Source organism: Cibotium barometz, chromosome 15, assembly GCF_041138505.1.
Source record: "Cibotium barometz isolate CiBa-2024 chromosome 15, ASM4113850v1, whole genome shotgun sequence".
NCBI classification, from domain to species: Eukaryota; Viridiplantae; Streptophyta; class Polypodiopsida; order Cyatheales; family Cibotiaceae; genus Cibotium; species Cibotium barometz.
In genome coordinates, this window is record NC_141060.1 from 23,674,036 (window position 1) to 23,746,124 (window position 72,089).

Here is a 72,089-nt window from a genome sequence, read left to right on the forward strand (position 1 = left end):
CTCTAGTCTAGCCTCTTCTTTAAGCTTTCCCTTGTATAGTGCTGAGAGATTCATAGCTTCCTGTGTGTGAGCTGGAAGGCAGCTTCATCTGGCTCTTGGAACTTTTCAGCCTCTTTGAAACAAATAGTAAGGGCCTCTGCAGGATCAAAAGTTGTTTCCAAAGCCAGTAGTGAATGGTCATCCTCTATGCCAACCTCCTTGTCAAGCCTTGAAGCCTGGGCAATAAGGGAAATGGCATAGTCCTCCCTCAAATTGAACATACACTCTATATCATGGAGGAAAACATAATCTTTACCACCAATCAAGACACCTAGAAGCATGGGCACTGCATAGTTGCTGCTCTGAACATCAAAATCTTCAACTGGCTGTGTTGCCCTAAGAGTTTCAGTCCTCAGTTGAACAAGGTCAAGAGCAGCCACTTGCAGCCCCTCATCCTGGAGGTTGATATCTTCTTCCTGCTCTGCCATTTCTGTTGCCACAGGAACATCCTCTTTTTCCTTTGCTTCAGATGTGTCTTCTTCTTCAGCCTCCTGCCCTTGCTCTTCTAGAGAGTGCTGACGGAAGACAATGTACATAAGGAATGCCATGGTTTCCTCAAGCACTCTACACTTTCTGGTATGCAAGTTACAGTTGAATTTATATTCCTCAAGTAGGCTGTCAAATCTTCTATTCACATGGTACCTCAGCCTGTCAATGGAGACAATATGATTTATATGCACAAAAACCTTTTCACCTTCCACAATTCTTCCTGCCTCTGTCAGTTGTTTGAAGGTATCCCAATGGTCTGAAAGAAAATCTCTGTGATGCTGCTCCAGTACAGAGCTCATAGTGAACTCCCTGTTGAAAATATTGTGGTATATGTGGAAGTTCCTCTGAGCCTTGCATTTGTGAAGAAAGTCAAATAGGAGCAAATCTAGAGATTTGTCCTCTTCTGGTTCCTTTTGTTTTAAGAGGGAAGACTCAGCTTTCTGCTCCAATCTCTTCCTTTTGCCTGAACCAAAATTTATATATCATGATTTCTATATGCTGACATATGCAATCAGGGAATGTATAGGATATCACCAAACAACTCCCTTCATGAGCACACATGACTCACCTGGTGATTGCTGTGGTCTAAGTATAGCAGCAGAAAAGTCTAGCTTCCTCTTGAAAGGAGGGACCTGAGAATCAACTTCCAAAGCAAAAACTTTTCTCATCATCAAGGAAGAAATCCCCAGGACCAAAGAAAACAAAACAATGAGGAAGAAGTGAAAACCAAAAGGGACATAGGAATTTGCAAGAAAAACGCGATGTAGGGACATTTGGAAAATGTCAAGTACTCTCCTCGCATTTTGTTGCAAATTTTTAAGTTCTATTGATATCCATCTCCAATCAAATGCTAGGATCATCTCACAGATTCTTGGACAGTAGATGATACTAGGAAGAATTCCCCAGGGCCAAAGAAAGCAAAACAATGAGGAAGAAATGAAAACCAAAAGGAATATAGGAATTTGTAGGAAAACGCGATATAGGGCCATTTGGAAAATGTTAAGCACTGTCCTTGCATTTTGTTGCAAACTTCTAGGTTCTATTGATATCCATCTCCAATAAAATCCTAGGGTGCTATACCAGATTCCTGGGCAGTAAGATTCTTTGACAGCAGGACTGGGACATGTGACAAGAAATGCTGGCGCTTAGTAGAAATTTGGGATATGGGATGTGGTGGATGGGAATTGCCCAGATATCTGGACATCAAGAATTCTATGGATGGAAGAAATATATATCAAAAAACATTGAAAAGAATATAGAACTCTGACCTTTCTTTTCCTTTTCCATGTTGTTGGAGGAGTTGCACTAGTGAATCTTCTGCTCTCTCCTAAACTTGAGCTGCAGCCTAGGTAACCTGGAGATCTGGCAGTGGTAGTAGTCTTCAGGCAAGTTGCAATTTGGATGGAGTGTGTTGGGTAGGAAGGGATCAGAGAGGGAAGGAAAAGGATGATGGGAGGGTGCTGGCAGGGAGGAAAGACAGGGAAGGAAAAGGATGATGGGAGGGTGCTGGCAGGGAGGAAAGACAGGGAAGGAAAAGGATGATGGGAGGGTGCTGGCAGGGAGGAAAGACAGGGAGGGAAGAGTGGTTATAGAATGAAATCATGATTGGCACAAGTTCCAAGGCAAAAAGTGTCCCATTCACATGTGCCAAGTTCCAAGGCAAAAAGTGTCCCATTCACATGTGCCAAGTTTCAAACTCCAAGAGATCTGGGTCCCATCCACACGTGTGAAAAAAAGACTCCATTCCACACGTGTGGTATTTAGTAGCTGCTTTGTTTTTATTTTGCACTAATCTTTTCCCTCCTATTTAATCTCTCCTATCTTGGCCCTCCCCTCTCAGCTCTCTTGCCTCCCTATCTCCCTACTCTGCACCATCAGCATCGTGACCACCAGCAGCACAGGTTCATCCCCAGCACAGGGTACTCATCACCAGCACAGCACACCCACAGATAGCTTCCAGGTCAGTAAGACTCTCTATATCCTTATCTTCTTGTTTAATAGTATAACACACATACTTTTGGGATGTGATGTAGCTTAGATATTAGGATAAATATTATATGCATTCCTTAGCTTTTTCCACTACAACCACAAGCAGGAAGACTTTTGAATTGGGCTGGTTGAGTGAGAGATTGATCACTTCTTGCCTTCCATAGACTCAATCCATCCTGCATCAAGTTGCAAACACAGTGAAATGACTGAAGGCATGTTCCAGCATGCTGCCTCATGAATTTGCAGGAAAATGTGAGGAGAAGGCTTTAGGAATTTCAAACAGCCGAAATCGCGTTTTGTTGCAAATATAAAACCGTTGCTTCATCCACCCCTATCATTGTGGTTTTGTGTCTTTCCAAGTTATCCATGGCTGTACACTCCTTGCATAAACTCAATCCATATTGTATTTAGTTGTAAAGACACAGAAATCACTGTAGGAATATACCAGCATGTTACTTCAGGTATTTGCAGGAAAACGCGAGAGTGAGCTGTTAGGAATTTCAAACTGTCGAAAGCGCGTTTTGTTGCAAATTTATAAATGTTGCTTCATCCACCCCTGTCATTGCCTTCTTGTGTCATTCCATGTTCTCGATGGCTGTAATCTCTTTCCATTGCTTTGTATGCAGCTTGTCAGAGTGGCAAGAACCAAGTCAACTGCAAGGAGTGTTGGCAAGGGGCCAGGGCTTGCAGCAGCAGCTGGGGCAGGTATCAAGGAATTTAGTGTGCCTCCAAAGGGAAGAGTTGCACATGGCAGGAAGGGGAAGCCAATGAGCATGCTCTAGCAAAAGGCCAAGAGATTGAAACATGGTGCAGGTATGCTAAAGGAGATCAGGAAGCAACATAAAGCTATAGGCTTTGCAATCCCCAAGGCACCTTTTTAGAGACTAGTGAAAGACATATGTGATAGTTGGCACCTTGGTTTCAGGTGGAACAGGACTGCCATTCTTTCCTTACAGGAAATGGCAAAGGATTACTTGGAGAAATATTTTGAAGATGCAATGCTGGTAGCAGCCCATGCTCACAGGGTAACTCTGCTGATGGCCAAAGACTTCAACACTTTGTCCAGAGTGAGATGGAGGTATGACAAGCTGGTCCATCCTGTGGAATGGCAGTACATCAAGATGAGAGACATATTATTAATTCCACCTACAAGAAAGTTGAAGGTAGATGAGGTTAAGGTTGTTGAAGTAACCCACTCAAAGAATACCAGAGGGAAAGCTGCTTATGAGGAGTCACTGAAGTAGCAAATAAAAGAATCCAAATCTGTTATAAATGTGGAGACTATACAGAGGGAGCTGTAGATACAGAGAAGGTTGCAGGAGCTGGGCCCTAACATAGTTGTCCATATTGAGGATGAAACTTCAGTGAATAATTTTGACTTGACAAAACCATGCTTGGTAGCATTGGCTCATAAGAATGAGTATTGCTCAGATACTATCATTCTTGCAATGCTCTAGTAAGTGTCTTTTATTTTACATTTGTTTGCAAAACAATCCTTCTTGTACCTCCTTTACACCCTACCCTAATTATTGTTTGGTCCAATGCAGCATGATGAGAAGCTGGCTTAACCACGCTGAACAACATATAGTTCATATTATTGATCCTGCCATTTCTTTCAAGTTAAGAGATGCAAAGGAATCTCCCATGGATATTTCCAATTGGTTCAGACACTGCGATTTTGATGTTATCGATGTTTTGCTACTTCCATACCATAACAAGTATGTGGGTGACTACTTCTTTTGGGATTCTTCTTTAAGATTGAGAACTCTTGTAGCCTTTGATTTCTTAATGCTTTTTTCCTTACGCAGTGACCACTGGAGCTTTGCTTCTATTGACATCCAGCAGAAGCAATGCTTTATATTCAACTCTCTTAAAAACACACACAGAGAGCTGAAATTGTAAGTGGTGTGTGTGCTATTTTTAACTTTAAACTTCATTATTTTGATTTAATGCACACTAACTGAATTATATGTATTGCAGTTGTATTAGAAGGCTTCTAGATGCATTGGATCACTGTCCTCCTAATGTCAATCTTTTGGATTCAAATAGAGCCAATAAATTTAGAGGTAGAAAGTCGTTCCCTCTACTGATGTCTATTTCATGCTATGCCTTTGAACCTATTGAATAATTTTGTTTTGTTCAGATGTTAACAGTTTCTAACATATCTTTCCAACTATACAGACACCACAACAAGATGATTCAAGTAGCTGCGGCGGCTGGAGAGTACTGATCAATGCCAAATATATACTTTCAAGCTATTTTGAGATAGGACAGCTAGACCTTGTAAGAAAAAATAATTTTCATTTACTTCAAAATAATTGATATTGGTACAAAGTGTTCTAAATCATCATATGCCATTGCAGATGAGAGAAGATAGCTTCAGCTCGAACTATGTATATAGTTCCAGAGCTGATACAATTTGGAAGTTTTTGAAGTATGCCTCCCCCAAACCTATTGTACCAGCTACTGTCGAGTTGGGTGAGAGCTCTAAAGTCCGAGAAGGTGTCATACACCTTGATGACACAGATGATGCTGATGTGGTGCCACAGGAACAAGGACCTAGTGCTGATGAGGAGAAGCCACAGGAACAAGGACCTGCTGCTGATGTTATTGAGGAGAAGATGGAGTCGCAGCAAACAGATGCTCTAGGGGCAGTAGAGGAGACAATGGAGCAGCACCACAAGAGATTGTACAGGACATGATGGAGCAGCAGAAAACAGATTCTTCAAAAAAAGATGATACGGTGAGCTTGGACCATGTAGAGCAGCCTCTGGATCAGGCTGTAGATAAATAGAAAATGCTTGTCAAGAATATGTTCTACATATACAATTAAACACTTCTGTACAAAATTTTACTTTATTGAATATAATACCTTTGTTTATGGAGTCTGTGTTATCTCAATTTTCAAATTTTCAATGTCTTTGCATTTTATTGAACTCTCTCTTCTTTTGAGCACCTGCAAAAAAGCAATATGAAACAGTAGGGTAAAGTAAACTAATAGCAGTGCTTAATGAGACTAGGATAAGTCAGATGGTGTACCTTCTTATTGTTGTAGATAAATAAAAAGTCCTTTGAAATAGAACCTTCTGTCTGAAACAGAATGTCATTGCGCAATTGAGCTAGGGAGCAACATTGTCTTAATGAGATATTGACTAGCACATCACCATTCTCAACAACATCAATATCAAGAAGTTTATTTTCTACACCAAAAGAATCTTCATCTTGATCCATTGGGACCAATTTTGTGCCTAGCATTCGACTGCACTTATAATAAAAAGAAAAAATAAAATTTTGTGATGCAACCATGTACTTCAGTTGCATAGAAGGTTGGACAACCTCACAAAACACTGAACTACATGTCTTCTTATCCCAACCTTTATCCAAAAATTGTGGCATGCATGCCAGACTTGTTGCTTTAACTATGAACATTGTTCTTGAAACCTTCACTGGAAAGGTATTAAACAAGTCTACAAAAACTGTGAGAGGCATGCATAAAGAAATTTTTATTATCCTTGTGGCAATATTGGGCCTCAGAGCTTTCTGTACTTCTTTGAAAAGCTTGGCCCTATATGCCTCTGTAACACTAAAATGTGGGAGAGGCCAATCCACTGAATTCCATGCCGAAAGGTCTTGTTTTCTTAACACACCATGTGTGTTAGCATTGTCCAGCAAACTGATAAAAATGATCAGTAAAAAATATACCCGATTGAGCTAGCTCTGTTGCACATCGACCTTGGTATTGTTGTTCTCCTATCGATCCATGCAAAACATCTATAAATCCCAGAATACAATCGATGTTTTGCCATGTCTCATACGATGAAGGGTATAAATCTGAAATAAAATAACACAAGAATGTCAATAAGCAAAGAAAGAAAGCTTCATCTTAGAAATCCATACACCTCATAAAGAACAAAACCACAATAGAAAAATATACAATTAGGCCTGTGTTGCGGAAGATCATTTGGATAGTCTCGCAAGACAAGTTCTTTATGCATGTACACATGCTGAATCAAAACTTCTTTCACCGATATCTTCCCTCTGGTGATTTTAAAATCTCGTACTCTTCCCTTCCATGACGCCAAGAAAATGTTTTTTGTCTGGGGTCTCTTTCTTTTGCTAAGTTGCATGAGCACCCATGCTCCTTTCGAAATACTAAACCTTTCCCAAGCTCCTTCCGTTTTGACTGTACTTGAATTCTCTACCGAAGAAAGAGAAGAAGCAGGTCGACAGGGTAAGGATGTGTGGTATAATTCTGCCTTCATAGCATTATCATCCACAGAGCGTCTTCCACAAGAACGGCCATAGTTTTTATTCACCATGGAGACCTTGTGAATCTATAACAACAGCAAAGTAATGTAAACAAGATAACAAAGTGAAGTTTCAAGAAAGAGAAAGTGGGCAGACAGACAGTTGACAAGAAACATCTTACTCTAAGCCAAACAGGATCAAGGGAGCAGTTTTGGAAAAGAAGAGGCTGCTGCACAATGAGGCAGTGGTGTAGAATGGTAGACCTTTCGAAGGAGAGGTAGCACAACATTTCAAAGTTCAAAGGAAGGTGGAAGCAGGAAGGCCCTTGTCAGAGAAAATGTCAGACTAGATTCTATCTTCATGTCCAAGGATCTTGTGAGAATAAAAACCCAATCTCCACATTAATGTAGCACGCTTGTACCTACATAAAGTATTGTTTCTTTTATCTATTTTCTCTTATTTTTGTGAATTTCCAACGTTACGTTGGCCCTCTGTTGATTGGTTGAGAGCTTATTTTTCCAAACCGTAAAAGGCCCCAAAATGAGCTCCCTTTTTTCCTAATGTATAATCTCTCGCCTCAATCGGCGAACCTTATTCTCCCAATAGTATGAGGGATACCTTGGGCCATTCTCGGGCTTTGCTAACGACGTCGCCTGACTACACAAGAACGGAACGGAGTTAGCGTCGAAGCCAGGAAAAACTTGCACTCTTTAAGATAACAATTTTAATGCAATTCATTGAATACATCATCACTTAATTCGTAACTTCATACAATTTTATGTCATTATTTTAAAAAGAAAAGATACACATTTATTAACACTAATATTTAAAAAAACTCTTCTTTAAAAGATGACCAAGCTAACCTGGCCACCATTTCCTTGAGGAGCTTGTAAAGGGAGGGTTGGAGCCGCATCGGAAGCATCTTCTCTAATCTCGTTGTGGCGGGTGCCCCTACTTATTCAAACAATTCGGAACCTAGTGACCTTCAATCCCAATCTATTTACTCAATTTCCCAGAATGTTCCAAGCAGCACAGAAAAACGCTAAAGAATATGATGAATAATAATATGACCCACTCTTTAATATGGATAAGAGCTCCACCTACTCAATAAATGCACCGGTATCTTGATCGGGAGTACCAGGCTTCGAACAGAACGGTCAGAGGTTCAAGTCCTCTTTGGTGCTACATTGTTTTACTGACTCAGAATAAATCTTTAAAACGATTGGACTCTTTAAGCAAACATACGTCTTATTGTGCCAGATCGATTCTAGGTCGATGTAGAAGGCATAATTGGCTATTTACTCCAATTGTGCAAACGAACAGGTGTTCATGGGGCCTATCTTATGTCTTCCTTCCACCCGCGCTCCTCCCGAGGTAATATTCTGACATTTTTGGGAAGGGGCCATCTTGAACGTTGTCTTGTAGGGCTCGCTATCGCGGTCGAAACGCTCTAGTCAGATCTCAATTCTGAGATCGTTTGCTCACCGTATGAGCAAAAAACCACAGCACATGAACCCTCTCTAAGGCAAAAAAATCTTACTAAAGTCCACGCAAATGGGGGAGCGCCGCGGGGGGGGGGGGGGGGGGGGGGGGGGGGATTGTGAGATGTCCTTAACACAAAAACATTTTGCTAAAGGGGAGAAGGCTGCTGTAAGTCTCTTCACACGGGGGGGAGGGGGGGCGGGGGAGAAGAGTTAAGAACACTGCCTCCTAGCAAGAGGGGGGATGGAGGAAAATTGCCTTATGTGAAAAGTGGCAAATGAGGGGGTGTGGAGAGGGGTGGCTGCAAGGGGTGGCTGTACTACAGCAAGTATACTGCACAGGGACAGATGGCGGTATGGACGGCGGCACAGCAGAGCATAAGCTACGTAGAAATGCGTGTTTTGCCCATGGAGCACCCCGGGGGTTTTATAGCTGTGGGGTACGAGTATGGGCGCTGCGCAAAGCAAGGACGAAAGGACGGTGTACCAGCAAAGGTTGTAGATCAGTGGCTTGCATGGCTCTGGGAAAAAGGTACGGTGTCCGTTAACAGGGAAAGGAGTGGTACGCATGTACCTTATCTAGTCAAGGGCAGCATGGGTGTCCACGTAGCGGTACGTGTGGACCACACAGTGGGTGGCCGTCCTTTGGTTCTTGTGCGACCATTGTATGAGCACCCTGGTAAGTGTGTACGGTCCAAATTTTGGGGCAGGGTCTCCAAATTTGGGGCGTCGGCCTCGATTTGCGTGCCGCCGAGGGGGGGCGAAATTTTTTTTTATCCGGGAGGTTCTCCTGGTCGTTGGGGTGTGCAGACCATTCGTCAATCGGACGCCCGGTCCTGCATTTATTAAGGTTTAAAGGTCGTCGCTTTTTAACTAAAAATGACTTAAATTTGCGTATAAGCTTGATCCGGTGTCCGTTTTTGGATGCTGTAAAATCCTGTGAGTGTAAAATCGCGCGTAGATTCCAAATTTGGGCTCAGAATTTGAAGATTCTAAGTAGAAATGACTCATTTAATAAAATCATTGATTTTTATACCATAAAAACTCATAAATTTATCTATTACATGGACATTTCTTTATTAGTGAGGATGGGTACCACCTATTCTTTAGCAAGTTTGTCCACTTCTTGATTATGCTCTCTATGCACATGAAGCAATTACACCTCCTTGAATTGTTTGAACAAATCCCAAATCCTTTGCACACATTCCTTCAACTTATCATTCTTACAAGCCCGAATACCAAGAACCCGTTTTATGAGTAATAAGGTGTCTACTTTGGTTAACCTATTGACCCATGCTTGTTTACACTACATCAATCCCTCCTCAATAAGCATACTCAGCCTTATTGTTTGTTTTCATATCGTCCAACACAACCCTCTCTTTAAATGCAACTTGACCATGTGGATCATACAAGATTAGTCCGCTACCAGCTTTCCTTGTTTGCCTTCTGTACGCACCATCAAAATATTGTAAATGGGCATTCTCCAAAGGTTTCAAAGTCTGTACCTCTTTAGGTGGCTCCTTTATCTTTAGCCACTTCTCATATACTCTATGAGTCAACATGTCTGCAAGTGTGTCCTTCTTACTCTCCTCCACTTTGAAAGTATAATCAAACTTTTGCAAGTCCAATATCCATTTGGCAATTCTATGAGATCCAGTCATATGTTGAACAGCCGCCATGCTCGAAAAAGCTTCTCCACCATAATCACAATAAAAGGTCTCATAAGCAAGTATACACGAAAATTTCTTACCGCCGCAAACATCAAAGCAAAAACAAGCTACTTCATCTCAAAATAGCCCTTTTCTCCAACCATATCATAACCCTGCTGACAAAGTAAATAGGTCGCAAGAGTGAAGTCTTGGAATCCTTATGCAATAGAATGGTGACGATGCCATCTCTCCCAACACTTGGGTTCACATGAAATTGTTAGTCCCAGCAGTTAAGTGGCATCAAAGTAGGCAGAGTCCTCAAAACCTTCTTCACTATGCCCAAATATGCATCATACTCCTCATCCCAAACAAGAGTTTTTTGGTTGGCTAATAACTGTAAAGGATGCAAAAAATGAGAAAGAAAATGAATAAACCTAGCCATATACTTGAATTTTTTGATGAATGAAATGAAGCTTCCGTGTTCACTTGTGGTCCAAGTGTCACACCTATCACCTCCATAGATGAGTTTTCAATATCACTCTACTAGTCTCAAACTCCTCTTTTATGAATACAAATACTCCTTATCCGTTTCTTCATCATCCATAACTTCATATCGTATATCCTTTTGCTTCTTCTCTTCATGTCATAAACCACCGCTTGTCTCCCATCAGGTTGCATTACTAGATGTCCCATGTCTCATTTTTTAATAGTTTTGATGGGGACACAAAATCAAGGGGTAGCCATCTCCCTTGGTTGTCATAACATAAAAAGCAATAGTGATGGAAACTCCAAAAACACTTACTTTAAGATTCCTGACGACTCCTGTGCAATTGACTATTACTATTTTCCATCTCCACTTTGATTGGAGAGGTCTCATGTATCTTCAATTCCCAATTGTTACATCACAAATTCTATCATCAAGCAAATTTGGGCTCCACCATTCACTCTAAAACCAAGTGTCTATCTAGGAGCAAGCTACTAACCCCTTCTCTTGGTAATTTTGATGCTCATACTTCTATTTACTTCTCTCCTTGCTTGTAGGGACATAGCATAAAACTGAGGCCAATCGATGTTGGGTCCCTACTTCCTTATATCTTCCTTCAAATTATATAGTTCCATCTCATAGCTAAGAGTAAAATCTACCAACCCAATCCTTCTCCTCCTCCTCCTCTTCTTACTTCCATCCACAACATCTTCTTTTAGCTTCTTCTTCTTCTTCTTCTTTTGCATTGCATCATATGATTCTTTGTGTTCTGGTTGTTTATGAACTCTTGTTCTCTTCCCTACAAAACATTCTAACTCCTCTTCATGTTCTACTTCCTCTTGTTTCTTATCTTTATATGCTAGTTCCACTACATGTACACCCCTATCTATGTGGTAAGGGTGGGATAGGTGTGGCCATCTCCATTTGATTCTCTAGGTGGAGGGTTATTCCCCCTATTTTGCATCTTATTTCCTTTACGATAAAGAGTTAGGAATGTTGCTAATATTTTGGGATCAAATTTTTCAATGAACTCATATAACGAATCATCGCCAAAAGGGAAGTGCATTAGAAAATGGTTAAGAAAAAAGCGTTATTTCAAGCTACATAATAACATGTCATGGAGAAAATAGATAGATGCTTAGTGGCTAAAAGGTACATCAAGGCTAAAAAGGTCCATGAGGAGTTTTCTCAAAATTAGGGTGAGGAAGTGGAAAAAGTCTCACTATTCTTGGTAAAACACAAGAAATATCCCAATGTCCAGAGAAGCTTGAGCCACCACTTTCTAGAATGGAAAGGTGCAAAAGAAAAAAAGCCTTAACAAAAGTTGAATGAGAAACCAAGAGGATTTCTATTGCAACTTTGACAAAAGAAGATGATGTAATGGACTTAAGACCAATCTATGAACAATTTAATTTGTATACAGCAGTGGGTGATCGAATAGTTGTTTGCCTTAGAGATCAACAATTTAAGGAGGGACAAGAAGGCATTTCATATGATAGAGCCACGAACGGACCCATGGAAGTCAAGGAGGTAGACTTAGCTGAACTTGGGAGGAGCCCAAACTAGTGTTCATTGCTAAGGATTTGACTCCAAATGAGGAAAGGAATCTAGTGGATCTATTAAAAGAGTAAGAATTGCTTTGCCTAGAAATACACAAACATGAAGGGATTACCACATGAGGTGGTACAACACATTGTTCCTATCATAGAAGGATCACAACAGGGAAAAGAACTTACCAAATATACCCCAAGTATTCACAACAAGAAGACTTATTGCTATAGGATTCGGATTCATTTACGAAATCGATCACATTGATAGGGTATAACCCAATCATTGTTATTATGCCAAGCGTGTTTCTGGTCATTTTTCTGGGAAATCCTTTTCCCATTCAAAATGTACTCAAAGATTCTGTTTTTCAAGAATCTAGACGTATAGTTCAAAATTCCAAAAGTTAAATGTGTTCAAAGTTCCTTTTTCTGATTAAGAATTATCCATGTTTTCTCGATGTATTGATATGAATATTTTCACATTCTTTCTCAAATTTCTCAAGATAAAATATGCTCAATATTCTTCTTTTTGAATAAAAGGTTCATGGGATTTACAAAATCAATTATACCCATATTTCCTCTTTCAGTATATAAACACTAATCCATTTATCTAAATGAATCATTTCCATAATTCTCATAAATTGAATGATTCTAGAAAATTTGTGCATAACCTTCTTTATTTTTCTGACAATTGAATAATGCTCAAAACTTCACTTTTAGCCTAAAATTTATTATGCATAAATTCATTCTCTAATGATATAAATTTTCCCAAAGCTTCCCCATATTCTACGACATTAAAAAGGCTTCTTTCATCGGGTGTGTGAGTAAATAAACAAAACAGGCTAACCCTTCTATCACCAAAGTGTGGTAGATTGGATGAAATGAAAAGATGCACGCATGTTTCCAAGCATGTAGTACAAAACACACAATTACCAGAAGCAATCCGCCCACTTTCACAATTGGTCCCCCAATGGTAGGCCTCCAACTAGCATGTGCCATAGGAACACCTTCCCTTGATATGGAATCTTAGACCACCAGCCTTGCAAAATTACTTCCTTCCACTAGGCTCTAGTTTTCCTGATGTTCCATACCCTATTAGCCTTCTCAGTGATCCAGCGCTTATCTTCCACCATCATATGGTACACTTGATTTGTTGTACGTTGGACAATGTCCTCAGGCTTTCAAAATGTCCCCCCCCTCTCTCTCTCTCTCTCTCTCTCTCTCTCTCTCAACCTCCTTATCTCTCGCTCTCTCACTTCCTCTCTTTCTACTCTTCTTCTCTCCCTCTCCCCCCTCTCTATCCCTCCCTCCCTCCCTCCCTCCCTCTCTCTCTCTACCCTCTTCCCTCCCTCTCTCTCTCTCTCTACCCTCTTCCCCCCCCTCCTCTATCCCCCCTCCCTTCCCTCTTTCTCCACCCTCTTCACCCCCCCTCTCTCTCCCCTTATCTCCTCTCTCTCTCTCTCTCTCTCTCTCTCTCTCTCTCTCTCTCTCTCTCTCTCTCTCTCTCTCTCTTCGTCTTCTTCTTCTCTCTCTATCTCTCCTCCTTGAACAATCTCCTCTCTCCTCTATTCACCTCCCTCTCTCCATCTCTTCTCCTTGAACTATTTCTCTCTCTCTCTCTCTCCCTTCTCCTCTCTCCTCTCTCCACCCCCTCTCTCAATCTCTCCCTCTTACCGATTGTTTATGCAAACACCAAACTCCCCTTAGAGTGCTTCTATCCCCATCATCATCATCATCATCATCTATGTCTCTCTCTCTCCTCCCTCCTCTTTTTCCTTGCTCCCATCTCTGTATCTCTCCCTCTTATTGTCATTGTAAATACAAAACTCTTCTAACAGTATCTCCATCACAAAGAGGATATTAGTAACCATTGAGAGAGAGAAGAAGAGAGGCCAACACAATTTAGTGTTGATTACATGGTTTAAGATTTAATATTAAGCATTGAGAGAGAGAAGAAGAGAGGCCAACACAATTTAGTGTTGATTACATGGTTTAAGATTTAATATTAAGCATTGAACACGAGAAGAATATAGTAGAAATAAAATAAAAGGCTTCATTTCTCCATTATTATATCCATTACATTTTACTCAATGGCACTAAATCCTTGTTAACAATACGTTCATCTAGTTCCACACAGAAAATGTCTCTCCTTAGGTCTCTCGCAAATTTCATGAGGTCTTCAGTCCCAGCAAGAAGAGGTCTAGCACCACATCTCTTGGAACGCTCAGATGCTCCAACTTCTTCTCTTCCATGCTGTAAACCACCTATTTTGGAACATAGCAAAGTTATCAAGCTACCACCAAGATTCCAAACTACACCTATTCATCAAATTTAGGAAAGAAACCCCCACCTCTATAGGCTTCTCCACCACGACTGCTATCTATTTCCCACTCCCCTGCTTCACCTTCATCCTTCCAATAGTCTAGCTTAGGGTATACATAAGAAGACAGTATCAAATATTCCCTCATAAAGAAGGAAAGTATGAGGTCTTTTAAATGTGAAAAACATAAAGATGCTTAAATCAAAATTATTATTGCTATACAGTTTTTAAGATTAGAGAGTACACATTGGAAAATCTACTTACGTGGCTCCCGTGGATTATGCCAACCTCCGTTTTTCATCTATATGTATACCTCATTTACACGCTCCCATTCGTAAAAAATGATTATTACCAGAGATATAAGTGTCAAATTACAACTATTGTTACAAACCACCCTATTAGAAATCTCTCATATATTTTTCTCTTCTCCAACGTTGTAATTATTCCATGGAGGCACAATTTCACCAACCCCATGCACCTATCCTCCTATTGGGAAAGCAGTCTCATTACAACGTCGTTGTTTAGACCAAATCTATGACCTGGAAGAGTCTACCTCCTTAAAACATTGTGTAAGTAAACAAAAGCCTGGGGTATCTCCCCTCCTCTTAGCGCCAAGACAATCTCTGAAGGATCACAACCATAACCTCAATCTTGCCCAAACTGCAACTGTCTACTACACACATAGAAAACTAAATAAGCTAGGAAACAAAATTCAACACTTTGTGTAGTGGTTATAATCTTGCACTTGCTTTTTGTGCAGAAAACTAAATAAGCTAGGGAACAAAATTCAACACTTTGTGTAGTGGTTAAAATCTTGTGCTTGCTTTTTGTTACACGCTTATCTTGGAGTTGTTGCATGCCTTGCTTTGATGGAGCCTAACTTTGGCAGGCTTAACATGTTGTTCTGGTGGAGCATGAGATCATGCTTGTTGATTGGGTGGAGGGAAAGGTTTCACTTGCTTGTTGGGTTAATCTCGAGTTTCCCTTGGTTTCTTTGGCTGACCTTTAGATTCCGCTTCATGCTTATTTGTAGCATGCATTTTTCCCTGTTGCTTTATGAGAAACTTGACTTTATTCAAGTTGTTTCTTGTTCCCCTAGCCACATATACATGAAGAGTTTACATGTAAATCATTACAACTAAATATCACTACTAACACTGCCAACCTTTGATTGTTGAGACTGAGTGATGGGGGGGCTCATCAATGCTTGATGTGCATGCTCCATCACCAGCATATTGTTAAATCCTTCGATGTCATTGATATTTTCGAGGTCGTCTCCTTCAAGGTATTCCACGTTATCTTATGTGATCATGAAAGCTGAATGTGATGGCTTTTGACTTCGAAGCTTCTTACCCCTAAGGAAGTTATGATGATTTATATGTTAACGTCTTAAGTTGTAAGGTGCCAAAGTATTAAAAATACATGTCTCACTTTGTTTGCCTCCCATTTCTTTGCATGCTCTATAAACTCCTTCTTCTCCTCTACTGGATATTTATCTCTCCCATGCTTCCAACAGTTTGTCTTGACGTCACCCGCATAGCACCAAGGTAGGGGGCACTCTTCTCTTTTGTTTTCCTTTACGTTTGTGGATTTCATCTCCTTCTTATGGTTGAATATGGTCTCTTTCTGTTGCATAGTCGTAACATATACAATATCACTCTCTTAGTCAGTCAATTATTAAGAAGGTGAATATGCAAAACCCTATGCATAGTCTGTTGCTCTTCACCTCTTAAACCCCATAAAGTTCTTCTTGGCCACGAGTATATATCAAAGACTTTCTTGGCTGTGTACATATCAAAGAGAGAAAAGACCCTATAACTAAGTTCTAAAGTTAGTTTATGTCATGTCTCTTTCTCCGACTTACACTCTCCTGCACTCCCCAAAGGAATTGCAAACTTGACTATATAAGTCTCCATAAAAAACTAGTTTGGTTTTTCACGTCGAGGGAAAAAACCCTAAAACTAAGTTCTAAAGTCAGTTGATATCATGTCTCTTCCTTTGACTTTATCATGTCTCTTCCTTTGACTTACACTCTCCTGCAACCCCCCAAAGGAACTGCAAACTTGACTATATAAGTCGCCTACCGAATAACTAGACTAGTTTCTCATGCTGATTGGGTTTTCCCCCCTCTCTATGCACTCCTATAAGAGGAAGACGCAACTCACATGGAGTGATTTAAGTATAGATGGATCATCTAGGCTATAGGTGGTGGTTTTTGGAACTCTCAAAATAAGCAATACCAACTTCAAAGCAAACCCACGACACGTGCTAGAGCACATGTATTCTAGCTCCTACATTTGTAAGCGTTCCCTTCTTCTTGTCCATATACTATCTTAGGATCTTAGCATTCTTGCATAGGCTTTGGTGGGTGGAAAAACATTTTTCTTTCTTTGGTAAAGCCTATGTGAGACTTGGGACTTTTTGTAATAATCCCACATGCATGGGAGAAGGGGAGGAGGGGCACCTTTATAGACCTCTCCACACTCCTTTATTAGTATAACTAGAGGAAGGAGTGAGTGTGAGCTTGTGGTTCTTGTGGGAACCTTAGTCTGTACTCGGCACTTGGGTGCTTCATTGGTGTGGATAGGCCACCCTTTTTCAGCCTTCACACTTGGGCGGCCATCACCTTGGCCGGTTAGGCCCTCCTTATGGTATTTCGACGCCCATCCCCCATGTAGAAGCACTAAATTTGGTGGCATGTGCCCCCCATTTGCATGAAAAAGAGTCTCTTTCTCTCTCCCCATCACCTCTCTCTAAAGCCACCTTTTTCTTTGAAAAGAGGAACCACTTTTAGTCTTCTTCTTTTTTGGTTAAAAAGAGATTTATTCTTGGCCAAGATAAGCACAATTATAAAGTAAAGACAAAAATACATGCTACTACTCTTTTTTAACAGACAAAGTGAGAAGAAGAGTAGCAAAGGAGCAGTGTGGAGTTTAAGTTTTCTACCACAAGAAGTCTATAAAAAGCACCATGTGCATCACACAAAGGGGGAAACAAGAATAGAGCTAGATGCAACTTGTAGGAGAAGAGCTCAACTACATTACAACCTTTGTGAAGACCACAAGGCTCATGTGTTCTTAATGCGGAATAACCTCTATCCCGATGAAGATGAAATTTCTTTGTGTGTGGAGCCCACTCAACCCTTATGATTGACTTGTTATACATGATCTCCATAGTTTGTGAATATCAATATATATGTTTGTTGTGCGTGGTTGATGATGGAGCATAAGAAGTAGATTCTTCTTAGAATTTTTGGTCAAGATCATCGTTTTGTAATTATTTACGTGCAATGGATCACTTTTTAGATTCCCTATTTTCAGAGATTCTTGTTACCTTCTCTCATATAGAAGTATTTTATCACCAAAGAAATTGTTAATGCAAGTTGAGCTTTTTGTATTTACAAGAAAAGAGAGTTTGATTTATGTTTTTTGTGTGCATATGGGTGATCATAGTGAGGCTAAGAGTGTAATTGTTGATCGAGTGTGTGTTTTGTGGACCCCCCTGGCTTACATAGTAAATCCTCATATCAACCTCTCATGTTTTGATATCTTTCTTCCTCTATTAATAATTATTGGTGTGTGTTTTGGCTTCAAGTGTCTGTTGGTGATTATCCAAGGTTGTTGCTCTTGCATGAGGGAGTAGAGGGGTGCTATAGAGGCTGGTTCCCTTTAGATTTTCAATTTGATCAATTGTTTGCAAGACTCCCATGGGTCTTGTGGATGTTTTATTGGCCATCTTTACAACAAGACTCCCATGGGTCTTGTGGATGTTTTATTGGCCATCTTTACAACAAGACCTGTTTGTTCTAAGATAGGTTTTCCCCATTTTTCCCAACATTTTTTCATAATGATATTCACTCTTGCTTTGCCATCTAGGACTGCAGTGGCTTGATATCCATTGTGGTAGAGATAGGAATGGCAGCATTTGTGTCATCATAATCATTGTCCCAATTGATTAACTAGAATCTAGTTGTGAGGCATCAACCTCTAGGTCATTTCTTGTTTAACATATGGTTCTAAATTTCCCTCCACCCATTCTTTCACATCTCTCCATTGGGTAGGATTTCTCAGCAAGGGCCCAATTGGCATTTTCACTTTTGTGACGACAAAATTGATGTTAAGATGGCTACATCCCATGGTTTGCATGACGCTACCTCACTTCCCCCAACCAGTTGTTCAATCCCATTTTGAAACCTAGGTGTATAAATCTATCCCTGGTTTCAAACATCCTATTCATGAGGTCATCATGTGACTCCTCATTAGAGCTAAGTTCTTTCTCCTCTTCTTTTTCTCTCAGATATTCAATTTCATATTTTGTATTACCTCCTCATAGAGGTACACTTTTTTAATAGCTTTATTGCTTCTTAGTCTTTTCTCAAACTTCCCTTGAGTAAGGCCTTTGCAGTTTCCAGTTTTTTAATCTCTTTTACAACATTGGGATATACTTCAATGCTCTTTAGTGTTATTGGCCTTTTCAAGGCTACTGTTTAAATGAATTGTGTATCGGGATGCTTTCTTGATTGGATCTTCTTGATCACGTCTCTATAGTCCCCTCGTCTCAACCATCCATGTTTAGGACCAATGATTCACCCTTGCCTATCCTCTTTGGTCGCCTCCTCCTACCTTTTTAATTGATGAACATCCACCTTGTCTTTGATCAACTGAAAGGCGTGTGCTCAGGTTAACACATTTAGTGCGGCCACTATTTGTCCAAGTTGTATACTTATCATGCAAAGACTTGTTTTTCAAGATTGGTCAAAGTTGTCACTTCCCCACTTGACTTGTATGGATAGTCTTTAATGAGATGTTCTACTCCATGCTTCATACATGTGAATGCTAGTGCCTTTACTACTTGTTGAGAAGCATGTTATTGATCTGGAGCAGCCATTTTGACTGGGAAATTCACTACTTTATGGGGTCCTTGACAATGGTAACATTGCAATAGTGCCCTCCAAGCTATTGTATTCATTTCTCTCTCCTTCCCTTTGACAACGGTTTGAAATACGGGCACTTGTTATATGATGCAAAAAGTTGAGCACTATATCATGTGGCTCTTCATAATAGTCATGGGGTTAAGTTCTGACTCGTGAGGATACCCACTTTCCTCTAGGGTTCTTCGACCAAACCTAATTAATTAGTGTCATCTTTGAGGGAGGTGGTTATTGTGGCAGGACCGATGGTGATAAGGGCTTGTCGAGTACCCTATACATTCCCCGGACAAAACCTTGCCCTTGCATTTGATGGTCCTTTATTTCTAGTATGTTGGGCAGTTGGGCTAGTGATGTTAGTAAAGCTAGAGTTAGTCTAGCTTATGTGTGGTGCTAGCAGTTGAGCAACATATCTACACATGGAAGTATCATGGTTTCCCAAGCATCTGCAATGTGTACAATAGAGTAATGGTCTGGGTCAAAGCTGAGGGCACTCTGAGCTTGTGTGATTTTATATATCAAATATTAGACTAGCTCTCTCCTTGGGTAAAGGTGTCCATTGTTTGGAGGTTCCCTTACATCCTTTAACTTGACCTTCTCGAGGATGGGGTTGTGGTCAATTCATTAATCGTCATGTTCTTTACCTACCTTTCCCTAGTGTCTAAGTCATGCCAACTTGACACCTGGAATGGCATAGCCACAGATGGAGTCTTATTCTCTTCAAGCTAGGGTAATTCCAACGTGTTATCTTTAAACTCGATGGCCATCTTGTAGCTGGTCTTAATAAGAGCAAATAGTCATGCAATCTACTCCCTTTCTGAAGCACGGCAATAATTATTCATCGATTAGCCTCTTTTGAAGCTTACACCACCGAGAGTTCAAATGTTTAAGTCAAGAGATATAATCTCTCATAGAATTATGCTCTTGTTGCTTGATGTTGTAAAGTTGTGCCACTGGGCTCCACTTGTCACTGCTTCTTACAAAGCTTCGCACAAATACATTATTATCCTCTAGCTTGAGGGTCATATACCATTGGTGTGCCTTCCCACCTAACATTAGGAAAAATGAATGGATCTTTGTGAGCTCATCAACAGGTCCCTCTCCCTCTTCCCCTCCCCCTTCATGGGTTGGTTTTGTCGCTGATACTCATCTCTATCCAAGGTCGTGGGAAAAGGTGAGACTTCCCTATTTATTGTATCTTCTCTAGGGGGGAACTTATTGTCCTTGTAATAGCATTGATCGCATGTATGTGAGGAACTCAGGATCAGCCATCATCCTATTGATGTCCTGCTTGGTATGGAGCTATTCTTTAGATTTTCCCTCCTTTTCTGGGTTGAGTCCTACTAGTCCATGACGAGAAGTTGTTACTCATTCTCCCTTTGGGTCTTCCCAAATTGGCTCTAAGTGTGGCATACCCTCTACTAAATATTTTGTGCAAGGGCTTGGGCCTATTCTATAGTCTCCAATCTATCCCTTTCTTGGGTGTCTGGCTCTAGTGCTTGAAAAATTCAAGATAGTCATGATCATAAAAACTCTAGTTTTTACGCCAAATTTTTTTCAAGATAAGAGGATAAGATATCAAGGATTAGAATTTCCATTAAAAAGGCAAGGCAATTCCTCAAATCAAAGCGTGATTTTTGAGATTTTTTGTGGCGTGAATTCCTTTGATATTTCACAGCCGTCAAAAACTTCGGAGTATGGAAAATCAATAATTATCTTTGATCTTCTTTTGGGAGTCCAAACTACTCAAAAGGTACAATTTAAGTCTTCTTACCATAGCTAAGGTGATGAAATCTTCAGCAAGACTCAAACAATAAATCTTTTAATAGTTTTTTGTGATTTTGTTAAAAAAAATTTGATAAAACACAACACCCTTGTTTTCAGGTTTTTTTAAAGGACAAATGGTGCAAACATAAAAAATCAACAAAAAATTGATTGGATTGCTTCTCTCTAGGCTTTCCAAAGTACAAACCAAAACTTTTCCCACCCTATAGCAACCTATCCACTCAGTCTTCACACAACATAAAATATAGATTTTTAAAGGAGCTGAGTACTATAAGAAGTAAGTTAGCTCCTCGACAATGGCACCAAAAATATTATGGCTATTTTCTACTGCTTTAAGAACTCTCTCTCACATTCATGTAGGTATTGAAGCAAACAACAACCATCGTGGGATTCTTACCTTATTTTCGAGCCCATGATCTCAATGACCTCCAAGATCCACCAATGGTTGCTAGCTCTAAGCTTTCAAGCCTCCCTCTTGCTATCAACAAGAGATTTGTTGCACCTCCTTGCAAGGACTCACCTCTCTCACTCTCTCACAAAGCATAGAAACACACATGTACTACAAATAAGCAAACATCTCCTCTCAACTCTCTCTCTCTCTCTCTCTCTCTCACTCACTCACTCACTCACTCGCATACACGCGCACGCAAGAGCAAGGAAAAAGCAAGAACTCACTTAGAACAAAGGGAAATTGTATCATTTCATTATGAAAAAGCATCTTATATACAAATAACCCTTATTCACAATGTCAAGAACGACAAAGCAAACAATGTACTAAAGTTTGCTTTTTTGTACTACACATCTACATATATTCTTAAAAGCTTGTCATTTTTTGGAGAAATTATAAGTATAGTCAAACATTTGAATTAAAACGTTTAACTAATCCATAAGAGCACTTATAGGTTACCCTTATTGCTATTAATAATCAATTTTCCATTTTCTTCATTTTCATGTTGGTTTTCTTCAGAATTGCTATTAAAATAACCATAGCTTTAAGATTATCTAAGTCTTTTTATGAATACTATGACTACAAAAGAATTTCTTCATGATATGCAATTGAATTATTTCACTTACAAGTTACATTTGTACTCAAGTTTTCTCTTAATTGCAATTCCTATCATTGACAATCTTACTAAATAATCAAGATTATTCAACATAGCAACATGCAAAGGGTTTGCAACTGTTTCATTTTTTGTCTATTTAAGCATGCTCCCGAATCGTACTCTCGTCTTGGAGACTTTGTTCAAATTTCCCATTTCCTTTAAGCAATTTTGTTTTATTCCTTTGTAATTTTGTCATCATGTTTGAATTCTAAAGCGTGTAGATGATTTTCAAGATTGGATACAAAAGGCCATGGACAAAAATGAGCTCTCATGCCAAATGAACAGCTCTCGAGCTGGTTTGGGTCTAAATTGTATGATAACAAGAAGGGATCCTCTCTAAGCTTGTCATTATGATCCTTTCTTTGTTCTTGCCAACCATTATTGTTAACTGGTGAATATCTAACTAAAACACAAAGCCTGAGCGACATAATCATGAGCTGTTTAATTGATGGTAACAGATCAAGACCCAATAGATAAGGGGCCTTGAGGTCACTCACTTTATTTATGCTCTCTTCATCCCCCTACCAGATAACGTCGCACAGGAACGACAGAACAAGCATTTGCTATGCATTGGCAAGTCTTGAAACCCTACTCTTCGGCGTGTTTGACTATGGAGACAGATCAAGAACCAGTTGAAACAAAACATTTCCCACAAAATCTTGCTGGCACAAGGCCATGGTTCACACCAGCAGACTTCTTGAATAGCTGCTTCAGCATTACCACTTGCTCAAGAATTCTGCATAAATATAATAAAAAAATCTAAAATACAACTTTATTTCTTTGAGATTTCTAGAGATGTTACCAACAAGTAGAAGGAAACATCCCAAACAAATGAGCCCTCAAGGCTGTGATTCAAAACTGTCGCAAGTGTGCGACATAGAAGCCACCCACCTTTTGATGAACCAACAACAATACTGCATGCATGGCCCATAAATACCCACCTGACAGCTTTGAGCGCCCATGAAAGTGCCCCACAGAACTGAAGCTTTTCTGCATAATTACTGGAATGTAAGTGGAAAACTATTGCACATGCACAAAATTGATGGATGCTGTGACATCCTGTGGCCATGTTCATCACCCAAAGTGCAATGCATTTACAGTGTTGAGTGGCAAAACTGTACCACAGCAGCTCTCCCATCATATGCTCATGGTCTAAATACCTCACATTCACAGCAAATAGAACCCACCTGCTACAGTGCTGTATTACTCAATATAATATAGAAGACTCTACAGATTCGATCTATACACAACCAATCCCACCACACTTGTCCGCTTGCGTCAACTAACTGCATTAGAAGAGCTCCTCTGAATAGAACTTGTTCCAGGCCTCCTATAGAATGGAAACACAGTGTGCCAATGCTCAGCTCGATTGCAACAGCTAAATATCAAAACTCTCAAATTTGACTCGCTCACAAACTTGCTCAGAAACACACTGTGCCAATGCTCAGCTCGATTGCAACAGTTAAAAACCAAAACTCTCAAATTTGACTCACTCACAAGCTGTAACTTACCTTTAAGAGATCGAAAACCTTCTCCGCAATGTACTTCTGCTGAATTGTGGCGCCTTTTTGCTGCACTTTATCTGGGTGGACACATAAGGTGGCCTTTCTATACACCTTTTTCACAGCTGCACCAGTGATGAGATCTGTCAATGACACTGCTTGCCAACCACACTCTGGCCAAAGAATCTGCAAACCACAAGATAAGGTGGGGAGGCAATGGAGGTCTCAGTCAGAAATCGCACCACATCCAGTCCTCTTGCCCCTCTTTTATTTTTTATTCTCAAGGATAATATACCAAGGAGCAAAAACATCAAACATACATATTGAAGTGTTGAGAGCAATGCACGGAGGTTTCCTTCCTTGCCAGCAGCCCAGCGCTTGATTTCAGCATCAAGAGTTTCCCCTGCCCTCTGCATGATTCAGCCAAACCGGTGCCCAAAAAACCAGAAACTAGCTTTTATCAAACAAAGATCTACAAATGACTGTACTGTCAGATTCGTGGAAAGCTATGCAACCACCTTCAAGAAACTGCACACATCCAAAAAGTAAAACAGGCAACTAAGGGTGGCTTCAACAATGGAGCTTGTCCAGGCCCACCTTAACATTGGGTGGCCTCCCAAGCCCACCCTACCCCGGACGCATCAGTGGCCACTGAATGTGGCAGCTTTTTACCCAAGAAATGTGGGCAGCATGCAGATGTTGTGAAGCCACCCTAAGTAACGAAGGCACACATACACAGCATACAGTATCAATATAAGAAGAAAAACCAGTCAATTTAATATCCACAGAACCCATTCTTGGAAGAGACGTGTTTCATTACCTGTCTCTCTGCTTGCTCTCTTAGACTTTGCAAATCGCGTTGGTTCTTCTCCTCCAAAGCCTTACTCTGCATGTTCAACAATACAAACGCCATAAAGATCCCTTTAACCTGCATGTTTTCTGGGCACTGATCGGGCTGAATTATGTTCATACAAGACGACAACACATCTCAAATAAAATGTAGCCTATTTTATGCCAAGTTTGTCATTATGAAATAGTTTCAAGCAACTGGTGAAGCTTAAACAACAAACTTGAGAGCTGCGTCATAACTTCAACCACTTTAAACATGGAGGATTAACATGCTAAAATTCGAGTGCTGACCAGCACGAGATCCAAATCACCATCTTGAGCTTTTAGCCTCCACATTGGGTAACTGTAAAGGTTAAGAAAGATTAGACATTGTGACATAAGTAGCTTCGTAGGGTGATCATGATGGTTTTGGCAATTTCTCCTAAGAGTGTCGCCTCAATCTCCTAGAACACACGAAAAGAGCTACTTCCATTCACCAATGAACATTGTCATCACAACCTTAAAAGGCTAAAATTTGAAGGAACAAGCTCACAAGGCAACCCTCAAGATTTTCTCTTATCTTTGTTTTGGAAGGTTCTTCAGCCCATCCTCTTCTAAAGCTTGTCATGACCTGGTGGTGCATCACCTAATGCCCTGCAAGGCTGAGGCTGAGGTGACCATGCTGGATTAATGCTAAGCATAAACAGGTTCACGCTACTCACTCATCTGAATTACATAGTAGACAAGAGATATGGAACCCTAATCTACTGTATATTCCAAAACATGAATATGTTCCAAGATCTACACTAAGATCTGTTCGTGCATACTGTGTGCACATCACTACAATGCAATGACAACAGCCTTCTAGCTGATCCAAATGTCATTGCTGCAGCCCTTGGTCTCTCTCTCGCCCTTGCCTTGGCTCTACAACCTTTGTCTCTGTGTGACACACCTTACCTGCACGACCACATGGCTGGCTTGTAGGAGCCAGGCAGCAGCAGCAAATGTAGGCGCAGCCCATGGGCAAGCATAGGTGCCATGTGGCACTCCCACATAATAGGTGATGACATGGCATGTCGTGAACAGGCCGGCAGCATGTTATGCTGGCTGACCAGCACAGTAAGGTGCTAAATATACACACGTTGAAAAATCACCAAAATCATCTGCATTTCTCAATGTTGGACTTCACAGAGTGTTTCTCTGTAGGCGAAGTGCCAGCCAAAAGTACTCACCAGGTCATCTCTTGGGCTGTTCGGGACTTGGAGATTGTGTAGAAGGCGGTCATCACCGTTGGACAGCCACCTTGCATATTAGTTTCAACCTCTTCTTCATTTTTTTTCCCACCCACCCTCCCTTCACAAGACCAAAGTAACCCCCCCGAGATGGTAGACTTGCTAGAGATGGCTAAGAAGTACGTGAGGGTAGCTTCGTGCGGTATAGGACGTCACGAGGTAGAGATTGGTCGGTACATCCAACTAGTTAGCTCAGCTCGTGGCTCGGTGGGGATAGCCAAGACTTGTGGGTTTTGCCCACGGTTGTCACAGTTGGGGGGTGAGTCAGGCCTGCACCCCCTTCACGTTGCTTGGCTTTGTTTTGCACGTTTCGAGTCTTGTCTCAGGAGTGTTCTAATAGGTGATCCTTTGTGGCTTTGACATATGCCAAGTCCTGGGAGCTTGCTAAAGACCATACAAGGCCTTTCGGAACCTGTAAACCACCCTCTGAACCTGGAACCTTAAAGCTTGGAGGCTGCTCAATAGCCATCTCTCGCTGTAAGTCACCATCTGCCACTTGCATGGCTTTCCTACAAGTCCCCTGGAAAAGAGCTTCCTCATTCCATCATAACCTTCTAGATGCCATAGTTGGTCCCGTGCAACTGTCGATCCACCGGGAACACAATGAGCCGGAACGGCCGACCCCTCCCTCAAATAAAGTATATTGATCTTGGGAGAATCAAGTACATAGTGTCCTGGGCATTTCTGACCAGATTTCCATACCAATGCATATGAATACAGAATTGCAAACAAGTGGTTGTTGAGGTAGACTTGCAACCCACACTACCCTCTCAAGTGCCCATGTTCCCTACCATCTGCTCTCTATTGTTCCACCAACACATGGTAGCAACAATCTGCAAGAGAGCACGTAGGACAAGAGAACACTACACAAGGTATGTGATCTTGTAATCCGGTTCCTCTCCCCTGTTACTTGCTTCCATATTTAAGCATTAAAGCTTACCAATTGCAAGTAGAGTCGATGAGACAGCGGAAGTCTTCGCGATGGAAGTCCTCGGAGTGAAGAGATCTTCGATTTGTCACAATTTTTCGCGACAAAAGTCTTCAAGAGGATGAAGGGAACCTGGGGAAAGCTTTCCCTATGGTTCAACTTGAGAAAGGAGGGCTGAAATTAGGGTTTTCAGCAAAAAGATCAAAAATTACAGCAATAAAGAGAGCTGTTTTGCTGAATTTCAGCCATTGGGAGTATCACAATTCCAGACAACCAAGTAACATATGTCATCTCCAGCAACCTCTCACCGGACAGGCCTGCAAACAACAAGCCAAATTCAAAAGCATCCACCCAGAGCATGTGGCAATGCATTCCCAAACAAAGCTCTTCACGCACACCATGCATTCGTATGTACACAAGCCAAAAAGACCACTCAGAAAAACGCCTGACAGTTGGCACCCCAAAAAACCCAATTGTGAAACCTCTTCATAGAAGAGCGTATCCGATAATTTTTTATTTTCATACACCAACTTTAATATGTCTATAGACATATCTCTGCAATGAGCAAAAGAGGGAGATTATAAGAAAAGGGTTGAGAAACAAATAAAATACTTAAAAGAACCTTGTAACACCAATGATCACAAAAGGAAACACATGAGTGGCATCAATCCCCGGCATATACAACTACCATGGACACCAGTCCAATGTACAAACATGATAAGAAAGCAGGGGTGGACCAATTGGGTGGCCAAATGGTGACAGTAGCCTTGGGTCCACTATGTCCTTGGTACGTTGCTTTTGCTTGCCCCCAAACTGTTCCAGAGTAATGTTGGGGCCTAAAGCAGATGCCAAGGTATCCATACCTGAGAGAGTAGAGAGGGTAGTGGTCAATAAAGAGATGGAATTCTGTAAAGCCTGCATTTGTGCGGCGACTTGTGCCTGACGTTCCGAGAAAGAAGCTTCGAAAGCAACTTTAAACTTCTGAAAATCAGATTTGGATACAAAATCGTCGAAAAGATCGCCATCAGTGGCCTCCATAGCCAGCAGGTCTTAACGTTCGGAAATGGGTTTCATCTCGGATTCTTGGGTCAACAACTTGAAGAGGACAAGATGAAAGAAAAGCTTGGCTTTGAACAAGGAAGAGTGCTAAAGAGTACGAGGAGGAGTGCGGCAAGAAGCCCTTTTGAGAGGAATTTTATAGGCCTTCTGAAAAGCATGTGTGTTTATGCATTGCTTTTGTGTTTTTTCTTTTTTTTTTAGACCATGCTCGAGGGCTCTTTTTTTTTAAACACCCATAAAGCTTGGTTTTTAAAAAAAAGAACACTTAAAAAAAACACATAAGCTACATAAAACTAGTCGCCTAGAAGATTAAAAAATTTTTACATGCTTTTTTGTTCTTTTAAAAAAACATGCTTTGGTTAATATTTTCAAAACCCCTCCATATAGGTTCAAAAAGCAACATGCGTGTTTTGTTTTTTGAAAAAAAAACGAAGTCTTAAATTACCACCCGTCTCGGCTGTGAGTTTTCCGCTTTTCCTCTACAGCACAGATATCGCCGACTTGCAGCGCTTCACACCTACCCGCCTTTGACTGGTTCATGGGGATCTTTGGCTGCCTTCTTTCCTCATAAGGACTGCGCAGCCACACACTCGCCAAGTACACAGTTAACGCCGACCAGCACTCTAGTGCTTCGATTTCCCACACTGATTCAACAGTCCCTAGGAATCTCTTCGCCTCTTCTCTCTTTTGCTCTTGCTGTTCACACTGCCGACTGGTTCACACAGCCGACAGCTCATGCTTTACTCCTTGTCAATAAAATAACTCCTCTTCTTGCTTAACAAGATAACCCTTTCTATGACCACAACTTATGAGTCCAAACGATGGAAACTTAAAATGCTGAATTCTGAAAAACAGTAGTATGCACAAAAAAACAGCAGCCTTCTCAAATTCATACCTCTTTCTTTGACCTCTTTCTTCTCTACCTACCGACTTGCATGTTCTCGAGGATTGCTCTGATACCACTGTCAAATCCCCAAAGGATCACCTCGTAGAACACTCCTGATATACAAGACTCGAAACCTGCAAAACAAAGCCAAGCAACGTGAAGGGGGTGCAGGCCTGACTCACCTCCCAACTGTGAGAGCCGTGGGCAAAACCCACAAGTCTTGGCTATCCCCACCGAGCCACGAGCTGAGCTAACTAGTTGGACGTACCGACCAATCTCTACCTTGTGACGTCCCATACCGCCACGAAGCTACCCTCGCGGGCCTCGAGACTGCTGCCGGCCTTGGCTGCATAAAGCAGGTGCACGTCTGCACTAGATCTAGGCTCCTGACCATAGAGCTCTCACAAAGACACGCGAGACTCTATGAAGTTTGAACTATTGACTAACCTTGGCCACCCTTTTATAAGCTCTTGGCCGGTCACTGGGCGTCCACACTTGGGCGCCCGTCCGTCCATACTTGGGTGCCCGCCCGTTAGTCTATCCCTGGCCCAGCTCGCCAATCAACCTGCCTAGCTCCAAGCTTCCCCAAGCCTCGAAGCTAGTCTTGTGTGCATGTAGCACACAGTAAATACACACTGTGCACATGACAACATACCAAAGTTACAGTTGATGATCCTTGTGAGCAAGTTGATGCCTCTTTGTTTCGGAAGCAGTTTTTGTAGGCATATGCTCACTTATGGTAGTGCTATGTGTGAACAGGGCTTAACCAAGGGCACTTTTCCCATGTGGTTTTTCCCCTTGGACATCAAGTGTGAAAGGACACTCTAACATATAATATTTTGTACTTCTATATTATATGGATGTGGCACACATGCAAGGGTTGACTTGCATTTTGTGGATACCACACTTTTGGCTCTCTCTCTCTCTCTCTCTCATTTCTGTGTGTGAGCTTCTCTACCCTACACCTAACCCTAATGTGCAAGTTTGTGTGTGAGTGTGTGAGTCCAACACCCAACATTTGGTATCAGAGCTTGGAGCTGGGAGCTGGCCCTGATATTCTGCTGCTGGAAAAATTCCTGCGAAATTCCGTCGAAAATAGGCATTCCGTCCGTCGCCTGCGTTTTTCCGTCGACGCTGTGTTTTTCCGTCACCGGATTGTCTGGTTCCGTCAGCGCTCGCCCGCGCTCCGTCACAGCAGCCGCCGGCCGACGACTCCCGTCACTCCCGCCGTTCCGGCGTCTCCATTCAGCCCGTCTCGACCCGCCGTCACCGTCGCCCAGCGCTCGCCGTTCCGACCGACCAGCGACTCGCCGTCTCGACTCCAGGCACCCGCGCTGGTCCAAGGCCCGCCGGCCATTTCTGCTCCGTCTCGACCTCCACCGTCGACTCCAGGCGCCCGCACTGGTCCGAGGCCGCCAGCGCAGCCTTCCCGACTACTCAACAGCGCCATGCTCGCCTTGCTCTGAGCGCCCGACTCCGCCTGCCCGACTGACGACTCGCTCGACACCTACTCGCCGGCTGCCGCCTTTTCTGTTTTTCGCTGTCGCCTGGCCCTGGTGCAGCTAGCCTACGCCTGTGCCATCAGCTCCGTGAGCTTCAACCCCAGCTCCCCGTCGACTGCCCACAGCCAACCTACTCCACCTGCAACGTCTCCCTCCAACGTCTCCACCTGCAACGACTTGGCCAGCCTGCTGGCTCTCTCTATTCGACTGTCTGCTCCAAACCTGCTGCCCTTGCAGGAAGGTATTTCTCTGTGCACATTTTGGGTCAAATACAAATACAATATTTTGCAGCCATTCCAGTGCAGGTCATATGCAGATTTAGCAGACACTTCTGTGCAAGTCAAATTCACAGGAAAATTACAGGTGCAATTTGGGGGATTTCTCAATTTCAGGACAAATTGAAAAAAATTGGGCATTTTGCTTTGCCTACAATTTGGGGGTTTTCAAAATTGAGGTCAAAATTGGCAAATTGAACCTCTCATTTGCAAAAATTTGGGGGTTTTCAAAATTGAGGTCAAAATTGGCAAATAGAACCTCTTACATTTGTAGAAATTTGGGGCTTTTCTGAAAATTGGCCAATTAGATGCACATTGAAGCGATTGGAGTGCATAAAAATTGGGATTTTCTGATTGGAGCATGTAATTGGGCATTACAGCTGCGATTTGTCGCGCATGTATACACATTGTGTGTAATTGGACAATTTGGTGCAGGTTTACACTTGCTTTGGTTTGCAGGCATACATTTGCACAGGACATTTGGTTGCCTGGCAGTGCACATTGGTGCTTGGTTTGCTTGCAGATATATTTTGTTGACATGGCACAGAATGCTACAGATGTATTTGGTGTGCTCACCCAGGAGGACAAGCTGGATGGATCTAACTACTCCCTCTGGAGTTTCATGATCCGTAATTTGCTGGTAGCCAAAGGGCTTTGGGGCATCGTGTGTGGTGATGACACACGCCCACTTACCATACAGCCAGCCACGCCTCAAAGGGGAGGTGCTCAAAGAGCTCCTGATGTAGATCCTGCTCCCACACAAGAGCAGAAAAGATGGGACTCTAGAGATGCACACGCCATGTCATTGATAGCCCTTTCAGTGAAAAGGACTATTATTCCGCACATTCGTTCATGCAAGACATCGAAGCTTGCATAGGACACATTGGAAGCAATGTATCAGGTATGCAACGAGGCAAGAGTTGCCTACTTGAAGAGGCAATTGGATCTTCTTTCTATGGATGAGGGTGACTCCATGGCAGATCATCTCACCAAAGTGAAAGATTTGCAGGAACAATTGCTAAACATTGATGAGGTTATCCCAGACAGACAGATGGTCACCAACACTCTTCATTCTTTACCGCCTTCCTACTTGGGCTTTCACACCTCTCTCAACCTCTCAATGAGAGGAGGTGGTGATCCCATCACTTTTGAAGAGCTCGTGGGTTTACTCTTGCAGGAAGAGCAAACAAGAGCAAACTTATCGAGCAACCGTGGTGGAGAAAAGGCATTTACAGCCAAGGATAAGGATAAAGCAAAGAGCTTTAAGCATGGGGGACAACAGTCTAGCAAGGCTGGTCATGGACAGCCCTCTTCTAGTGGTGAAAAGTCTGACAAAGGGGATGCAAACAAGCCCAAAAAGAAGGGCAAATGTCACTACTACCATAAGCCTGGACACTACATCAGTGAATGTAGGAAGCAGATTGCAAAAGAGAAAAAGAAAGAAGCAGGCAATGCAGTAGCAGACTCTTCGGATGACAAAGCACAGCAATCAGCTAATGTAATCCAAGAAGAGTACACTTTTTTGGTCACATGCACTAGTGACACACCAGGTGCTTCAGACACTGATATGTCTTGCATTGCATCTGACAGACAGAATGCATCATGGTATTTTGATAGTGGTGCTTCGAGCCACATCACTTCATGCAAAGATGTATTTCAGCACTTCGTTTATGTTTCAAATGGCCGCACTGTATCATGTGCAGATCATACCACATATCCAGTAAAGGGAATTGGTAATGTCATACTTATTGCACCCAATGGTGCCAATATATGTATGAAAAATGTATTGTATGTTCCAGGAATAAAGAAAAATCTGCTCTCCGTCTCAGCCATAAACGACCAAGGTTTAAAGATTGAATTTGAAGATGGGAAGTGTTTGGTAAAAGACCCATCAAAGGGTTATGAAATAGTCACTTCTGGAACACGATACAAAGGCTTGTATAAGCTGGACAGCTATGACAAGCGCACTTATGATGCAAATACAGTGGCTGCCCACACTCCTGCTATGCATGATGCAGAGCTATGGCATGCTCGTTTTGGGCATGTAAATTTTCACAGTTTGATGCTTTTGCAGAACCATCATATGGTTGATAATATGCCGCCTCTTGAGTCTCCACCAAGACATGTATGTGAGGGGTGTATTTTGGGAAAGATGCAACGAAAACCATTCCCCAAAGATGAAGCTGTTAGAGCTGAAAGTAAATTACAGCTCATACATAGTGATGTATGTGGTCCAATGCGGACACCATCCATAGGGGGGCATCTTTACTTTGTCACATTCATTGATGACTACTCCAGGTTTGCTTGGGCTTACCCTTTGAAAGCAAAAGCAGATGTGTTTACATGCTTTCGACACTTTGTAGCAATGGCTGAAAATATGTGTGCATGTAAAGTCCAAACACTCCGCTCAGATAGAGGTGGAGAATACATGTCAAATGCATTCAAGGATTATATGCTTCAAAAGGGCATCAAACACCAATGTACTGTGCCTTATACACCGCAGCAGAATGGTGTAGCTGAAAGGAAAAATAGATCTCTCATGGAAATGGCAAGATGCATGGTGAAAGCACAAAAGTTGCCTCACAAATTTTGGATGGAAGCTATAATGTGTGCAACTCATGTGTTGAACAGGTGTCCAACAAAAGCTTTGAAAACCATAACACCATTTGAGGCTTGGTATAGCCGAAAGCCAACAGTAGATTATATGCGTACATTTGGGTGTTTGGCATATGCATATGTGCCAGAACAACTCCGAACAAAGCTTGATGACAAAGCAATTAAATGCATTTTTGTGGGCTACAGCAATGAAAGCAAAGGATACCGTCTTTATAATCCAACTACACGAAGGATTTTTGTCAGTAGAGATGTGGTATTTGCTGAAAATTCAGAACAGCCCATAAACAGCTTTTATAAAAGCAATGATACAGGCTTACAGGACATGTTTGATGGACTTTTACCCATTGCAATTAGGGGGGATTCAGATCAGCCAGTCCCTACACAAGAAAATCCACATGTAGAACATGTGGACCAGCCAGCCATTCAGCCCCCTTCTATGGAAGAAGTGGAAGATCTTGTCAGGGAAGAGCAAACAGCCATAGACACAGCCAAGTCAGTGCCAAGATGGTTGCAGAAAACTTTGCAAGAAAGCAAACTTGCAGCTCCACTCACAGGTAGAACAAGGGCTAGTTCCAGCCATGCTTTGAATGTACATTGTGGGGAGTCTGCATTCGCAATGGGTGGTCTCTTTGATTCAGAAGAGCCTTCTTCTTATGAAGAAGCACATGAGAATGAGCATTGGTTGCAAGCTATGCAAGCTGAAATTTCTTCTATCATGAAGAACAATACATGGGATCTTGTGGAATTGCCTAAAGGCAAGCATGTAATTGGAACAAAGTGGGTGTACAAAGTCAAAAGAAAGTCTGATGGTACTATTGACAGGTACAAAGCAAGACTTGTGGCTAAAGGCTACTCCCAGAAAAAGGGAATAGATTATGAAGAGACTTTTGCTCCTACTTCGAGAATGACCACAATAAGATCAGTGATTGCATTGGCTGCCCATAAAGGATGGAAAGTGCATCAATTGGATATCAAAACTGCATTCTTAAATGGGCATTTACAGGAGGAAGTATATGTAAATCAGCCCATTGGTTTTGTAGTTCCTGGTGAGGAACATAAAGTATGCAGGTTGCACAAAGCATTGTATGGATTAAAGCAAGCTCCAAGAGCTTGGTATGATAAGATACATGCTCATCTAACCAGCCAAGGTTATGAGAATAGTCCAGCTGAAAGCACATTGTATGTGAAGAAAACCGATGCCGATATTCTCATAGTCATCTTGTATGTAGATGACATGCTCATTACAGGTACTAGCAAAGCACAAATTTCAGATTTCAAATCTGATTTGAAAGCTGAATTTGATATGTCAAATTTGGGGCCTTTACACTCCTATCTCGGCATACAGTTTATGCATACAGATGATGGCATTGTTATGCAGCAAACTAAGTACATAAAAAGTTTGCTAAAAAGGTTTCACATGGATGAATGTAAGCCCATTTCTACTCCGGTAGAACCAGGTGTACGGCTTACTATGCATGATATTGGAGAGCCTTTTGAGGCCGGCATTTACAGCCAGGCAGTGGGATGCCTCATTTACTTGTGTAACACAAGGCCAGACATATCTTTTGGGGTGTCTTTGTTGAGCAGATTCATGCAGAGCCCAGGCACAAAGCATTGGCAAGCAGTCAAACGCATTTTTCGTTATCTTAAGGGTACCCTGGATCTTGGTTTATTCTATCCCGGGGGGGGGGGGGGGGGGGGGGCAGCTTGCAGCTTTATGCATACAGTGATTCAGATTGGGCTGGTGATTATGATACCAGGCAATCCACCAGTGGGAATTGTTTTTTTCTTGGCAGTTCATGCATATCTTGGCTGAGTAAAAAGCAACCCACTGTTGCTACATCTACTTGTGAGGCTAAGTACAGGGCAGTCTTTACAGCTACAATAGATTGTGTATGGTTGAGGAGACTATTGGCTGATCTTCGTGAGTGTCAGCAGACACCCACCACTATTCTCACTGATAGCCAGAGTGCTATGGCCGTGGCACGAAATCCAGTATTTCATGCACGTACCAAGCACATAGAGATTCATTATCACTATGTCAGAGAGAGGCTACATGCAGGGGAGATCAGTTTATCTTATTGCCCTACACAGGATAATGTTGCAGATCTATTCACAAAGGCTTTACCTCGAGAAAAGTTTGAAGCTTTCCGCAAAGCTTTGGGCTTACTCTCATACAGAGACTGATCTGCTACCCTTGTACAGGTTCACACTTCCACTACAGGGGGGGATTTGTAGGCATATGCTCACTTATGGTAGTGCTATGTGTGAACAGGGCTTAACCAAGGGCACTTTTTCCCATGTGGTTTTTCCCCTTGGACATCAAGTGTGAAAGGACACTCTAACATATAATATTTTGTACTTCTATATTATATGGATGTGGCACACATGCAAGGGTTGACTTGCATTTTGTGGATACCACACTTTTGGCTCTCTCTCTCTCTCTCTCATTTCTCTGTGTGAGCTTCTCTACCCTGCACCTAACCCTAATGTGCAGGTTTGTGTGTGTGAGTGTGAGTCCAACACCCAACATTTTTGTTCATTGATTTGGTTGCTGAACACCAGATTGGACTTGAGCTTCCCCGTATAGCTGTTGAGCTCATTTATGCAGACGCCTTTGAAGACTCATTGGGATGCAGGATTGCAGATCTTGCGACATCTGCAAGGTACGAAGGATCTTGGACTCTTCTATGATACTAGAGGGGAAACGACGGATGGAGTCAAACGCCATGGTTAGAGTGACTCAAATTGGGGAGGAGATCCAGACACGAGGAGATTTACATCAGGCTATTGTTTTACCCTCGGCTCAGGAGCTGTTTCATGGAGCAGCAAGAGGCAGCCAACTATTGCCTTGTCGTCTTCAGAGGCGGAGTACCGGGCTGCTTGTGGCACTGCTTGCGAAACCCACGGTCATCCAGAGTCACTTTGTTCGTGAGAAGTTTTTTGCTGATGACATCTTTCTAGAGTTTTGTTCGACGAAGGACAACGCGGCTGACCTCTTCACGAAGTCTCTACCTCAGGCTATGCTCCGGCAACACTCCAGCTCACTGGGGTTGGTTCCACATCCAGGAGCTAAGAGGGGGCGTTAGCAATCATCTCCTGTCTGTACATTACACACTAGGGCCTCTATTGTGGGTGTGCCCGCCCATTAGGTATTTCTCCATTTTTTTTTTTGGCACCCCCCCCCTCTCTTTCGCTCTTCATGCCTGCCGCCTTGCCTTGCCCTGCCTGCCTCCCCTCTCCCCTTCACGCCTCCATTTCCTCCCGCCCCCATCTTCGCTCTCCTCCGCCCCCCCCCCCCCTCCATCCTCCTTTTCAGTTTTCAGGCCTTTTTCCTTGCTCCCCTCCCGTGCAGGTTGAGCTTTCAGGTTCTTCGAGGTTTTTTCGACCATTGAGGCAAGTTTTGGCCTATTCTGGTCTTCACCCTCAAAAGGACTCCATGGCAACTGCTCCGTCATCCCCGACCAAGGCCGCCATTGCTTGCATCTCCTTTTCTAAAGCGGATCTTCAAATTCTCGCCATGACTGTTGCCTCATTATTAGAGGCCTCCACCTTGGTTTGCAAACTTGTTGGAAGCTGCCCTACACGCGAACAGCTCAAGGATCTTTTACAGGTGAGCCTCATTGGCGAGCCTGCAAAGATCACCAATATTCACCCTCTGGGTGCGAATACTACCAAGTGCAGTTTGACTCACAACTGAGCACTCTTGCACTGCGTATGGCACAGGCCTTCTTTGCACGGTGGCAGCACAGCTTCAATCCAAGGTCTGACGCTCTGGCTGGCGTGTCAAGCTTCCCAATGACAGTTTGTTTCCTAGGCCTTAGGAAGGACTACCTTCCTCTTCTCCTGGTGATTGGTGGTGCCATCGGGAGAGTGATGGAGTCTCCCCCCCCCCCCCCCCCCACTACTGCCTCAGCCCTCGCACGAGCAGTTGGGATTCCATCCCTCCACATCTATGTTGGCTCGCTGGATTCTATGCCACATTGTATATCTATTCCTAGCCTCCGGGGCGACCCCATCCAGCAGCGCGTGGAATATTCAGGCCTTCCAGGTCAATGCTTCATTCGCAGACAAATGGGTCGTTTACCTAGAGCTTGCCCTCAGCGGCAATCCAAGAGACCGCCCCGGTGGTTCCTCCCCCCGTTTCTCATTCAGATTCTCACTAGGGGACAAGGAGAGAGGCAGGTTCTCAAGTAGTAGAGCATCAAGCCCCGACTACAGACGACCAAGCTTCTGACGATTGGCAAGCGCTCGGGCTACCAGCCAAGCGCCGCCGCCACGCACGCCAAGCTGACAAAGCTCAAGAGGATTCGGTTCTGTCAGATAACAGTTTTGAGCATTTACCTGTACCTTCCCGTTGGCGACGCGCCCTCTCCAGTCACGGAGCAGGCCCCTCCGGCCCCACCAGTATGGCGGTCGATCCCTCGTCGAGATCCCCCCCCTTGGCCCTTGGTGCTCTATGAGGCCGACTCACCTCTCTAAGCCCCCGACGGGCTCCTCCCCGTAGCCTACCTCTCTAATGGATCTCTCACAGCAGCACCCCTCTCCGGTCTCTCCGCCCCTCAGCCCTCCCTCGCCGCCTCCCCCACCTCCTCCTCCCCCTCCTCCTTCATCCTCAACACCAACTATACCCGCAGCAGTTCACTCTGCCCCGTCTATCATCCGAGCCCTCCCTCCCATTCGTGACAAAGTCTATTCATGTATCTTCGAAAGGTCCCTCGGGAATTGGTAAAGGCTATAACAACCCTCTCTTCTTCCCACAACACGCTTTCACTTTTTAAAAAACGTCACACTCTTGCACATGTGTAAACACATCTCGCCTCATTCTTGGCCAATAATATTGCCTTTCTAACTTCTCCAGAGTCGAATTCATGCCTCGGTGACCCAGGTGACGGCGTCATGGGCATCATGGAGAAGAGTTGCCTAAAACGAGTTCATGACACAAAGTCAGCTTTTGTAGAAAAGCCAACCATTGCGTATCAAAAAGTGGCATGGTCTTGTGGCATTCAATGCATGTTCCCACTGTGTATCGAATTCGATAGAACCTGCGTACGTGTGCTTCATGTCATCTAGTCCCGTACTAACAAGGTCGAGTCTAGTGATCTGAATCAAAATCATTGTTCCCTTCCTGCTCAAAGCATCGGCCACTTGGTTGGCCTTTCTTGGAAGGTACTCCATACCAAATTACTAGAAGATCTAGCTCCAACAGTGTTGACGATCACTCCACTATGCACTTGGCATTGTCTGAATCCAGTGTAATGCCTGATGGTCAGTGCGAACCTCAAATTCATGGCCACGGAGGAAATGTTTCAGGGCTTGATAACTGCAAGGAGTTCCCGATCGTAGACCGAGTAATTCTTTCCTACAGGCAGAAACTTACGCGACATGTAAGCTACTGGATGGCCATTCTGTTGTAATACACCTCCAATTGCGATGTTACTCGCATCTGTGATCACTTGGAATCCAGCAAATCTCTCCCAAGAGCCTTCGTAAACTAGAAGGGCAAGTAAAAGGGGACACACAAAAGCCTCTATTGGTAATGTGTGACACTTGGGAATGGGTTCTGAAAAAATCAGCAATAAGGACCAAGAAATCAACCATGAAAACAAAGACCATGCATTTTTTATCCAATCAGCTACAAAGACTCAAATCTCAAAAGGGTTCAGATGGGTGTGAAAGAGCTCACGGTGCCCAAAAATGCTGCCCTTTGATCCCAATTGGGGGAGGACTCTCATGCGGATTAAACAAGCCCTGGATAGGGGGGAACGGGGTAAAATACTCATTTTCAAGCTCACGACCCCAGCAGGAAAACCAGTAAAAGGGGTGAGAAAGGGCCTATGAATATCCCCACCCCACCCTCATTATTCATTGTTCTAGCATCAGTCCAATCAAGACCAAAAACACATCCAGCAGAGTCCTGTGAGCAATCCCAGATGTCAGAAATCATCAGAGCCAGCTGCCCACCCTTTCACAGCAGAGAGATCTGGATGGAAAATGACAGAAGGAACTGGATAAAAATCTGCATTAGTACACATTCAGACATTGTACTTTCACTCTCATGCCAATAAAGCAATTACTCCGCAAGAAGGGGACAGGAAGCACTATCTATGTGCACTGTGTTTTATTTTCCGTTGTTTAAACTATCTTTTTCATAATTACATTTGAGTAAATAACCTCTTTGCATTATACTGGTCAAGACCTTCATATTGCATGTTATTTTTTTCCCCTCTAGCATTAAGGTATGTTTCTATTATATATTCATTTCTCAGCCTCTCGCTACAAACATTTAAGGTAATACATAAAGGAGGGGTGACTGAACCCCACAAAAATCCTTAAAAACTATATTCAAAATGCACAAAAAGTAGGCAGCACAGCATATCTAAGCAGAAACATACAGTACGTTCAACAGTTCGCTGGTGGCGTTCCCATCTGGCTCTTCGCCGCTCAGCAGACTCTCCCTCAACTTCTTGGAACTCGCCAGAAGTTGATGCTGTTGGGCCTGCAGAAGTAACAGAAGAGATGCTTATGATTGTCAAGTGAGCGTTCCACCAGTCTTCATATTGCATCACTATGTTACTAACCGAAGAGTGATGTCCAGTCATCGGCTGAACTTGTTGTTGGAGTTACTTTCCTAACACTAGGTGCAACATTGGAGCTCCTTTGCAGTCCCTCAGTTGAAAAGCCTTTGTTCGACTGCCGTCCATCAGAGGAGGCACCCTAGTTTGCCACAAGTTTCACATCCAATCTTAGTTCTGAAACCCCGTACATATAAACTGAGACCCGGAGAAAAACACCAGTAATCACATCCTTGCATCATCATGGCAAAAAAGAAACAAGAGCCTGTCCAAAAAGCATGGGCTAATCCCCTTACTTGGGCTGGTGACCTCTGCCTTGGTGCGCTGCCAGGCCTAGAATTCGATGAAAAGAAGGCCTCCAAATCATTCTCACTCCTTCGCTGTTGCTCTCTTGCAGCTCCAGCCCTTTCTGCAGCGGCTCTTTCCGTCCTTTCCCGGGCTTCTGCCGCTGCCCTTTCAGCAGCTCTTTCTCGTGCCTCCGCATTTGCTCTCTCCACAGCAGCTCGCTCAGCCCTGGCTCTGGCCTCACTTGCAGCTCTCTCAACAGCAGCCCTCTCTGCAGCCTTCTCTCTAGCCTCCGCAGCTGCCCTTTCACGTGCCTCAGCAGTGACTCTTTCAACAGCAGCCCTCTCTCGAGCCTCTGTAGCTGCCCTTTCACGTGCCTCCACTGCAGCCCTCTCTCTAGCCTCAGCAGCCGCCCTTTCCCGTGCCTCTGCCGTGGCTCTTTCAACTGCAGCCCTTTCTCTGGCCTCTGTAGCTGCTCTCTCTCGTACCTCTGCCGTGGCTCGTTCAACAGCAGCCCTCTCAGCTCTTTCCCGCGCTTCTTGAGAAGCTCTTTCAACAGCTATCCTATCTTTCTCTCTTTCTCTCTCCCGCTCTCTTTCCTTCTCCTTTTCCCTTTCCTTGCGACGCCTCTCTCTCGCTTCCTTTTCTCTCTCTTCCCTCTCTCTCTCTTCTCTCTCACGAATAGCTTTAGCCTCCCTCTCCTTCTCTCCTCGTTCATGAGCTCTCTCTTTTTCTTCTATTTCGTAAGCCCTTCCTTCTTCACTTTCTCTTGCTTCACTAGCTTTCTCTGGATCTCCCCTAACTCTCGAAGCTCTAGCCTCTCTTTCTCTTTCCTCTTTTTCTCTGTCCTGAAGCTTAGATCGGGCCCTTTCCATGGCCTCTTTCATAGCTATAGCTGATGCTGAAGCAGCTGCACTTTCCTCTGTCATCTCTTCCTCTAAAATTGGAGCTGACATGTCCTTTTTTACCTCCTTCCGTGCTCTCAAAGCACCTGTTGCAAATTCTTCTAGTTCATCAAAAACACTGCCAGAGTTATGAAGACTGGACTTACTACTATAATCCAAAGGTCCTCTCGCTAATGATGGCTTAGATGACTCAGGAGATTCATGCCGAACAGAAAAATCCTTAAAGTTTGGCACTGCCTCTTGATTTGATTCTCGTTTTGAGACTGCTGGCTTCCTTGATGTATGACCCTGCTTTGAACCAGGCAATGGAGGCCTCCTTGATGGAGGTGGGATAGCAGTAGGCTCAGTCACTAACTTCACATCTTCCACTGAGATCCAAAACTCATCAACGTGCCTACTTTTAACAGCCTTTGGCAGCCGCACAGAATCCTCAGCCTTGTCATGGACCTGCCAGTTTCTTCTAGATGGAGAATGGATCGATGAAGCCTCAGCACCTCCCATGGACTGGGTCTTTGGACTACTCAATGAAGTTCTTGTCTGGTCTTTTGCCTGACTGTTGCTCAAATGATTTCTCCTCGAATGTTTCCCCTCTACGCCACTAGTATTCACCTGTGCTGCATTTGGAGTTGGACTACCTACATCCTTCTTCTTTGATGGATACCTCACTGCATTAACTGATTTGTGAGATGGAGATTGAGCTGTGGTACCCTGTGGTGAAGTATTTCCAGACACCGCAATGTTTTCATCAAAACCGTTGTTTGAATAGCGCCTTCCATGGACACCTGAAGATTCGGCTGGTTCTTTGGAAGCATCTAAATCTGGAACAGAAGGGGCAGAGGCCCGAACAGCTGACTGTAGCACATTGAAAGGATCATCTGCTGACAGCCCATGGGAGTGTTTGGGCAGCCCAGATGACTTGTGATGAGTGGGCTTCCCATCTCCCGTCGGCCTGAAACATTAAAATCAAAATAAAGTACAGCATTGAAACTCCACAACTTGGTTTTATAGCTGTCACAAGTTTTCAAACACTTGTGGCTTCATTTATGCCTCTTTAAAATGCCCTTATGTGCAGACACGCTTTTAAAGTGTTAGAACCAATTAATGAAGGCTGCAGGCAAGTTCAATGCAGTGCATTAGTGTACCAAGCGTCGCCCCAGATATGCATCATGTCCAAATTCTAGGCAAGTTCAATATGAGAAGATTGAAGTGCAAGATTTTGAACCAATGAGGTCCTAGGATATATCCAAGTCAAATGTGGCTTATTGATTAAAAGCAGGGTCTTGGCCAGCTGTTGAGAGCATCATGTCAAGACTAAGGCTTGTTACAAAACTCCCTACCCATCCATGGGGGGATTGATGGGCAATCCTGCACCGTGCACGCCCAACTCTCTGCCCCCTGTCGCATGGGCAGGGAATCTTGTGTATCCGGCCTAACCAAGTTTAATATGGGGTTTTAATGTACAAACTGGTGAACTAATAATGTCATCAAATATGGGCAAGTTTAATGAGGCTAAAATTCAAAACGGTGGCTAATCCCAACTGATGTACTTGGGCCTGTTATACTGCAATCCCTTCTTCTTTTTTTAGGGCGGGGGGGGGGGGGGGGGGGAGAGAGAGAGAGAGAGAGAGAGAGAGAGAGAGAGAGAGAGAGACGGATTTGCAATTAATTGTCCAACTGCTTGAGCATTATCATAGTTGTTTGGACATGAAATCAAACAAAAGTAAACACGCTCTGCAGTACATACCGAAGCTTGGCTGACTCGCTGCCACCAAATCCAGGAAGCAACTCATCAAAGTCACCAGTTGTTGTTGTTGATTGCAGCCCAGAGGAAGCAGCCCGCTGTGAGCTTGATGACCTATCTCTGGACTCCATACTCTCAGAAACCCCAAGTAAATCTTCAAGAACACCAGGGCTGGTCCCAACCGTAGAAACCCCACTGAAGACATCATCATAGGCGACATTGGCACTCCTAATCCCCGGCAGACCCCCAAAGATATCATCGTCATACAGGGGAGCGTCGAAAACTGGCAAAGATGCGCCTTTGAAGGAAGAAGCGGATGTTGTTGTTGATACTGACGATGGCTTGACTGGCATTCTGAAGATGTCATCATAGCTCTGTGACGATGCTGACGATGTGGTCTGCTGCATCATGGTTGCAGTCACGGGGGTGTATGATGGCGGGGCAAACTTTGGTGGGCCACCGAAGACATCATCGTACATGACGGGCAGCTCGGAAGCTGCAGATCCGTATGTGTTTCTGTTGGAGGATGCTGATTTTATGCCATTGGATGATCCAAAAAAAGGATCTTCTTGAAGGCTTTCATCCAAGATGGGGTTGGAGCTTCTGCTGTTGCGATTGGAACTATTCTTTGACTTGCTTGCAGAAGTTGTCCTATGGATCGAAGCTGGAGAAGACGACGGAGGTGATGACGATAATGGCACTGCAGATTTCGCAGCAGACATAGGGGCTGATTTGCCCTGGGGCTTCAGACCATAGTCGCGCTGCAAAATGTTAGCAAAATCGTCCATGGTCACAGCCAGACGGTCAGGAACCGATTGAAGACAAGTAGTGCATCTCTGGGAGCTCAATGGTAAATCGGATCACGCTCAGTTTGTCTGTGCATCCATTAACAGATCGCAACCTTCTTTGTGATCAGATAATATGGGGAGAAAGCGAATCGACTGAGATGTAAAAGTAGATTGTGGAGCGCTAGCTAAGGGAACCGGAGCTTCTAGCTATGGCGGAGCTCCTGGCTATGGCGCACGGAGCTCCACTGCCAGAGAACACGAACAAAGAGGGAAAGACGGGTTAACTTAACCCCTCTAAAGGGTTGAAGTAACTCTATATGCTAAACCTTGGGCTACAAGAGATCTTAAATTGCTCACACTTTGTAGGCTACAAGAGACCTTGTGAGTGGCACTAGCCACCTTGGGCGGTCTAATGTGTAATCAGTGTGAATACTTAGCGACATTTGACTTTATGGATGGCTAGACAGGCCTCTCACCTCGCATACTCAGACAAATCACAAAGGATGGAAAGGTCACAAGTGGCAGGGGAAAGCTTGAAGCCACCCAATGAGTTGGCCAGCACAAACAAGATCCTTCTTTTAGAAACACACAATCTCTCTCTCTCTCTCTCTCTCTCTCTCTCTCTCTCTCTCTCTCTTAAGGAACACGGTTTTGCTCATCATTCCTTAACAAGAAAAAGCTAGTCCATGTCACTTAGCATTGTGTGAGTGTATCATGTCATCCCCTGAATTGCTTGCTTAGCAAAAAAGGAAAAGCAAAGGGAAACTTCATTTTTTAATGCCAAAAGAAGAAGACATTTGCAAGTGTACGAAGAATAAAAGATGATGACTTTTATCATATTTTTCATTTGTCACATAGTCAAACTGCAAATAAAAGGTAATGACTTATATCATATCACTTCTTTAAAAGTTTATTTATGCACCCTTTCATTTCTTCATACCACATAGTCAAAGTGCAAAATCGCCTCTTAAAACCTTGAACTATTTAGTCCTTCATTGTATTTACACTATGTTTAAGTAAAAGCACCCTACATTATGGAATTGTGCATGCATTTGATTGCTTTTCTTAAAGAGGTCCTCTTTGTTCCTACATAAGTAGCATGTTTACCTTGGAAATGCTAGAAAGTTGCCACTATTTTTTTCTAATGCCATGTGACCCACTCGAAGTCAAAAGAGTTAAAGAACCACTTTTATTAAAAACAACAAGCATGGATGCACTTAGGAATTTTTCTTGATTTTACATCCTTTTCATGGATTGTATAAGGGGTATAGGTAATACCTCATAGGTCACATGTTATCTTGGGGAGTCCCATCAGCATCATCATCAGTAGGTTATAAGGCCTATATAAGAAAGAAGCATGCTCAGCATTGATAAGTATTGAGCCGATAGGGTGTGGGTCTAGAGTTGAGTTAGCCCCCTTAAGACGGATAATGTGATATTCATACATGGGGGCACCAGATATTCCAACCCTAAAGGGTGGTAAAGGAAATTTCAAATTTGGTAGTGTTACCTAAAAGTCAAATCATGGTGATCTTCTACATTCATACATGGGGGCACCAGATATTCCAACCCTACGGTGTATGGTAAGGGTGGTAAAGGAAATTTCAAATTTGGTGGTGTTACCTAAAAGTCAAATCATGGTGATCACAAGCCTTCAAATGTGGTTAACAAGAGCACCATACTCAAGGAATACAAGATCAATAACTTAAAGAGAAAGGACCTATGCTACAAATGTGGCAAGAAGTGGAATAAGGAGCACTTAAAGGTTTGCAAGGCAAAGAAAATGTTATTGAGCCTGATCCTCACCAAAGCCAATCATGAAGATGTGGGGGAAGATGTCAAAATCTTTGATGATTGCTATGAGATGGTGGAGGAAGATGATTGCCTTGAACCTAAGGGCAAGTTTCCTTTCAATCTAGATGACAAATGCAATGAAAAAACAAATTATGATGATATATATCCAACTTTGTGTTTTGGAATCGTCAAAAAAAAGATGCCAAGTTATGTACCTTATTCTATGAAGCATTTTGCGGGATGCAAAAGTGATAAAACTATGTATCTCAAGGGAAGTATTGATGGAAGAGTGGCACATGTACTTGTTGATTATGGAAGCATGCATAGTTTTGTGAATCAAAAGTCCTTGTAAAAGTCACCGATAAACTCAAAAAAGGCCTTCTTTTGGGATGTGATAGTAGCTTGTAAAAGTTCTGAAGAGCTCAAGAGGTTGCTGAAATTAATCCCCTATCTTAGTATGCCCAGATTTCTCCAAACCATTTACCATATGAGTGGATGTTTGTGGGAGAGGAGTTGGGGATGTGTCTCAAGACCATGGGGTTACTGCCTATGAAAGTTGCAATCTAAATGAGAAGGAGGTGGCTATCCATGTGTATGATCAATGTTGAGATGTCAAGCTCAACATGAGGTGACACTCACGACGAGGCGCTTGCATGACTGTTCGACATTTATATCACTGGCGGGTTTGGTAGTAGCTCGGTTCGTGCTAAGGGCTAAGCAGCAAGCAAGAGAAGCACATGAAGCGGTACGAGGTTAAGAGCTTCATCTACTCTTCCCCCTTTGTGTTAGCTACTACACCCTTGTCGGGAGCTCTTTGGTAGGCATCGGCAAACAAACTCCAATTGAGGAGCTTTCTTGGTGGGAGCAAAGCTACACAGCAACTATAGTGTTTGTTGGGTTGAATTTTTTGGGTCGAAAAGGTGTTTCGAGTACGTCTGGACCTCCATTTTTTAGTTCGCAGGCGTTCACCAGTACTGCGGGTAAGTCTTGATTCTCTGTAGAACTCTGTTTTTGGAACTGCAGGAAGGGCGATTGGTTGTGCAGACACTATGTGTGCTGAAAAGAGGTCTCAAAGTCTCCATTGGGTATATGTATGCAAAGTAAGGTCACTGGTTGTGATAGTTTGAGTGCAGTATAGTACTGCTGCAGAGAATACAACTGTTTGTGCAGGTCAAGCAAGAGTGTTGTTGTTGGTAAATTTGTGTTACAGAAAAAATGTCATATGATCCATGGAATAAACTAGATTGTTGTAGAGAAGCTTGACAAGAAAAACTTCCATGCTTGGAAGTTTAGATTAACAAATTTCCTGATGGAAAAAGGTTAATGGGACTACATTGAAGGTGAAGTTCAGAGGCACCGGAGATACTGGAGATTAATCCAACTACTACAAATATAAAAGAGTTCAAGTATTGGAATCAAGGAGCAAGGAAAGTCATGTATTGGCTTTCCACCAGCATATATGACACTATGATTGGGCATATACAGGATGCCAAGTCACCTAAGGAGGCATGGGACACCTTGGTGAAGCTATATGAAACCAACACCGAGGCACAAAAAATTTAGTTGAAGAATGAGCTTCATATTGTGGAAAAGAAGGATATGTCTATGAATGATGGCATTGTGGAATCCCTTGCATCAATTGGTGTTTATGTTGATGATGATGATAAGGTGGAAGTGTGTCTCTGTGGTCTCGGGCCACAATACAAGCATTCAAGACGTCTATTCAGACTCGGGAGAACATTCCCAACTTCACAGATTTGATGTCAATGCTGATCATTGAAGAGAAGAACTTGGGTGAAGATCAACAGCCTTCACAAAACAAAAACAGTTCAGAGCAGCAGGCCTTGTACACAAGTACAAATAGAGGACGAAGTAGAGGTCATGGACGTGGCCAAGGTGGTGGCCAAACAGGTAATTAGAATTATGGTCACTAGAGTGGATTCACAATAACATACAAGCGGAAGAGGCCAATTTAGAGGCAGGAGGGGTCAACTAGGTCGTGGTAATTGGCAAAGGTAGCATAATGATACACGAGGCTGTTTTTATTATGGTAAGCCTGGGCATGTGCAGACAGATTACTATAAGAAACAGACTGACATGCGAAATGAAAAAGTGCAGCAAAACAACTATGTATCCTCTAGTAGAAATAATGAGGATAATGAGAGGTTGTTTGTTATGCAACATGTGGTAAATGCTGTGTTTGGAAATGATGTAACAGCATGTAAGGATGATGTGTGGTATGTTGATTCGGGTGCTTCAAACCATATGAAAAGTCATGATGAGTGGTTCAAGGAAATGAAGTCTTGAAATACCAGGTTTTGTTGAAACAGGGGATGACACTGCTCATCTGATTGCCCATGTTGGAGATGTGCCATTGTCTATGCAAGATGGTAAAGTGAAGTACCTTGCAGATGTACTTTATGTTCCAAACACTACAAAGAATCTAGTTTCTGTTGGCCAGATGATTGAGCAGGGTTTGCAAGTTTGGTTGTTTAACCCTGATGGCTGTTATGTAGAAGACTTTAAAGATAAGTACAGGTTGGTTGCAAAAGGCAACGGAGTGGGCACAATGCTTACATTGAATGTAAATATGCCTGAAGTGAGTGCTGAAATGTTTGCAAATGGTTCAGGAGTTGTTGTAGATATAGACATTTGGTATAAGAGAATTTGGCATGTAAATGTGTAAACGAACGAAGTCTATGCAGACTAAAGAAATTGTGACAGGGCTGCCTAAGTTTAAAGTCGAAGGTATGTAGAAAGTTTGTGAAGCATGTCAATTTGGAAAGCAAACAAAACATGTATTTCCACATGACAGAAATGTGAGCAGGAATGTGCTAGATGTTGTGCATTCATATGTATGGGGTCTGCGAAGACTATGTCTATGGGGGCAAAGGTTAACTTATGATGGTTATGTGGCACATTGCTATGCATATATGGCAAAAGTTGTGCAGGTTATAGAACCCACATTTTTTTATGAGGCTATTGGAAATGTGTGTTCAGAGAAAGCTATGGATGAGGAGATGGATGCATTGTATGGAAATGAGACTTGGGATTTGGTGCCATTGCCTGAAGGCAAGAAAGCTATTGACTATAAGTGGGTGTATAAGGTGAAACATGACAGTGATGGTAGCATAAGCAGGTACAAGGCTAGATTGGTAGCCAAAGGATATGCACATACACATGGGATTGATTATGAGGAGACATTTTCTCTAGTTGCAAAGATGGCAACTGTGAGAGTTGTGATTGCGGTGGCTGCAACTAAAGGATGGTTTTTATATTAGATGGATGTAAAAAAGGTGTTCTTGACTTGCAAGAAGAGGTGTATATGGATCAGCCACCAGGTTTTGAGGATACAGGTCACCTAGAGTATGTATGTAAGCTTTGTATGGCCTTGTATGGGCTGAAGTAAGCTCCACAAGCATGGCATGACAAGATTGCTAAGTATCTTGTTACTATTGGTTTTCATATGGCAGATGCAGATCACTCTTTGTATGTGCGCAAAAGTGACAAGGGTATTGTGATCATCACCATTTATGTAGATGATCTTATTGTCGGGGGTGACAACTTGGAAGAGATTGAGCATGTGAAAAGTCTTCTCAAAAGGAAGTTTGACATGAAGGATTTGGGAGATCTATGCTACTTTTTGGGAATTGAGGTCATTCGCACACTTGAGGGTATTTGGCTGTCACACACAGAGATAGTATGTATTGAACACGTTGTCCAAGTATGGGATGGCTAACTGGAAGCCGATCTCGGTGCCATTAGATCAAAATGGCAAGCTTAGTGCGGATGCAGGTTAAGTGTTGGAGGATCCCACTATGTACAGGAAGATTGTGGGGAGTTTGATCTATGTCATGATCAGTAGACTAGATTTGATCTACACTGTTGGCTTAGAGAGCCAGCTTATGTAGGTTCCACGTAAACCACATCTTGACAGTGTGTGACGCACACTTTGGTATTTGAGGGCCACTGTTGATTATGCATTATTTTATGCAGCAGGTGTACCATTGGAGCTATATGGGTACACAGATGCAGATTGGGTAGGTAGCATCTCAGACATGAGATCTACCAATGGATTTATATTTTCATTAGGGAGTGCTGCTGTGACATGGAGTAGCAAGAAGCACCCCACAGTTGCCTTGTCAAGTATAGAGGTAGAGTATAGAGGAGCTGCGGTGGCAACATGTGAGGTAGCTTAGTTACGTAAGCTACTTCTGATTTGGGGTTGCATGTGGAGAGAAAGATTGTCATATATTGTGACAATCTTAGCAGCATATAGTTGGCCATGAACCCATTTTTTCATGCGTGGACGAAACACATTGAGGTGCATTACCACTTCATTAGAGAAAGAGTCTTGGTAGGCGACATAGACTTGTTGGCCTACGTCAGCACACACGATCAAGCCGCTGACATCTTCACGAAGGCCTACGTCAGCACACACGATCAAGCCGCTGGCATCTTCACGAAGGCCTTGGGAGTTGAGAAGCTCTGCAGATTTCAAGATATGCTTGGAGTTCATGAGCTGGAGTTGAGCTTGAGGGGGAGTGTTGAGATGTCAAGCTTAACATTAGCTGACACTCACGAGGCACCTGCATGACTGTTCGACATTTATATCACTAGCGGGTTTGGTAGCTGGCGCCGACATATCTTCGCCAAAGATTCTACAGCTAGACTACACCGACTAGTCCACATCTACCCACTCCTCTTAGCATGTTCACATTATGGAGCGCTTGTATATACTCTATTATGTGTGTTAGTCACTTTATCTTCTTTGTAGACCTCTTTTGTTGTCTGAAGAAGAAGAAGAATTTTCAACCTCTCACCTTGTGTGTTCTATTCTAGGGTTTGTGTGAGTGTGTGTGTGCTTGCAAGAGCTCAAGGTCTCTTCTCCCCTACATCTTTTCAATCAAGAAATGATTGCCATTTTGCATGCAATGAAGAAATGGAATCATTACCAGTTCTATGTGAGGAGTGATCATAGAGTATTGAAATACTTTATGTCTCAAGACACTCTCACAGCAAAAAAGACGGTTGGCAACATTGCAAAGTTTTGATTTTGAAATCACATATACATTTTAGGCAAAGACAACGTGGTGACTGATTCTTTGTCTAGAATGTGAGCATTTACACTTATTTCAATTTCAAAAGTGCACCATGATTGGTACATGGACATACAAGAGGCATAATTGAACGATGGGGTGGCTACCTACATGATAGAAAAGGTATAGCATGGGTCACATGAATATTTGCCTCACTTTCAGTTACAAAATGGTCTTCTATACTACAAAGACAAAGTGTATTTAGTTCCAAACTCAAGCTACAAGCTGAAAGTTCTTGAAGAGATACATTCTTCCAAATTGTGGGCATTTGGGGCTTTTGATGTAAGACCCCTACCCTGTAGATTAACTGAAAAACAGGCAACGAAATAACGACTATGCAAGGTAGAGCGACTTACTCGGGGCCTCGCCCACAAATGTCCGAACAAAAGACTAATCCCTCGGTTCTTCCAAAACCGAACCCGGAAAAGCTTTCCTCGCCTAGAAAGCACAGGCGATTCCTCCAGGAAAATCTTCTAATGAAAATTTATCTAACAAGGTCAAGAGCCTTAACTATCCTTTGTATTCCGATCAAACCCACGGGTCACATGGCCGAAAAGGAGGGACTTGCACTTGGTTCATAGAGATCAACGCTTTTCTTCCCTCAAGTGAGGCACAACCGTTGATTCTTTCCCATAGAACAAGAATTATCCTGTGACTTACTTCAACTATCGTAACTTTGAACATAATTGAACATCATTGTAGGAATCTACCAATCCAGCCTAACCGGCCCATGGGTCCGCCCAACCACTGTATTGGTGGGATCTCTTTTTATAAAAATTTGGTTGTGTTTTGTCCTGGGTACAAGGGAAAAGAGTTCCCAAGCCACCTAGCCAGCACTCATGCGAAAATATTCAATAGACACACCACTTACGCACCCAATATGAAATTGCCTTTTCTCATTCAACTATTTTCGAGATAGAATTGCAATAAAACCACAGTCTCAATATTCTAGTTCCAGGGTCCAAGTTTCAACTTTTCCAATTTCCCATCATCGAATCCAAATTCCATTCATACCTTCCTCAGCGTACCTATGGTATCATCGCGGCAACCAGAGCGTCCACCACCTGGTCAATCCCTCTAGGTTCACCTAGTACTTCACTTAGGAGCCGTTTCATGGTTCCTAACTCATAGTACCCAGGAGTATGATCTCTTTATCCATAAAATCCATATGGACTCTCTATTGAAGATCAGCTAGATTAACCAACGAGATCTAGTTTACCAAAAAGGAGCCATGGACTCATTTGTTGAAGACCGGCAAGGTCAACACCAACTAGATCCAGGCCCGTGTTCAGAAAACAACTCCAACTCAATGTTCCATTCTTCCTCGACGCACGCGTGGGTATCTTAGGTGACCCATCACCGTATGGTCACCACTCTCTAGGATCCTTCGCAGGTGACCTAGCGCTTCACTAATAGGCCGCTTCCTTGGCCCCTCATCCACCATACCCAAAGCTTACCATTTTAACTGAACTGGGCTGGTCAAGACCTCGGCCGACCTTGACACTTGAGACGTCCTTTTTTGACTCTCTGTCTGGCTGTTGCAACATTCTTATCTTAGGTCCACGACCTCTTTCCCTAAGATATTCAAAATGTTTCCCTGAGCATTCTTGACATAAAACAATCTTTAAAAAATAGGTCTCATATGCAAATACAGTTTCTAAGCAAAATTCCCATCTTTCTATATCATTCTACATCAATTGACATTTCACATCATTCCACACCATTCCTCATCATTTCACATCATTTCTCATCATTCCACATTAATTCACATTATTTCACATCATTCACCCCATTCCACATTAATTCACATCATTCACCCCATTCCACATTAATTCACATCATTCAACATCATTCCACATTATTTCACATCATTCCATATCATTCCGCATTATTTCACATTATTCAACATCACTCCACATTATTTCACATCATTCCACATTTCCACAAACAAGATGGTCTCTTTTCGCTTTGAGTGAATCATGTTTGATTATCAACTTTCGTTCATCTAGTTGTTAGAATTTGTGTTCCACAATCAACCAGGTTAAGAGTACAATTACTTTACTTTTTAAACTGACATAACTTTCTAAGTCTCGGCCAGTACTTCGCTTAGTTAAAGACAAACTTCTTTCTCGTCTTAATTCATATAAGTTTGAATTTCCGTTCTCTTTTGGATCCTTGATCCTTTCAAGAATTCCAGATTCCTTTCCCAGGGAATCTTGGAATAAGTTAGTCACAAGTATTTACATTTATCCAATTGAGCATGTTTCTGGTCTTTTTTTGGGAAATCCTTTTCCTCGGCAAAAACCTAACCAAGAGGTTGAATACGGGTTGGATTAGATTCTTTATCAAGATTATTTCAGTCAGTCTCAATCAATTCTTTAATCATTGTAGAAAGCCTTCATGTAATTCCCTTGTCCATAAATCATTAAATCTGATTATGGTGGAATTTCTCATTTAACCACCAATAATTCTCGGAAGAGTTTCTTTTTTCCCATTCAGAACGTACTTATTTTTCAAGAATCTAGACGTATACTTTATAATTCCAAAAGTTATATTCGTGATTCTGCTTTCTGATTAAAAATTTATCCATGTTTTCTCGATGCATTTCTATGAATATTTTCACATTCTTTTCTCAATTTTCCCAAAATAAAATATGCTCAATATGGCCATTGCTTAGGTCTCTACAAGGTGGTGCCTTACTTTTACATTTTTATCTTCTTATTAGAAGTAGGGTGGTGCCCTAATTTTACATTTTTATTTTCTTATTAAATTAAAAAATCAATAAATTCTTGAGACTTGTAACAATAATTATGGCAAAGCTGTGTGTAACCAAAATCAACACAATCTATAAAAAAAAGCTGATTACGGCATATAGGTATCTACGTCTTTGAATCTTGGACGAGAATAGAAAAGATTTATACCTCATTGTCTCATTATGCATTTCTAGCTAACAGAATGCATCAATTGAAATGGTTATATATCAACATTCACAGTAGGACATTATGGTATTCGTTTTGGACTTTCATATTAGAGCTAAACACACTGGTGTGCGGGGTCTTATTAAAGCCATTTCCACTAGACCTAATAACTAGCTAAAAGGTTTTGTATTAAGACAAAACTTTGATACCATGTTAAGAGATGTAATTTACACTGTGTATACATGAACACTCATGTTATGCATGATCTTTCAAATCACTGTGTATACATGAACACTCATGATCTTTCAAATCACAAAACTTAAACTGCATGATATTATAGATGCAAAATAATATTGTAGTGGTGATGTTTCCAATATAAATGATGTGGGTATAAGCTCTCACACTTGTGTGCTCATACAATGGGAACTTTAATACTTGGGCTTAATTTAATGTGATGAAGGCTATATGTTAGAAGAAATATTGGGTGCAATGCATAGTGAAGGTAGATAAGTGGCGTACGAACAAGCTAGCATAAAGATCTACTCTAGAGTCCTTTATAAACTCTAATTGGGTTAATGTGACCTTTTCATGTGAATGGGCCAATAATGAGAGTTATAAAGTTACTTTACATTGAGACCATCTAAAACCTAATCGCTTTTTAGGTCACATAATTCAAGACATGTTGTCTTACGGTTATCTCTTCCTAGCATGATATGGAATATTAATTTATATAAGCATGCAGTCTATTTAGCAAATGTAGAAGCGCTATGATGGAGGAGATAAGGATAAAGGTTATGTGGAAGATGAGGATGATGATGTGGTATATGGATGAGCCACTCACAACGTAACCCAAGGCCTATATTATGAGCATGATGATAATGAAGAAGGTGCTTGTTGATGAATACAATCTCCTAGTACTCACTTGTTGTTATCATCCTCTTAATCATTAATCTTAATCACTCTTACTAATCATGAGTTCAATCTTGTTTGTTCCACCTTAATCTTCACACACACACAAAGTGCCCATGTTTCTTGACATGGTATCAGAGCTAATGCACCCATTAGGCCTCCACACTACCCCATTGACTTACTAATCACCCTCATTAGTGCTAATCACATATTAATCTCAACCTTATCCACATTTTCTTCTACCTCACTCAAGACCACCAGCCATCATTGTGCTTCCCTATGGGATACCATTTCTTCTTAACTTCGTGAGCTCATTTCACACCCCAAGGTGTCATTGTTGTTGCAACTACATGGAATTAGGGTGAACTGATCTGAATTGTGCACCAAAAAAATGGGGTTTTCCATCTAAGATTGAGGGAAATCAAGAAATTGGCTCTGTACATTGAAACAAGGTTAATTCCTTTGAGAGGCGAGTTTTCTTGCATCCCAGCACTCACAATGCAACTCGAAGAGCTTTTATGTCTTCTACATGTATTCTAGCTAAGAGCCTTGTCATGCACATCTGCTACTATTGTGGTGGTTGAGCTAGTATCCATGACATGTAGCAGCTCTTGTGGTGTCTATACAATCAAATTATGGGCCTTTATCCCCCATTCAAGCCAACAAGTACTTGGTTGCTATGTGTACACTAGCCACCAATACATTACACAACCATATACATAAGGTTCTTTGAAGGTGTAAATCCTTATGTTCAAATCTTTCTTGATGGGAAGAAGATGTATGCCCATATGATGCTTGATAAAGCTAATTCCATGAATGTCTTGATGTTATGTTTCCCCTCCATGCTCATGAGGATGTGTTAATGCAACGCCTATGCTATGCCTCAATACACTATGTCAATGCATGCTTATGAAAGTATAATGGATGGCAATGCTATGTACACAAATGCTATGATAAAATGTCATGTACTATTGCCTAATATTGTCATGATGAATTTATGGTAGCCCTATGATGAATATGTGATGGAATGCTATTCCCATTTCATGATGGTGGAGAACTATATCACTATGTATGCTGATGAAGAATGCTATGAAGTCTATGGATTCTACCTCAACAATGAAGACCAATGAAGATGGAGGCTATAATGATGAAGAAGTCCCAATGTTTTACTCCAACATGATGTTGTCCATGCTTATGGTATGCTTACCTTATAGATGTTATGCCGCAAGTTTATGCTATGTTCAATGGATGCTTTCCAATGAAGCCATGGATGAAGAGGCTATGCAATGCTCATATGGTTTAATGATGATGGTTCTCTATGTTATGGTATGCTTTGAAAAGATACAGGGGAGAAGAGAGCTTGAGCTCTTTCAAGCACACACACACTCACAAAACCCTAAAAGAGAACACACAAGGTGAGAGGCTGAAAATCTTCTTCTTCTTCACACAGCACTCAACACACCATATACAAAGATAAGAGTACACACCATATGAAAAGGTACTCAACCAAATACATACTAGGGTTCTCTATAGTGTGAACCCAACTAAATGAGCTGGTGCTATAACTATGCCAGTCTCTAGAATGGCTGTCATCCCATTGGCCGCATATCACCCATGATCTCACCAACCATGTCAGTGGTGTAAGTGTGGGGCCTATCCCCCAGGCGGGTCATCAGTGTCCACCGCCTCACTAAATGAGATCGATATCTCAACACTCCCCCTTGAGCTCAACTCCATCTTATGTACACCAAGCAAAGCCTTGAATCTGCGGAGCTTCTCTGTACCCAATGCTTTGGTGAAGATGTCAGCGACTTGATCTTGTGTGGTGCTGACATAAACAAGATCAACGTCCTGCCAAAACCTTCTCTCTGACAAAATGGTAGTGGATCTCTATATGCTTCGTGCGAACTAGGTTCCTGGCCAACTGTATACTGCTAATGTTGTCACAGAAAATGACAACTTGTCTATTCACTGATAGACCCAAATCTGCAAGTAGCTTTCTCAACCAAGCTACCTCACATGCTGCCATAGCAGCACCTCTGTACTCGGCCTCTGTACTGGATAGAGCAACCGTAGGCTGCTTCTTGCTGCTCCAAGTCACAGCAGCACTCCCCAAAGAAAACATGAAGCCACTAGTAGATCTTCTATCTGAGATACTACTAGCCCAATCAGCATCTGTGTACCCATGTACACATATCTATGTCCCAGTTTCATAAAATAGTCCACAATGCAAAGTAGACCTCACATACCTTAGTATGCGTCTCAATGCATCCAAATGCGGCTTTCGAGGAACCTGCATAAATTGACTCACCAACCCAACAGCATAGCTCAAATCTGGCCTGGTGATCGTCATGTAGATCAAGCTTCCTACTATGCGCCTATACATAGTAGGATCCTCCAAAATCTCTCCTAAATCTGTACTCAACTTGCCATTCTGATCCAATGGTACTGAGATAGGCTTACAGCCTGTCATACCATACTTGGACAACATGTCCAAGCCAAACTGTCTCTACAATAATCCAATACCATGTGGTGAACTAATCACCTCAATGCCAAGATATTTACATCAAAGATCTCTGCATCATGGTCCCCCATAATGATCAGGTCATCTACATAAATGACAACAAGCACAACCCCTCTACCACTATCTCACATACAGTGAGAAATCTACATTGGCTACATGAAAGCCAATAGTAACAAGATATTCAAAAATCTTGTCAGACCATGCTCTTGGTGCTTGGTTTAAGCCATACAAGGCTTTCTTCAACCTACAAACATGCTCGGGGTGACTCACATCCTCATAAACAGGTGGCTGTAACATATACACCTCTTCCTGCAAATCCCCATGCAAGAATGCATTCTTTACATCCATCTAATGTAAAGACCATTGCTTTGACGCAGCCATTGCTATCATAACTCTCACTGTTGCCATCTTGGTAACTGGGCTTCAAAAGTTGAGAGTCCAAAATTAAAATACCAAAATGGATTCATCATTGAATAATTCAAATTTTAAACTCTATAGTCCAAGTCTCAAGCCTAATTTCCAAAGAGACAGAACCAAATGCAAATAAGGCCCAAGATCAATCATTCAATGATTATATATGACTCATGGCATAGATGAACATGATAGTAGAATTAGATAAATCATAGATAGTAGAAAAAGCAAAAAAAAAAGTTGATTATAATGTATCATCATCATGTGACATACATGTGACATGTTAAAGCTCAAAAACTAGGAGTTAGTGCTCATGGCACTCCATAGTGAGGTGATGAGCCACTATCACCTCCCTCTCTTAAGCCATGAGTGTTTGAGGCAGTAGTACTACTAGTAGAAGTAGAACTCCCTAGCTCCACCTCATCTCAATAGCATCATATATTACATAATAAGAAAGTGACTTGTGTCACGACCTCTACCACAACCTCTACCATGTTGTGACTAATTCCCCCTCCACATCTCAACTGAGCACTGGGATAATTGCCCACATTTGGAGGAGAAGGTAGTCAAGATCAACATCATCTGACTCAAGAGCAGTAAGAAGAGCTTAAGCATGGGCTCGTGTGACCCTTTTTAAGCATTCCTCATCCTCACAAAGGAAATCATATTCGAGATCCTCGTCATTGCACCTCTGAATGAAGGTGCTCTCCACATTCCAAGCCTTGCTCTAGCTTTGCGAGACGATCACCATGCTGTCAATCTCTTTCACCTTCCACTTGATAACCTTTGCTCCCTCAATTCTCCCATCACATTCTTTGAGCTTCTCAAGTAGCCAAAGGTTTGCATGCACATAGACCAACTTATCTATTTGGCCTATGCTCAAACCTAAATTTCCAAGCTCTGCTTAAGGGAATTTAGGGTTTCTTTGTAAGTGTTCCAAGTAATGCATAGTTTGTTGGAGGCTCTGCCCTAGCGGCATTAGTGGGGACATACAGAGTGGAAAAAGCTTCCTTGCCAAGGTGCCAATAGCAAACCACAACCAAGGGGTAGATTGATAAATTTCACCCATACTGAATAGGCCTTAAGAGAAGACTTTTATTAACATCAAACAAGGGGTCCTAGGGGAGGCATCCTAGGGGGGGCAGTGGATCATATTCTTATTAAAAAAAGGGGGGGTTTGCCCAAAAGTTTAGAGACCATATTAGCATGAATCAACAAAACATCATAGAATCCTTTGCCAAGGTAGCACTGAGAAACTACCCTTCATGCAACACTTCATTTCAATACATGAGAATAGATCCACCTTAGAGGGAACTTTACTGGTTCACATCAAAATAACACTGGAGGAGGCTTGACTATTGATCCACAAAGTATTAAGATAAAGAAGCATGTCCCTGAAGTTTTTTTTGAGATTTAGATTAGGAATCTAATGACGATGATGCTTATTCTTATTCTTTCTTCTTCTACTTTGTCGCTTCAAAGAGTTTAACCTTCACCCATTCTATTTGTTGCCGAGGTTATATGATCTTCCCCTCTTGGAATTAGGTGACAATGATGCTTCTTCTTCTACTTTGTTGCTGCAAAGAGTTTGAATTTCTCCCATTCTATTTAGAATCACGTGACGACGATGATGCTTCTAATTCTACTTTGTCACTTCACCCATTGTAATTTTATTACCGGGGCTTCATCATCTTTCCCTACTGCCTATGTGAAGGCTGTGGATTTCTTAAGCTTAAATTCCCCCTCCAAAGTTTCTTCTACACGTCGCTTCATAAGAAGCTCTTCCTCCCAACTCCTCTCTCCTTGCATCTCCATGTTTCCCCAATCATGGTGTTGCTCTCCCTATGAACCCTCGTTCGAAGGATGACTCACTTGATTATGTACCTTGTAGACATGCTCCTGACATGTGTCTATATCCACATGCTTGATTCCGTACCTTGTGGAAATGACCTTTCCTCCTCTTTGTATAATGCCAAATTAGATATCACACTAAAGTACTTCCCCCTTGCATGTACACTTTCATGTACCTTCTTTTTCTCCCTTGTCTAATAATGGCCTTTCCTCCTCTTTGTATAATGCGAATTTCCTTGCTCGATTTGAACCAAGCCCAAGTCACTCATATGAAGGTGCTAAAATGTGCCCATGATCACAAACCTTCCTAATATTAGGATAATGCACATTTTTTACTTTGATATCAAGGAAAAATATGCTTATGGTCTTTCAAAAGGCTATTTCCTTTTGTTAGAAACTTTTTGGAGACAGCTCATGGGATGTCCACCATTAATAACTAGCTTAAGTAGGTCCTAAAAATACACTCCCAATAGGTCCTAAAAATAATTAGCTTAAGTAGGTCCTCAAAATATATTCCCAATTGTTCCTAAAAATAACTAGCTTAAGTAGGTCCTAAAAACACACTCCCAATAGGCTGACATAGCAATAGTAAGGCCTCACGCTTAACCTTATCCTCATCTTTAGGCCTATTTCAAAACACACTCCTAACTACTAGCTTAAGTATGTCCTAATAACTAGCTTAATTAGGTCCTAAAAACACACTCCCAATAGGCTGATGTAGCAATAGTAAGGTTAGACAAAAATTGAACATTTTAATAAATACTAAAATGAGAAATTCAAAAAAGGGTTACGATTTATAAAATATAGTAAATTATTCAAAAATAAAATAACTTTTATTTTTTAAATGATCAGTACAAAAATAGAGGTAAGTATAACAAAATAAGATGTTAACTATAATAATAGATATATATAAAATGTTAAAAAATAGAAAAACTACTACCACTACCTCAAGGGATGCCATGGACTTTGAAGCCATGTTCAAAGGACCCGTCAAGCAACCGCTTTTATTGGTGAAAGCATCACTAACACCAAAAGAGCCACAACTTCTAGTTAAAGATGACATGCTCTAATAGAAGCCCCCCAATGCCAATATTTGCCATACATGAGAAGCAAATATTTTAATGATTTCTAGCCTTTAGAGTTAGTTTCAAGGAACAACTATGTTGAGGAGGAGTGGAACACTTATGATATTGCCAATGTTTGTGTAGAGCCACACTCAAGAAGCATTATAACAAGTGGAGAACTAAACATATGTCGTCTTCTAACATAAATCTTAAAAGCTCTAACACGGGCATGTATCCATTATGGACGGACATATCTTGTACCTCAAGCATCTGGAGTATTGAGAATGTTATTATGTGGTAGCAAAGTGCTTAAAGAATAGACCATATGTTCATGACCATCAAATGCTGCTTCCTTTGGATAAATTTCAAAGAAATACGAATAAATTTCAAAGAAATACCAAAAGGATAGTGTTTGCCACTCTTGGGAAATTCAAATTAAAGGTGAAATTGAAACATCCATGATTCTATTTGAGGAGCCTATCAAAGTTTGGATAGATAACATAAGGTTCATAATAACACCATATTATGAATTGATGGGAGAATGCTTAATAATATACATATAAGCACATTTATTAGCCTCTTCATTTTTAGTACCTTTGGAAGAACTACGATATAGCATACCTTTGAAGATACATAAGGTGTATAATATCCCCATATCTTATAAATAATGGAATGGGAGTATGCGTAGTATACATATAAGCACTCTTATTAGCCCCTTCATTTTTAATATCCTTTGGTACTTCAGTTTAACATACCCTTTTGAAGAGACAAAAGAGGTACAATACCCTTCAGTTTAACATTTATAATATCCTTTGGTACTTCAATTTAACATACCCTTAAAGAGACAAAAGGGGTAAAATATCCCCATACCTTGTAAATAAGCATCACTCTCCATGCTATGTAAGGCTAGCAAGTTAAATTTGCCATTACTTGCATTTATAGGGAGTAAAGGAGCACATAGTTTGCTTTTACAAGCATATAGAGAGCCTAAAGGCTCCTACTACAAATAGCCATGAAAAATGTGATAGGGGTGCTTGAGTTATTCAAGTGTTGGAAATTCGTTACTTGGCCAATGCTAAAAAAGTATCCCCTTGTAACCTTCTTTAGCTCATGGCTTTGCATGATTTGGTAATAAGGTCTTTCCATAGATATAATTTTTCTTTTTGCATATGCTTCTCAGAATTGGTTGGTGTTACTTCTCGGTATGCCATGATAAAAAGCAATCTTTTGAAACTATTTTTCTAGTCTATAAGCTTTGTGTGATTAAGACTTACCGAATTGGGGGTTTAGATATTGGAAATTTCTAAAAATATCAACCAAATAAAAGCCTACACACACAGAGCACTAATAGACTTAAAAGGGGATTTAATATTGACCATATTCAATTCTATTACTAAAGAAGGTATGCGAAGATATTAAAGCCACCACTTTAAAACTCAAGGGGACAACCTAACTAGCCAACTTAGATGTCTTATATTGTAGAGAAGCAACTACTAGAATAATGAAAAGGAAAGGTGTCACAATATTGAATGCCAAGTAAAATGGAAATTTGTATGCCTATTGCCTTTTTGAAGATTTTGAGATGATATTTACCTCCATGGGCATCCAAAATAAAATTTTCCTCAGAGCTTATATATAGTCTTTTAGTGATAGACATTGATTGCCTCCAATGGGTGTAGATAGCAAGATCCAAACCCCGGTCCATATCCCAAAAAACCCAAGGTGGATAGTAGCATTAGGCATGGTACATCTAAAACTTGTTCAATATGAATATGAAAAGTATACATCATGAACTTGTTCAATATGAATATGAAAAGTATACATCATGAATAAGATAGGGGTCATAAACGGTTTGAGGTTCGAGCTTTCAGCTTTGAGCAAGTGATGTCAATTTGTGTAGATTTTAACGCACAATGACAATGCAGAAGAGAGCAGGACAATATGGTTTTGCCATAAAACTACCCAATCACACCACTAATGAAAGATAAAAAGTGGACAATATGATGACATATAAGTATATGTACCTAAAAGTATTGTATCATCCATCATGTGCATCATCATCTAAATTAGTTACATTGTAGAACATCTCAAGGATAAAAGTAGTTACATCACTAAATGCACGATATCTAAAGTAGTTACATTATAGAACATTGCAAAATTGGTAGCATTTTTAATGAAACACACCAAAATCCTAAATCAACCACCATCGATGATGGCACAGTCTCCTTTTGATAAGAACATGGTACACCATCTTTTGATTTATTTCATCATCTTCTTGATCACACCTATCAAGAAATGCAAAGGTATGTTTGTGTGGCAAGCATGTAGGCATGTTTTTGCTGGATCGAGCTGATTGTTGAAATATACAAGTGAATAGGGTGTGTGCGGGAACAAGCCCTTAGGCAAGAGGCTGTAAAAGAGAATCTGTAAATGAGTGAGAAACTGTGAAAAGGTATGAAGTATCTACTGGGAGAGAATAAAGGGTAGTATGAGAAGATTTAGGATATGTGGAGATATTTTGGGAAGAGGTGGAGAGAATCAAACAAAAGAGGTGAAGTGAATCAAGGAGAGATCAGTGGGATTAGATGCTTGGATGTAAACTCTATAAATTGAGGCATTGGCCTAATGAGAATTTGCTAGTTTTTTATTATCCATGCCTACATTAAGCTATCAATTAATTGCTCACTAATCACATCTTAATTATCATCTAATCTCTTTACTAATAATGTTGATTCTTGCATTTGATCCACCATAGCTCATCGCATTGCTCCAAATTTAACATGGTATCAGAGCCTAGCTTAGAAGCCATCAAACTTATGAGACCATTATCTTGCTAATCACCTAGTTAATTAGGATTAGAAAATAATCAAGTTTTTATCTCTTTTTTCAAATAGCTTCTGTACCCTTAGCTAGTGGAGGGGCTTGATCTCCCTCTAGGCTTAACAATAGGCTTCAAGCCTCTAGCTCCACATAGCCATACTCCCCACGCACCAGCCCGTCTAATCAAATCATCAAACCACCGGTGCATGCTCCTGATTTTTGCATTTTTTGAAGCGCCTATTTTTGGAAGAAAACTGCAAATCTACTCTTCCATAGAAGACATTGGTCTAATTCCTCTTGGCCCCAGGGGTTTTCAAGGGTGCTCTACAAGCTGGTGAAGACAGTTTTTTATTTCATCAAGTCTACAATGAGACCCTTGGTTTTATGTAATTTCTAGTGAATTTATGCTGATAAATCTGTTGTAATCATCACCTAAACACTAGATTGAGTTGTAAAAGTGTAGACACTACCCTTGAATCTTGAAATTAGATCAATAGGTAAAACCCCCTTCACATCATCTGAGCACGACACAAGAGATAGCCAAATTTAATGGGGGGAGAAATTTTATACATGGCAAACAAAACCATGTATTTGCTCATGAGGAAAAATCTATGGGGGCTAGTTGAGGGAAGAGATGAATGCCCAGAGGTGAGTGGGGAAAATGAGTGGAAGAGCAGGAATGAGAAAGCATTAGGACTCATCGCACTCAGTTTAAATGATGAAATCATTCATCACATCACATGGATACAATGGGCAAAAGATGCATGGGATGAACTCAATAAATTATTTGGCACTCAAGCAAAGAATTTAAAGATAAATTTGTTAATACAATTCTACAAACTGGATATGAAAGAAAGTGAACCTTTAATCACACACTTGAACAAATACAAAAGCATTAAGCAACAACTAGTAGCCATTGGCAAGAAGGTAGAAGATGATGAGGCACTAGCAGTGCTTCTGAAGAGTGTGGACAAAGGTGAATATGAAAACATTGTAGTAACCTTAAAGAATGTACCTGAATTGAAGCTGCATGAGATAGAAGGAGCTCTACTAGAGCAAGAGACCAAGGTCAAAGAGAAGAAATGGCTGGACTCAACAGCTGGAGAAGAAAAAGCATTCTTCACCAGAAGGATTCTCTCAAGGACGAGGACGAGGAAGAGGCAGAGTAGGAGGAAGGACCTTCACTTGCCACCACAACTGTGGAAAGCTAGGATACATGGAAAGAGACTGCTATAGCAAACCCAATGGAGAAGGAACGACATCGGCAAACTTCATGGAGGCTCCTAAGGAAATGGAGTCAGATCATCTTTTGAGAGAGAGAGAGAGAGAGAGAGAGAGAGAGAGAGAGAGAGAGAGAGAGAGAGAGAGAGAGAGAGAGAGAGAGAGAGAAACCCCACCACCCAATGTAACCTACCCCAATAGAGAAAAACCACCTCTGAGCCACCCATAATGTAGGCCAAGTGGTAGATGTATGTGTGAGCACTTTAGTCAAGGTCACAAGCACACTTGTAGTAGCCTTGGACACATAGAGAGAGAGAGTGTCAAGGACTATGAGTTTAGGGACTTAAGGCACTGGTCGCAGACTACCAAGTAAGAGGGAAACTTGGTATAGGGTCCAGGTGTGCTAGGATTATTCACTTGAGGGGAGGTGTTGAAATATACAAGTGAATAAGGTGTGTGCGGGAACAAGCCCTAGTAAGAGGTTGTAAAAGAGAATCTGTAAATGAGTGAGAAGCTGTGAAAAGGTGAGAAGTATCTACTAGGAGAGAATAAAGGGTAGCGTGAGAAGATTTAGGATGTGTGGAGATATTCTGGAAAGAGGTGGAGAGAATCAAGCAAAAGAGGTGGAGTGAATCAAGGAGAGATCAATGGGATTAGATGCTTGGATGTAAACTCTATAAATTGAGGCATTGGCCTAATGATAATTTGTTGGTTTTTTATTATCCATGCCTACATTAAGCTATTAGTTAATTGCTAACTAATCATGTCTTAATTATCATCTAATCTCTTTGCTAATGATGTTGATTCTTGCCTTTGATCCACCATAGCTCATCACATTGCTGCAAATTTAACACTGATGAAGCACTCTAAAAATGTAGTAGATATGTTTACAAGGCAATGTGCAATCTTCACCACATAAGTATTATTCTTCTCCATCGATCCTTTCATTTACAGCTTGTAATTAATGCTCTTTCCATTATCCCCCACCTCCACACTCTCTATTACAGTTTGCAATGTTAGAGACCTTGTCATTCTCAACCTTCATTCCCCTTGATACATTGTTAGTAGCAGCTTTGGTTTGAGGTTGCTCTTCAGTTGGATTCTTAGCATTAGATCATCTTTCTTCATTTATTTTTACATTTTTCTTCCTAAAAACAAATCCACTCTTGCTAAAAAATAAGACTTCTTCCATATCCAAACTAGTACCTAGCGTGACATTCCATTCCCCGGGTGCAGCTCTTGGTGCACCGATAACATACGACATAGGGGACCATGTGTGGCATACATTAAATATACAAAACCAAAATTATTGTTCTTTCACACCTCACACAATACTACACCTTCCTATAAAACACGATGCTAGAAACGATTTCTAGCAATGGGAATAGTTGTAACAAGTTTATTGCATTTTTGACTTTGTTCCTAGAATACGTCCATTGCACCTTACCTTGCTGAATGGCTTGCATCGTCATATTACTGTGACGTGAAAAATTGATATCTTTCATTGTCAATTTTGTGCATATTTTGATGGTTTTGCAATGGTAATAAGGTGGAAGCTTGTCCAAGAAGATTGCGGCGCCCACAATGGAATAACGGCGTGGTGATGTGGCGGCTTGGCGGCTACCCCGATAACATCATTCTATATTCAAATATAATGGTTTTACTTGATTTAGGGTGCACACATTGTAAATGCCACAAGTATGCTTGATAAATACTTTGGTATGGTAGATAGGCTAGTGATGTGGAAAATAAAAGTGGGCCTTCATGCTCACATGGATTTTAATTGTATTATTAATATGGTATTCACCATAAGGCTACAAGTTGGGGAGTGTGGAAGGCATGTGAAGGAGTGTGTGTAGGTGCATAATTGGGAAAGATTCTTCTAGAATGCCTACATGGAAGAGGAGAATTCCGCCATGTGTAAATGGGATCTCCACCTACACGCCACTTAGGCTTGGCTATTATCTCATCACACTCTCAAAGTCAAAAAGTCTTCAATTTAATAATCAATAGAAGACTTAGCCTAAGAGGACAATTGATGGTGACATCTACCCTTATGTCACTGAAGGGTTGAAGATTTTTATGTTGTAATTTGTAACAATGGAAGAGAGGGTGATTCTCCACCTATAAAAGGAGCCCTCCTCTCCCTTTCAAATCAAGGAATGAGCCTCCTCAATTGAGCATTTTGTGTCATTGCCATTCTCTTATCTTTCAAACCCCTATTCAAACACTCTCTTTACATGTGAATGTCTCATTTAGCATTAGCTCCTCATGCTTAACCCAATTTTGGACCTCTTTGATGATTCATGATAAGTGGGATAAGGAGTTATTATCTTGGTGGGCCTGTGTGACTTCTCAAGGTAGCCCTTGCCTTATTACCGTCCTCCTTTGGAGGTACCAATGGTTTTAGCGGTAATGAGCATGTGACTTTGGGGACCATAGGTAAATCTTTACGATTGTCCGCTGAGCAATGTTAACCCTTACCCTCTAGCTTGAATCATGAAGGAGATGAAAGGCAAGAGGCTATGTAAAAATTGAGGTTTCATGCAAAGAGAGGGAAGTGTAGTTTTTGTGGTCCAATACCCAATTTTCAACCGTCATCACTCGGGTGTTGGTTTCTTAAATTGATTATATGGCTAGGAAGCTCTTTCTATGCTCTTTCCACTCATGCAACTAATTTCTTAAATCCCTCACTTCATTGATGATCAAAATTTCTCCCAAAGTTGCTAACTTTTAGGCGAATTTTGGCAGTTTTATAGTCTTTTAGTAAAATGCTCATAACTCTTCGCTCGGTTGCCCGTTTTTGAAAGTTTTTATATGGGCGCGAAGCTCTCTTCAAGCTCAACGCATCTATCTAATCCTCTCTTGCATAGCCTATATGGATTTAAAACTGCAGTTCTCTGTGTATCTCTGTTTTTATAAAATTTTGGCAGTTTTATAGTCTTGTAGTAAAATGCTCATAACTTTTCGCTCAGTTGCCCGATTTTGAAAGTTTTTATATAGACGCGAAGCTCTCTTCAAGCTCTACACATCTATATAATCCTCTCTTGCACAGTCTTTATGGATTTAAAATAGCAATTCCCTGTGTATCTCTGTTCTTATAGAGTTTTGGCCATTATTTCTTCTTAATCATGATTAATTCCTCCTAATCTCTTATCAAAAGGCAAACCCCATATGTCTTATCTTCTTGTAAGTGATTGTTATATTCATTTTCTTTAATATGTTCTGTCCAAATCGCCCAATTCGAATGGATGAACCTTACCAATATTCTCCGTATGTTTCCGTTCACATAATCCTGAGTCGGAAGATTTTCTTCCAACAAAGAATCGCCCTCTTGTTTGGAGCTGCAAGACTGGCTGAAATTCTTGCTTCTCCGGAGCCTTTCATCTTCCCTTCCATGAATTATGATCTCACCTTTGATGTGTATATCTTTATCTTATCCTAGGGAGAGAAAGGGAGGTGAGGAGGCTGTGAGGTTTCATACAAGTGTGTTTTGATTCTAAGAAGTGACCGAAGTCCAAACCCCAACTTCGTGTCACATCTTTTGGTGGAGGCGGCGGGCAGGTTTTACTTAGAATTATTCTATTTTAACCTCAAGGTCCCGCATGCTACTCATCTTTTGGTGCAAGATGTTCAACATTCCGGTGTTCCAAGGATCGGAAGGAGAAGACCCGGGGAGTTATCTCCGAGAGTTTAACCGAGCATGTTGCTTGACGGGTTGGTCTATGAAGGAGAGGGCAGAAATACTTCTAGATTTCTTGGAGGGTGTGGCCTTAACTTGGCATGAGGCTTTGCCAGAGGAGTCCAAGAATGATTGGGAAAGGTTAACCAAAGCAATGAAGGAGAGATTTGGGACAGTGGAGTCGCCAAATGCTTTACTATTGCAATTGGATCAAATTTTCCAAAAGGAAGGAGAGTCAGTTTCTGCCTTTTCAGTGAGGTATGAAGCCTTATTCATCAAATATCAACAAGCTGCTTTACATGTTGTTGCTTCTTCTTCTTCACCTTCTATGGAAGATTCAAAGAGTTCTTTAGCAATGGAGCACCTTAAGATGAGCAAGTTTATCAGGGCTTTGGATCCCCGCTTGCATGGAAAAGTTCTTAGCAAAGATCCCACTAATTTTAAAGAGGCTCTTCGTATTGCTTTGAAGAAGGAGGCCACTCTTCATATTGAGTCCACATTCCAATCTTCTCCGAATGTGCCAACCCCACCACGAGTAGAGATAGCCTCAACATCTCAGGTACAAGCTCCATCCTTGGATCATAACATTACACAACTTATGGCAGAATTTGCTGATTTGAAGTTACACTTAGTCAATGCAAGGCCACCTAGGGTTCCACGAGCTGAGGATAAACCTAGGGATAGAAGTAGTGTCACATGCTATGAATGTCAAGAGAAGGGGCACTATCGCACTGAGTGTCCAAAGTTGAGAAAAAGTGAGAATAAAAGTTTAGCACTTTTAGAGGAAATATGCTCAGAAGAAGAGGAAACATTGATGCCATTAATGGCAAAAAGGGGTCGTAAAACTAGAAGCCAGGAAGAAGAAGAACAAGAAGATAAATCTGAAGAAGAGGAGAAAAATAAGAAGAAGAAGAAGTCGTCTAGGAGAAAAATTGGACAATCTGACTTTCCTCTTAGACAAGGATCTCTTAGTTATGACCTCTTAATAGATCTTAGGAAGAAAACAGCACAAATCACATTTGGGCAGCTTTTGGCACTCTCTCTCAAGCTCAGAAAGGAATGGGGTAAGCTGGCTAGCACAAGGGAATCTAAGAAAAAGAAGAGGAGGGATAATGGGACTCCTATGGTTCAAAAGGTGGATATTGATGTAGGAGATGATGTGCTTGTGATTGATGTCATCATTGAGGAGCAAATAATTTCTAATGCATACATTGATGGAGGTGCGTCAATCAATGTCATGAGTGAAAAAACAATGAAAGATGCTGATTTAAAGTTGTCTTCTACTAACTCTCCCTATCACATCAAACTTGCTGATAATACTAGGGTGAAAACCTTAGGAATTGTCAAGAATTTGGGAGTGAATGTATGTGGTATTTCTGTGCCTACAACTTTTCAGGTCATTCCTACAAAGCCTGATGCTAGGGCTTACCCATTGATATTGGGTAGGCCATGGCTTCGCCAAGTGAAGTCAATTCAAAAGTGGGAGACAGGTGATCTTATTCTACAAGGTGAGAATAAGAAGGTCCACTACAACATCAAGAGTCGTCGTCGCAAGAAAGTGGTAAGAGGTGAACCTTCAACTTTCGAAAGTTCAGAGTCAGAGTCATCCGATGAAGAAGAGACAAGTGGTAGCTCTGAGGATTCCATCTCAGAAGGGGAGGTGGAGGGAGTTGCATTTGGTCTTTCCCTGGGAAGGGATCGAGGGGATGCTGAAGACAATGGAGCCTTGGAAGGGAAAGCTTCTTCAACCATGTGCAAGAAAGGAGATGTGGGCCTCACTAGTCTTCACCAACAGAATGAACTTCTTCTTGATGAGTCCATAGCAGGTACTGAAAGGGAGGATTACTTAAAAATGTTGGATGGATTTCCTAACCTTTTTGCAAACAGCTACTCACAAGTACGCCAAGTTACCCTAGTAGAGCACAAGATTGATCTCAAGCCCCAAAGTAAGCCAGTGGTACAGCGGCTAAGGCGTTTGGGAGTAGTGCAAGCAGAGGTGCTTAAGAAGGAGGTAACTAATTTGCTTGAAGCTGGATTTATTTTTCCAGTAGAGAATTCAGAGTGGATTTCCCCAGTTGTAGTCACTCCCAAAAAGGGTGGAAAATGGCGTGTGTGTGTGGACTTTCGCCCTTTGAATGCATGCACAAAGAGGGATTATTATCCTCTACCCTTTCAGGAGATGAGATTTTGGATCAAGTTGCAGGTCATGAGTTGTATTCAGTGTGTGATGGATACTCTGGATACTTTCAAATCTGGATTTGTGAAGAAGATCAAAGGAAAACCTCATTTATCACCCCTTGGGGAGTGTATGCCTATAGGGTGATGCCATTTGGCTTGACCAATGCACCAGCAACTTTTCAACGCTTCATGAGTCAGGTATTTGCACCTTACTTGGGGAAGTTTATAAGGGTCTTTCTGGATGATTTTTGCATTTATTCAAGCCGCATGGATCACTTGGAAAAGTTGAGGTTGGCCTTGCAAAGTATTGATGATGCAAAAGGGTGTCTTAATCCTGGAAAATGCCGCTTGGCACGAAGGAAGGTGGTTCTCTTGGGACATGTTATCTCAAAAGAAGGCATAGAGATGGATCCTGAGAAGGTGCAGGCAATTGTGGGCCTCCCACCACCTACCAATGTAAGGGAGGTAAGGAGGATTTTGGGTAAAACAAAGTATTACCAACGCTTTGTTGACATGTTCTCTGAGAAGATGTATCCTATAAATCTGTTAACAAAGAAGAATGTTTCTTTCCAATGGGGGCCCGATCAAATTCAATCTTTTTGTTTGCTCAAGGAATGCATGAGTCGAAGTCCAATTGTGCAGCCTCCTAGGTGGGGGGAGGACTTCTATGTGAACCCAAGTGTCTCATCACATTCAGTGGGTGCTATACTCTTGCAAAAGGGAGAACAAGGGCGTATGCAACCAGTGTATTATGCAAGCCGACAACTCACTGATGCTGAGGAGAGGTATGGTGAAATGGAGAAAGGTGGTTTGTCTCTTGTTTTTGCAGTAAAGAAGTTCAGGTCATACTTGTTACCTCGCCCTTTTTTCTTCCTCACATCTCAACCTTCTTTACAATTCTTGGTCTGCAAACCTAATCCTGCAGGAGGGAAGTTTGCAAAGTGGATTTGTGAGCTTCAAGAATTCTCTTTCACTTTTATTACAGAAAACACCACTAGGGCCTCTCTTGCAGATTTGCTTACAAGGAAGGAAGAGGAAGAAGGAATAGGAGCAAAGGAAGAGGTATATGAAGATTTGGAAACACCACCAACTACTTTCACTATGCATTTTGATGGAGCCTTTAGCCCTTCCAGGCAATGTGGGGCTGGGGGGATAGTTTTATTCGATCCAGAAGGAAAAGAGGTATGGGCCAAGGGTAGGGAATTTCCAAAGGCTATATCAAATAATGTGGCTGAGTATAATGCATTAATTTGGGGATTAGAAGATTGCATAAAAGATGGAATTGAAGAGGTAGAGGTTAAAGGGGATTCACAATTGGTCATCCGACAAATGAAAGGAGAGTATAAGGCAAGGACTCAGCAAAGATGTCCATGAGTGGTGCAGAAGCTGTGAAGTATGCCAGGCATATGGGCATAAGCAATTGGTTCCCGGACCCTTAAACCCTATCCCAGCATATGGTCCATTTGAAAGGTGGGGATTAGATTTTGTAGGCCCACTTCCTCGTTCCTCACATGGGAAGTATTACATATTGGTGGCCACAGATTATGCAACAAGGTGGGCAGAAGCAAAGGCAATGGTCAATAATAAAGCAGTGGGCTGTGGCATCCTTTCTCAGGGAATACATATGTGCCCGATTTGGATGTCCATTAGAAATCCTTACGGATGGGGGGAGGTCTTTCAGGAATGACTTGATTGAAGCTTTGGTGCAGAAATTAAAAATAAAGCATGCTATGTCAACTCCCTATTATCCCCAATGTAATGGTTTAGTAGAAAAAACTAATGGACTGCTTTGTGGATCTTTGTCTAAGCTAGTGGATACTATGAAGAAAAAGTGGGATGTGCATTTGCCAGAGGTCCTATGGGCCTATAGGACAACTCACAAACTCTCTCTTGGTTTCACACCTTTTCAGTGTGTTTATGGAATGGAGGCTATTTTGCCAATAGAATTGGAAATCACAAGCCTTCGCACATCTTTTGCACGCTTGAATAATGAAGAAGAAACACATGCCCAACGCTTAGCACAACTGGAGATCTTGGATGAGAGGCGACTTCAGGCACTTCAAAATTTGGAGGCTGCACAACAACGGCGCAAGGCAAGGCATGACACTCTCACAAAGAAGAAGAAGAAACCAGAACTCAAGCAAGGAAGCTTAGTCATGAGGTATGATGGCCGTGTGGAGAAACATCTAGATAAGAAGCTTCTTCGACGCTGGGAAGGCCCCTTCAGGATAAAGCAAAAGTTCAAAAATAACACCTATCTTCTAGAGGATGCAAGTGGCCAGGAGGTTCTTGGACGTGCCAATGAGTACCGGCTAAAGATATTCTACCCTCGAGCACCATTGCCAGCAGACCCCCCAGACAAGCATGGAGGATCT

The 72,089-nt window shown here is 41.8% G+C and overlaps 1 protein-coding gene across 1 annotated transcript; it reads right to left on the reverse strand.

Annotated features, from left to right (window-relative positions):
- Window positions 1–22,755: 22,755 nt before the first annotated feature.
- LOC147631088 (uncharacterized) lies at window positions 22,756–43,665 on the reverse strand. Its single transcript, XM_086809418.1, has 8 exons — window positions 42,459–43,665; window positions 39,821–41,663; window positions 39,531–39,666; window positions 39,345–39,448; window positions 24,384–24,449; window positions 23,884–23,973; window positions 23,573–23,749; window positions 22,756–23,391 (listed from the first exon to the last, which is right to left on the reverse strand). Exons 1-8 carry the CDS (start codon window positions 43,241–43,243, stop codon window positions 23,353–23,355), a joined length of 3,240 nt encoding a protein of 1,079 aa, XP_086665544.1. The 5' UTR covers window positions 43,244–43,665; the 3' UTR covers window positions 22,756–23,352.
- Window positions 43,666–72,089: the final 28,424 nt, after the last annotated feature.

What these genes read in the sequence shown, in the direction of transcription:
- LOC147631088 (XM_086809418.1), bottom strand. Translation starts at nt 43,243, where the DNA reads ATGGACGATTTTGCTAACATTTTGCAGCGCGACTATGGTCTGAAGCCC. An exon ending in GGCAGAGGTCACCAGCCCAA is followed by an intron (nt 39,667 to 39,820) that starts GTAAGGGGATTA and finishes GTGGCAAACTAG; the next exon opens with GGTGCCTCCTCTGATGGACG. An exon ending in TGCTCTCAACACTTCAATAT is followed by an intron (nt 23,750 to 23,883) that starts GTATGTTTGATG and finishes TGTGGTTTGCAG; the next exon opens with ATTCTTTGGCCAGAGTGTGG.